The sequence below is a fragment of the Perognathus longimembris genome, chromosome 4 (assembly GCF_023159225.1).
Source record: "Perognathus longimembris pacificus isolate PPM17 chromosome 4, ASM2315922v1, whole genome shotgun sequence".
Taxonomy (NCBI): Eukaryota; Metazoa; Chordata; class Mammalia; order Rodentia; family Heteromyidae; genus Perognathus; species Perognathus longimembris.
The window spans coordinates 30,302,572-30,374,660 of NC_063164.1; the positions used below are offsets into that span (position 1 = coordinate 30,302,572).

At 38.0% G+C, this 72,089-nt stretch overlaps 1 protein-coding gene across 1 annotated transcript; it reads left to right on the forward strand.

The window, feature by feature from the left end:
• Positions 1 to 5,706: 5,706 nt before the first annotated feature.
• On the forward strand, positions 5,707 to 38,831 carry Ftcdnl1 (formiminotransferase cyclodeaminase N-terminal like). The gene is made up of 4 exons (XM_048344202.1): positions 5,707 to 5,821; positions 10,209 to 10,304; positions 30,850 to 31,035; positions 38,812 to 38,831. The coding sequence occupies exons 1-4, from the start codon at positions 5,707 to 5,709 to the stop codon at positions 38,829 to 38,831; spliced, it is 417 nt and encodes a 138-aa protein (XP_048200159.1).
• The last annotated feature ends 33,258 nt before the right edge of the window (positions 38,832 to 72,089 follow it).

Below are 72,089 nucleotides of genomic sequence, written 5' to 3' on the forward strand. Positions count from 1 at the left end.
AGGAGAAATGCAACCACAGAACTGAGATTAAGATGAGGCCAAGTGAAGGAACGAAGGTAGATAACATCTTGTCTTTATTTAAAATTTTAATATTTTGTTTCATATTTTGATTTCATATTTTGCATTATGTATTTTTTTGAAAATACTGCATTTCATCTAGGGTTTTTCTTTTTTTTGGCATCCATTTAATGTTGGCACTAAGGGCAAAATTCACCCTCATCCTAGTCCTGTGTGACCGGTGGCCTGGCTCTGGGCTTCAAGCAAGCACCATCTCTCCCCTTTGTCCTCTTCAGCTCACACAGGCCAGGAAATGTACTACAAGACCTAAATTCTCCCCACTTCCAAAGGGGAATAAGAGTAAAATATCCTCCTGTCTAAAGAGTGGGAGAAAAGAGCAGCTGTCATAGGAGGAACTGGTCTGTTTCAGTGCTAGGGACCAAACCAAGGGCCCGAGGGATGCAAGCCAAGTGTTCTACTGCTGAGCTACATCCCCAACAATGCTTAGAAGTTTGAGCTCTCCCCTGTTCTAGTGCTTACTAGTTTCTGGAATAGAATCATAATGAACAGACAGTTCTAATGCTCCAAAGGTAGACTAAACAAGAGAAACCAGTCTAAGTAATTGACTCAAAAACTGCAACCATTCCTCCAAAGAATTGTAACTTGAAAAAGAAAAACAAAAAAAAATGAAGCTTGGTTATAAAGTGACAAAGCTCTTCTTGTAAGTGAAGAAATAGGATTACATGTGGTAGAGTTTAACTATCACCAGTTGTGGCTTTCCATTTTTGAAGACAATAAACTGATGCATTCAATTTTATTTTATTTATTTTGCTGGTTCTGGGGTTTGAACTCAGGGTCTGAGCACTGATCCTGAGCTTTTTTTTCTCAAAGGCTAGCTCTCGACCACTTGAGTCATGGCACCACTTTCAGCTTCTGTGTATGTGGGACTGAGGAATCAAACCCAGGGCTTCATGTATGCTAGGCAAACACTGTACCACTAAGCCACATTCCTAGCCCCTGTGTGCAATGTTAAATGCCAAACTTTTCTTTTTACTTATGTTTCTGTCCTTTTGCCTTTTCCAAATACACATAGGGGCCCTGCTCTCCACCCCCCCCAACGTGTGTGTGTGTGTGTGTGTGTGTGTCTGTGTGTCTGTGTGTTCTGGTCGTTGGGCTTGAACCATGGGGCCTGGCCATTGTCGCTCTGCTTTTGTGCTCAAGGCTTGCGCTTGATGGCTTTTTTTGGTGGTTAGTTGGAGGTGAGTCTCATGGACTTTCCTACTTGGGCTGGCTTCCAACCACAATCCTCAGATCTCAGCTTCCTGAGTAGCTAGGATTACAGGCATGTGTCACCTGCGGCAGCCAGCTTCTTTTGTGTTTGAAGTGAATTAAGGTGGCTAGAGGGTGCTTCCAGAATGTTATCTGGCACACAAGTTGCTCTGTAAGACAAATTCTCACGGGAGATGGTTCTGAGATAAGGGAAGCAGCTTTCCCCTTGGCAGTTGCTAGGGCCAGTCAAGGAAGCCCATGGCTGCCAGAATGTTTTGTCTGGACAGACCTGAGAAGACCACACATGTCATGTGACCACGCTGTCTACTTTTACTAAGTAAACTCATCAGACCATTGTTTGCAAAGGTGAAATACAGGGGCTTCAGTACTTTGGGAGCGAAAGCTCTCAAGGAAAGATGAAGAAAGTGATGCCCCCAAATCTGGCTAAAACCACTCTCAAAATTTCCTAGTCAATGGTGACATTAGGTGGATATTGATCTTTAGGCGTTAACATGGATATATATCTTATTTCGTGTATTTCTACACAGATTCAGTATAAAAATACCTAACCATATATTTAATTCCATAGGATTTCAAAGCACTTTGAGGGCTTAAACTGATAAGCCGACCTCAAAGGGACTGGTTCTTGCAACTAAAACACAGACACCTCTGGGGTGAAATGTGGCAACAGTTTGACAGGCATAGCAGTAGCTTAGGCCAGAAAGGATTTATCCAATTAAAATTATGGGATGAATTTTGGCTGGCAGAATGTAATTACCAGCCTTGGAATGGATCCAGGATCCTGAGGTTAACACCCCTCCTCTTGCCAACAACCCTCCTACCTGCCAACACTCTGAGATGGAGAAGGCTGGGTCTGACATAATCGCACATAATACTGTTGTGACATCTAAGTACAATGATGATGATGTGAGAAGCATCATGAACCTGATTTTTTTTAACACTCATTATGTTACTTATTTTTATGCCACATTAGGCTAGAAACCAAATGTCCACATAAATGTTAATTTCCTCAAATCTGTGTTCAAAAATTATAATTAGAAAATTAAAAAAATAGATTTAGAAATTAATTTATCCCGTCAAAGTAGTTATTTAGTGATTATTTCCCTTCAAGAAGAGAAACTGCATCAAAATGGTGACATTTAATCCTTGCTACATAAAAGAAAAACAACAACCCCAAAGCCAGCAACAACCCAAACGAAATCCTGAATTTTCTTTGAGAAAGAAGTGTGTGCTCCAGGTTGACTGGCCTGGGAATGGGGACCTGGGCGGGGGAGGGGGGTGGGGGAGTGGGCGAAGGAGGGATACAGGAACATCCAACCTACTGGTTTAGGTTGAGGTGCTCAAGTGTTGCTTGGGAATCCGTTTAGGCTGAGCATTCAGGGTGGTATTTCTCCGGGGAGAATTTACCAGAAAGAAGGGTGTGTGTGTGTGTGTGTGTGTGTGTGTGTATGTGTGTGTATGTGTGTGTGTGTGTGTGTGTATGTGTATGCCTCCTCAAGGTAGCAAAGAAGAGTCCCCTGCTGGTGCAGACCCCCCCCCCCCCCACCAACCCGAGAAGCCCTCATCCTGATATGCTAATGCCTCGTTTTAAAAGCAGAATGCCAAGACAGAGTTCTGGGATGCGAGGAAGCTGAGGATGCTCTGGGGGATTCAGGGGTCTTGGACTGCCTGGGTGCGGAGGAGGGGAGGGAACGCCAGCGCGCGGTGGGCGGGGCGGGGTGGAGCTTGGCAGGTGGGTGGGGCGGGGCGCGGCAGGGGGGATGCACGGTAGGAGGGAGGGGCGGGGCTTAGCCAGAGGGGCGGGCCGCGGTAGGAGGGCCGGACCTTGGCAGATGGGGAGGGGCGGGTCTTAGCCAGAGGGGCGGGCCGTGGTAGGAGGGGAGGGGCGGGTCTTGGCAGGTGGGAGGGGCGGGGCGCGGTAGGAGGGCCGGATCTTGGCAGATGGGGAGGGGCCAGGCTTAGCCGGTGGGCGGAGCGCTGCAGGTAGGGAGGGGCGGGGCGCTCCCTGTGGGCGGGGCTTAGTCGGGAGGCGGGGCTCTGCAGGTGGGGTGGGGTGTGCCCTGCGCGCACTGGAGGCGGAGCCGCCAAGGCGGGGATCCGCGCGTGAGTCCCGCGTGCGTCGAATCCCGCTGAGCAGCGGTGACCCGCCGGTCCTTGGCACGTAGGTCGGTGGGTTCTCCTCCCGCTCAGGCCGGGGACGCGGGGGAGGGAGAGCCAGGCCGTGTTCCTGCTGGTGGGCGCGGGGTCAGTGGGGCGGGTAGCCCTTCGGTCCTCGTGACTTGTCGCGCTGCTGTTTGCGGAGCCTGTGGGGCTCTGGAGCTCTAGCCCTGGGTGTCCCGGGACGCGCGAGCGTCGCAGACGCGATAGTTGCAGGGGTGCTGGGAGTGGGTTCACTTTGCGCCTGGCCCTCGACCTGTTCCTCCCTCCCCACCCCCACCCCGAGGTCTCCAATCGGTCACCAGAAGCCACCGAAGGTGGAAGGCTGAGTCCAGTTGGCCTCTCGGTCCCGAATCACCGGGAGGGGCGGGCGATGCTTCGGGTCACCTCCCGAGTGACAGGTGCTGTCCCCGTGCCGGGCCCTGGCGCTCCTGTCAGCTTTTGCTGGGAAGGTAGATTTGTGCTAGCAACATCTTGGTGTGATTTAGCTGTCCACAGGGAATAAAAATGCGGAGCAAGAGGAGGAAACTCATCCTTTCTTTTGCACTGTTAGGGGTTGCCATAAACACCATTTGTTAAAAAGCATAATTATGTTGGGAAAGTGCCTGATGAGACAATTAAGCTACATAAACACACTGAAAACAAATGAAAACCAGAAGACGCCCACGCCCCTTGTGTAAAGTGATTTTTTTTGTTGTTGTTGTTTACTTGGAAAAGAGAGGTTCTGCCTTATTACGATACCACCATTAAAGTCTAGAAAAACCTAATGACCACTTTTTTTTAAAGGGATTTTCAACGATGAGATGATAGCCACGTTAGAAAAGCCTGCTTGCAAAACTGAACTATCAGCGAAGCTCTTCCGCTGTCAGACCAGCCATCAATCCCAGTGAACAGAAGGACTGGATTTATTCATCGAGAGCACCACGATTTGTACCAAAGCTCCTTTAGCTTAAATTCTTAAGTTTAAGGTTTGTCTCACAGTTGGAGTCCGTTCACTGAAGTGTCCTCCACATGGAAAACGTTTCCAGACATAGATGGCCCTCATCAAATGCTTGTTGAATGAATTCATGAGGGCCACATTCATTTTTAGTTATGATACTTAAAAGAGGCCAACATTATGGTGTCCTGATTTTGAGAAGTAGAATTAATTTTGTTTTATTTCTTCTGGATCATAATGACATTTGAGGTATATAGAAAGATGAGTTGACAAGTGCTGTAGGTTCTAAAATACTAAAAAAACAAAAAATCAAAGCAACCTCCAAAACTTGTGGAATTAATTCATTTTTCAAGAAAACAATCAATCATGTTTTGGGCATTATTGAGTTAAATCTAGAAAAAAATGTGTTATCTTTCAGTACAGGGCATAGTCCTGTGAAATGATTTAAAACGGATTCAGAAACGTTGGAGATCAAAGTACAAAGAGGAGCTCTGACAAACAAATAGTTATCATTTCAGAGATCCAAGTGGGTTTTATTTTTATAGTATCTAGACAGCCTGTTAATGTTTTCTTTTCTTCCCTTTTTTCTTCCTTCCTTCCTTCCTTCCTTCCTTCCTTCCTTCCTTCCTTCCTCCCTCCCTCCCTCCCTCCCTCCCTCCTCCCTTCTTTCCTTCCTTCCTTCCTTCCTTCCTTCCTTCCTTCCTTCCTTCCTTCCTTCCTTCCTCCTTCCTTCCTTCCTTCCTTCCTTCCTTCCTTCCTTCCTTCCTTCCTTCCTTCCTTCCTTCCTTCCTTCCTTCCTTCCTTATTTTTTCCCCTTTCTTAATTCTGGTCTTTTTTATTCTCCTTCCTTCCTTTCTCTTTGTTCCTACAAGAATGATTTTTATAAAAAATCAGCATTTTAAATAGTCTCTCTCATTCTCTTTCTAGATTTTCCCCAGGAAGTCTAACAAAATGACTATGCATATTTGTTACATAGTACAGGCCTGAAAAAAACAGATATGCTAATGAAGAACATGTTTAAATGGAATAACATATTTAATGGTGAAATGTCATGTGTGTGACAGAGTGCATGCTGAGTAACTTAGAAGGTATCTTGTAGTGTTGTTCTTGTGTCCAAATGCATGTTACCACTTTTACATGCTATCTTGTTTGGGTTATTCCTGAAGAAGATTCCAAGATACATTCTCTTGGAACAAAATAGTCAAGTATTCACATTCTGATTGTCTAGTGTCCAGAAAGTAAGGGCTTTTGTGGTTAATGAACATGACCATAGCAATGAAACATAGAGAATAAAAGAATCCCTTTTCTTTTATTCCAGAAAAAACATGTCTTCATCCAGACTTGGGCTCCGTTTGGCTGCCTGCTTACTAAACATTTCCGAAGCCAGAAGAAAATACGTTGTTGAGAATATAGCAAAAGCAGCTCTTCTTGACAAACACGGTAGGAACAACAGACAATGCAGTGTTTTGATGAGACAGTCATGTGTGTAATCTCTGCATGCTGTGTATAGAGTGCTCTCTGCAGTGACGGACTGAAAGATGTTGTGATGCATCACTTCCTCAGATGTACACATGTGCTCTTTACTTGGGCCTGCACTGGCTCAGCAGAGCATCTCTTCATATTTGCCTGTAAGTCTGAGATGTGGCCTGTTTAGAATATTGGCAGTCTCCTGGAACAGACATATTTACATAAATGTTTAATGTTTTCTTTTGTAAGCAATTTATTTGATGGCCATTAATAGAATAAAAATAATAGTCAATGGTGCTTTTTATTCAGCAGGTTAAATGAAAAATAAACTTGCTAAATACCAATCACTTTTATTTTAAAGACTCCTGCCAGATATCATGTCATTAGTGTTATTTCTACTCCATTTTCTCTGTATAAAGATGACTAGGTAATTGTATTTAAGTGATGCACATAAGGTCACTCAGCAATTCAGTGACAGAAGAATGGAACCCAAGCCTCCTTCCTGCCTTGGCAAATATTAGGGAGAGAAGCTACTCTGCTCTTTTGCATCCTTCTAAAAACATTCATTTGTTTTGGTACCGTTTGTTTTTACTTAAACACACAGGCATACATATACAAACACACAGTATTTACAGCCTTGCAACAATTTAAATAGAAATGATTTCCTATGAGGTCAGTAGGTTTTATTTTTAAACAACAGGTGAGCATTAGTATATTGCAACCTTGTGGCATTTGGAATAGTGCATTTTTATTTCTGATTGGTATTTTCTTAGTAAGTGAGTGGGTGCATGTGTGCTTGTGTTGGTTCTGGAACTTGAAGTCTGTCCTTGATCTCAAGCACTAGCTCAGGACTAGTGCTCTACCACTTAAGCCACAGTTCCACTTCTGGCTTTTTGCTAGTTAATTGGAGAAAAGAGTCACACAGACTTTCTTGCCCAGGCTGACTTTGGACTGTTACCCTATGGAGCAGCTAGGATTACAGGTGTGAGCCACTGGCACCTGACTCTGATCGTCATTTTTTATGTGATTTCATAAGAAAGAGGTTTCCCATTTCATCTCTAACTAGGAGCACATTTATGTTAGGGTTTTTTTTTTTAACTTTGAAGGGCTAAAAATTCTTGATAATTGTTATGTTAAAAAAAACCCTTTTGTGTCAGTGTACAGCTCTCTCTCTTTCCTTGTTTCTTTCTCTCTGTGTCTATCTGTGTCTCCTCTATTTTTTTTTTGGTGGGGGGGGGGGAAGAGCCACTTTGGGCTCCTCATTGTCCAAAGCAGTTCCTTCAATGAGATTGGGTTACGTGCATCTGTGGCTGCATCACTGTGCAGAGACGTGAAAGGCACATGCTGATGGACGCTGGGTTAAACCCACAGGTCTTTTTTTTTTATCAGCTTATTAGAGGCAGCCACTCAAATGGAATTATAGCTATTATACTCCATTACAAATACCAAACAATTTGCTTCTCCAGAGATCTATCCTGACAGCTCCTCCCGCCAGCACTCATTTTTTTTTCTATATGCATGCTTAAGAAATTGCAGTAGAGTGTGTTTCATTCTTTGGTATTCAATTCAATTGAATCATATGAAACAGAGAATAAAAGCTTTTCGGCTTCAGATTTCGATAAAAAAAAAAACATATCTTTTTCTCCAAGGAGATAGAGTACATTGAAAAACTAAATAAAATAGGAGGTTTTCTGTTCTTGTTTTATCTTCTCTAGTTTTAAAAATTCTGGAGGGATTTCATTAGTTAAGAAAGTGAACCTATTACTTTGCAAATAATTTAATTAATAATTTAATTTAGTAATGATTTAATTAATTTTTTTGGTGATGGTTTCAGAGCTTGAATTCAGGGCCTGGATGCTGTACATGAGCTTGTTTTGCTCAGGGCTAGTGCTCTACCACTTGAGCCACAGGTCTAATTCTAGCTCTTTTGTGGTTAATGAAGATAGGAGTCTAACAGACTTACCTTCTAGGCTGGCTTTGAACCTTAATATTCAGATCTCAGTCTTGGGAGTAGCTAGGATTCATTATAGGCATGAGCCACTAGTTCCCAGAAAGGGCATTTATTGATTGATTAATTATTAATTGATTGATGGCAGTCCTGGGGCTTAACTCAGGGCCTGGGCACTGTCCCTGATCTTCTTTTGCTCAAGTCTAGTGCTCTACTACTTGACCCACAGCACCACTTCCAGCTTTATCTGTGTATGTGGTACTGAGGAATCGAACCCAGGGCTTCATGCATGCTAGGCAAGCACTCTACCGCTAAGCCACATTCTCGGCCCAAGGCATTTCTTTTTCAGTGAGTGGAATATAACCTTAATTTTTTTCTCTAATTAAGCACTGTGAGCACATGTAAAAGATCTTCAGTAACAGAATCGGAGTTATAGATTTTAGACCTGCAAGAGGTCAGAGCTTTGTGGATGTTCACTTGACTATGAGTGGGTGACATGTTTATCTTTTCATGTTATTAAAATTAACAGAGTAGGGCCACCATAAGCTCTGTAGTTCCTAGGTGTACCTTCTTTTTTCTTTTTCCTCTGAAAAGAGTAGTTGTTAAGCTTCCAGGAAACAGGGCAGTTAGGAAGGTATAATAGTCTAGTTAAAGTTTTAATTACTGCCTGAAAACATTTGTCTTTGACTCTGAATTTGCTTGGTAGGCTTAAAGAGTACGGTTGAGGTAGAACTAGACTTGTAAACTTCAAAAATAACTTTGGGTTTATATGTGGCTGCCATAACAAGGACGACATCATTCCCTTCCTGGTTACACATTCAAGTGAGTCATAAGCCAGGAAAGCTGGAAGTTGTTAAGATCTGAAGGCTGTTTGTGGCCTCTGAAAGGGAGATGTGGGGGTCTAACATTTCTAATGCACAGGTGCAAGCATACCAGAAACCTCTGCTCTGCACTAATTGGTTTAGCCTGGAGATTTCAGATCATGACCTAGGCAATTTGATTTCTGGTTTTATAGATGGAAATATTAATAAGGCCCTTTATCAATTGATTGATAGGAGAGGAGATTGATAAAGCATAAAGTTTAGAGTGATACCCTTTCTGTTGTTATGTGATTGTTTGGTATGTTTTATTAAAGTATACTGATTATGCAAAAAAGTAGTTTTCATTGTCTCTTTTCATAGTAGATGTAATGTACTTTGAATTTGTACTACCCCTACTCATAATTGTTCCACTTCCTTTCTGCTGAACTTTTTCCAGCTGCCAGTTTCCTATATTTGGAAGGGAGGAGGGAAGTTGGTTTGCTTTGTTTAGATATGATACTTGTCTTTCTAAGTCTGGCTTATTTTTTGACAATTTTTTGAATTGCTTTTTATTAGATTTTAAGCCTCTGTCAGATGTGTAAATTGCAAATATTGTCCTCCATTCTGTAAATGGTCTCTTCGCTCTATTATTAGATTTCTCTACTTAGCAGAAGCTTTTTAGTTTGATGGAATCTCTATGTTTACTTTATACCTTATTATTTGGGGAGCTTATCCAAAATAATATTTGCCCATACTAATTTTCTTGATGTAAAATAATTCCTACTTTATAGGTAGGAACATTTGGGATCTTACTTACATTTGCTCTTTGATACATTATTTCCTCAGCATCATTTAGTGAAGACTTTAAAGTTCTTCTAAGGCATATTCTTAATGCTTTTGTGGAAAAGTAATTTTCTATAGGTGTAGACTTATTCTGGGCTCCTTATTCTTATCCTAATTTACTGGGTCTTGTTTTTCTGTCAGTACTATAATGCTTTGAAGTGTATTTTGAAGTCAGGTATTAAGATTTCTCCAGTTTTCTGCTTTAAAAGATTCAGGATTGTTTTGGTTACTTAGGATCTTTTGGGATGCCAGAATTTTAATTGCCTTATTTACTTCTCTGAAGAATATCTTTGGTATTTTATAGTCATCACATGGAATCTGAAGATTACTTTGTGGAATATGGACATCTTAACAGTATTAATACTTTGAATCTATGAACATTAGAAACATATATGTATACTCATTGATTTCTTTTGTCTGTATTTTATCATTTTCATTGTCTATACCTGGCTTTGACTAATACAAGATGATCATTAAAACATGGGCTACTATCTTAGACCGAATTAGGCGAACTTCGTTGAATTTGGCAGCAAGTCTATGAGAAGGTCTCAGATTCCAAACTTTTGTGTTTGAGCTGAGCCATCTGGTTATATAGTAAGATTCTGTAGGAAGTGAACATTACTACTCATGAATTTCAGACTTAGCCAGTGTCACTTGCAAAATTCACACTGTGGAATTTCTTATACAGAATTAAATTTCCTACCCGAAGAAAGCATTAAAATTCCACCACAGAAAAATATTATTGACTTTTTGTGATGTTTCTTTATAGGACTCAACCATCCTGAAGTATCAGTACTCAATATATTTTCTGATCAAGACTACAACAGATCAGTCATCACAATAGTGGCTTCTGTTGAGAAGCTAGGTAAGAGTTAAGTTTGTCTTTGCATATACATAAACCTGTGTGATTTATTTCAGTCTGTCTGAAACCTACCCTTCTTTGGTGAACAGTAGGTTTTAGATAGAGTGAAATGTTATTTAACTGTTGATATCTTATAAGTCTAAATACTCCCCTTTACTCAGTAAAGAGTCTACCCCCAAAATGCCTTTTATTTATTTATTTTTCTGATGGCATATACATCTTAAACACGACCAATTTCCCATTTATTGTCATTAGACCTTGGGGTCTAAGATTCACTAACATTCTTTTGCTGAAGACTATTATTCATCCTTCATGGTTAGGAAAAACATGTTCAGATTTTAACCTGTGACATCCACCTTGGGTTGATTAAATTGGCATGATCTTGAGCAGTTGTGATTGAGTTGATTGCCTGAAATCTTAAGTTGGAACATAGATTGAAATGAAATGGGCTCCATGCCTTACCGAGATGTCAGGTTTCAATTTAAAAGACTCAGATTTGAAGAATAAGCATAGCAAAAATTATATTGGGGCTGGGAATGTGGTTTAGAGGTACAGTGCTTGCCTAGCATGCATGAAGCCCTGGGTTCGATTCCTCAGTACTGCATAAACAGAAAAGGCCAAAAGTGGTACTGTGGCTCAAGAGGTAGAGTGTTAGCCTTGAGCAAAAAGAAGCCAGGGACAGTGCTCAAGCCCCAGGACTGGCAAATGTGTGTGTGTGTGTGTGTGTGTGTGTGTGTGTGTGTGTTCAAAATATTTTCAAATAAACTTGTTTTTGATTTTAAAGATTATCTTTTTATTCTGAAAGTAGCTTTGTTTTGAGATGGAAGCATTGAGTTATAATTCCTTGCAAGCATAGGACAGACCATCTTGAGTGCTAATCATGACATGAAATATAGACTCTGCCTTTACTCAGTTGTAGAATTGGTCATTCTAAACAGCTAATGGAAACTGTGTAATAACCCAAAACTCTTAGGTGTCTATAAAATTTATTTATACAGAGTAATTCAATGCAAAATGTGATTGACCACCAGATAAAAGTCAAACAAAAAATTAGTATTCATGCATGTAAAAGTTTATGATTTTAGCTGGGTGCAGGTGGCTCATACCTGTAATCCTAACTACTCAGGAGGCTGAAATCTGAGAGACATGGTTCAAAGCCAACCCAGACAGGAAAGTCTGTGAGATTCTTATAGCTCCAATTAACCAACAGAAAACTGGAAGTGGCTCTGTGGCTCAAAGTGCTAGAGCGCTAGCTTTGAGTTGAAGAGCTCAGGAACGGCGCCCAGGCCCAGGGTTCAAGCCCCATGACCTACAAAAAAAAGTTTATGGTTTTGCCTGTGTTTTAACATTATTATTCATAAGCAATTTTGACAGTAAGGAATTATATCAGATTAACTGGAGAACATTGGCATAATTAAAAATAAACCATTGTGAAAGAGTGAAATAGTTTAAGACCAATCAACGTTGCATAACTTCTCCCATAGTGAAACAAGTTGGAAGACATGTGAAGTTTTATGACTGTTGGGAGGTAGGGTAAGGGAAAATGTTGACTCTTTTGTTTCTCATTATTTTGGATGAGAAAACAATCTTTTATACAGATGGCAAAAGAAAAGAAACTTGTGGGACAAGCAAACCATAACTTCTTTAGATATGATTGCAATTTAATGGTTGTTTTCCACATTTTTTAGGCAACTCCATTCTTGCTGCTTGCTTGGAGGCCGTCCAGACTATAGATATGGAGGCTCAAGAGGGGATCCATCCATGCCTGGGTGCTGTAGATCTCATCCCCATCTACCCTCTCTCTGGTGTCGGGGTGGAAGAGTGTGGAGCACTGGCCAGAAGTAAGAGAGACTTAAGGTTGTTATTTTTTATTGGAAACTTGTTTTTCACCATCCCAAATAGCCTGTGACTATCTACTTCTTCCTCAGCTTCCTGGGAATGGTTGATCTTGAGGAATTGTATTGTAGTAAGTGTGTGTAGTTTGCAGTGGCACATCTATTCACTTGCTACACCATGGCACTATAGTTGACTAAATGTTGTGGGGTGTGAAAAAGATCATTCCTAATTTTGTCCTTTAAAAATTCAAATAGATCGTGAGGAAACAACAGTGATTTCTAATGAGTTCCTTGGACTCTTTTGGGCAGAATGATAGCATGTTTTGCCATCTGTGTTCTATTTTCTTGAGCAGGGGTAATGATGAGGTTCAGAAACCACTTAAATGTTAACTCCTTCCCCCTTTCTCCTCTGTCTTTTTTCTTTTCCCCCCTTTTTATGCATAACTCAAAGATTTTCTATAGAGCTGATCCGTCACATGCATGGTTTCAACCCCAGGGGTAAGTTTAATTTGGAAAACTTGAACCACGTCACTTGAGGTGTTTTTGAATTAGGCAAATTGGGAGAAAAGAAAAGACCTTTTGCCTAGACCATCTAGCTGGCTAATTATAAGATGGAGAGGCTCATAACCTTTGGGGAAAAGCTTGCCTAAGTGTAATTACATTCTTCTCCGTATGACCTCAAAAATTCCTCTATGATGTTGCCTTTTTCTTTAATAGTGAATTATCCAACATTTGGGATATAGATTTGGGCTTTAGCTCAGCTCCAACCAAGCAGCAGAAATAGGAAATCAGACTTGTTTCCAAAGGAGTAACCTTCCTGGTTGTGCTGCCTTTTAATGTGACCTGACAGCTGTAGATTATTTTACCAAGGACGTTTTGGCTCAAAATTTGCTCTACTTTTGATCCAAGCAAGAGTTACAATTCAGCATGGAGGAAAATACATTTCACACACATACACATACACAAAAATAAAGGATTTAGAACTGTGCAGACCAGAATAATGATTTTAATTGTCCTCAAAACAATTATGGACAATTATATTAACTCTCAAATTAGCTAGTACATGAAGTTCTTTACATCCAGGACTAGTCCACTCCAGATGTTCCTTCTGTGCAGAAGATGGTTGAGGAGTAGAGGGCCAGCACACAACATCTCTCCCTTCCTCTGCCCTTTTGCTTCATTGGCAGCTACTGTACTTCATGATTTAAACATGGACATTTCTAATTAAATGAGAGCTCAGCTGCATTCTTGAACTAATTTATAACATTTGATTTGAAATGTAATAGCTTCAATCTTCATCTGATTAAAAACAGTCATATACTATACACGGTTACTATTTTGATGCTTCAACATGCAGTTTTTATTTTTACATTTCCTTTCCTACACAGCTGTTCATCTAATATCATCCAAATTTTTTAAAGATTTTTTTTTTGGTAACAGCATGCTCAGGCATTCTTATGAGGCAGAAGTATTCACATCCTAGGATCCCACTGTTTTCAGAACATTAAAGAGATGTTTTTCACCAGAGCAACTCATTTCCAGGGAATCCAACTTTCAAATAATTTAATTAACTTTGAGGAGGACAAAAGGCAATATAGGATGTGCTAGTAACATAAAAAATATAGTAAAAGCTGGGTGCTGGTGGCTCACACCTATAATCCTAGCTACTCAGGACGAGTATCATCGTTTGAAGCCAGCCTGGGCAGGAAAGTCCCTGTGAGACTCTTATCTCCAGTGTATCACTCAAAAAGTGGAAGTGGAGCTGTGGCTGAAAGTGGTAGAGTGCTAGCCTTAAGCAAAAAGAGATCAGAGACAGTGCCCAGACCCTGAGTTGAAGCCCCATGACCATCAAAAGATAATTGAAAAAAACTAAAAACATAGTAAATATTGACATATGTAATTCATGTATGCTTTGTATGCAAGAATTCTACCACTTTTTGGTTCAACTGTAATCTTATATATTAAGGAAAGCATTTTGTTGTTATTTTCTGTGCTGGTACAAGTGCTTGAAGTCATGGTCTAGGCACTTGCTCCTTAACTTTTTCGCTCAAGGCTAGCACTCTACCACTTGAGCCACAGCTCTACTTCTGGCTTTTGGAGGCTTAATTGGAGATTTGAATCTGACAGACTTTCCTGCCCAGGCTGGCTTTGAACCATGATCCTCAGATCTAAGCTTTTGAGTAGCTAGGGCTTACAGGTTTGAGGCATCAGTACCTAACTCAAGACATTGTTAAAGTAGTTCCCAAGTTGGTATTCTGGGGATTTATAGACACTGTCAACATCATGTGTATGCTTTTGTACATGTTCTTTAAAATGTACACAATGGAAACACCCCTAATTTTGCGTATAATTTTAATTAGAGACATTTTAGAACAGGGAAAAGCAGGGCAGATATGAGAGATGAAGTGCAAAAGACTTCAGTTTGGCTGACTGGCTGAAATTTAGACATGGGGTAGGATGGGACAACATTCCTGGAAATTTTAAAAGCTCAAGATGATGTCAGAGCCTAGGTTATGAAGTTTTAGATGGCTCACGAGCTCAAACCTTATCCAAGGGCAGTGGAAACCATAGCCATATTTAAGTCAGAAAGTGGTATGATTGACTTTGAATTCAGCAATGTCATCTTGCCTGTATGATAGAGAATGATGAGAATGAGAAGCAGGTGGACAAGTTTGGGAAGATGATGGTGGCCTATAAATAGGTGCTGTAGGATGTTGGAGGGTAGGGAACAAAGCCATAGTATCATTGTCATCACTCAGGAATGACTTGAGAATGAGAGCCTGAGGAGAAAAAGTATGCATACATTTTCTACATGTTAACGTTTGGTTGTTGCATCTGTCATATAAGCCCCAGCAATAGATATCTTGTGTATGTTTCTTTACAGATTGTAGATATTTTTCACTATTGTAGAGTTTGGCTTTCATTTTCTAGAAAAGCTCACATTTGGTCTATTAAGCCAGTGGTTATTGCCTCTATTTCTCTGAAAGTTTTCTTATTCCTCCCTTATTCTTCTACCCTTTTCTTTCTTTTTAGTTAAAATAATACATGTGGATATATCAAATATTCTATAGAATTTATTCCAAAAACTCTTAAGCATCTCTCTACCTCTGCCATGCACATATACAGTCTCCTTTCAGAACAAAGTACTTTCAACTCTTTTATCTTATTATCTAAGATTTGATTCCATATATCTAAATACTATGCTCACACTGATCATTTTTAGTTGCTCAGTGTTAGACACTTTTTGTTTACTTTTCACTGTGAAAGATGAGAATTTAGCTTCATCTACCCCATTCCTTACCCCCCCCCCCACTTCCTGATACTCCTTTTTTTTTCTGTGCCAGAACTGGGGCTTCAACTTGGCTTGGGCACAGTCCCTTAGTTGTTTTTTTTTTTTCCTCAGTGCTGGTGCTCTATACTTGAATTATATGTTTACTTTTGTCTTTTTGGTGATTACTTGGAGATAACAGCCACACAGGTTGGCTTCAAATCATGATCCTTGTATTTCAGCTCCCTGCATAGTTAGGATTACAGTCCTGAGCCACCATTGCCTGGAACTTCTTCCTCCTAATACTAAAATTTGTACTAATATTTAATGTTTATATTATAGGTATGTAAACAGTCCAAATGAATTTTTTCTTTCTTATTTTACATTAGTTTACATTTTTATAATACTTCATATTTGGGTATTTTTTCTATACCATATCCCAAGCCTTCAGTAAATTTTTCAGTTCTTCATTATTAACTCCTAAGTGCTTTAGTTTGCTCTCTGGATGTTGCTTAAATTTACTTATTACAACAATATCCTGGCCATATCTAACAAATGCATTATCAAAGACTAATTCAGGCATTTTCTTCACTCTGCATAGTTGTTTGCTACCTCCTTCTTCCCATCCCTACAATATAATTGTTTTTTTCCTTGCTTGCTTTTCCTAGATATTTTTTGATCCCTAGGTTTTTACTCTGAAGTGACACTAGAAGGCTCAGTAGAAATTCTTTTTTTTTTTTTTTTTTGGCCAGTCCTGGGGCTTGGACTCAGGGCCTGAGCACTGTCCCTGGCTTCTTCTTGCTCAAGGCTAGCACTCTGCCACTTGAGCCACAGCGCCACTTCTGGCCATTTTCTGTATATGTGGTGCTGGGGAATCGAACCCAGGGCCTCATGTATACGAGGCAAGCACTCTTGCCACTAGGCCATATCCCCAGCCCTCAGTAGAAATTCTTGAGTGTGTTTACCAGATATAGTTTGAGCTGGCTAAGTTGGTATTCTGGAGAATCTCCTTTGGTCTTTATTCTTGGTGAAATCTTCAGCCAAAAGTTTAAATTCAGAGTTTGGTGTTGAGGAACAGGGCTGGAAAGTCTCAGCACTTCATAATATTTTCATAATTCCCCTCTTTCCTCTAATCACTCCTCCTACCCCTTAGCTGTGCCCAGTATTCCCCAGCCAGATGATTTACTCCCTATTTTGACCTTCACCATGACTTTCCCTCCCTCTGTGATGCTGCTAGTTCTCACCATTTTAAGGTATCTGTGGTACAAATGAGGTTGCTTCTATGCTGTCTCTTTTGCCAGGGCAGGTTGGGTAAAGTACCCACCACTTGCATATCTCTTCTACAACTTTCAATGATGTTTGCTCTTCTGTATCTGTCTGAGTGGAGTTAATCCTCTAAACATAGTCTTTTCATCATATTTTTCTTGATAATTTGATAGAAGTAAGCATCTAGATCCACAGGTTCATCTTTACCTAAAGGCTTCACTTCTCTAATTCTTAGTGATTTTTGATTTTTTTTTTTTTTGCCAGTCCTGGGGCTTGAACTCAGGGGCCTGAGCACTGTCCTGGCTTCTTTTTGCTCAAGGCTAGCACTCTGACACTTGAGCCACAGCTTCACTTCCGGCTTTTTTTGTATATGTGGTGCTGAGGAATCGAACCCAGGGCTTCATGTATACAAGGTGAACACTTTACCACTAGGCCATATTCCCAGCCCTCTTAGTGATTTTTAATTATATTGGATCCTTCAATAAGTTTATCTAATTTAGAATTTCTGGTAAACTTAGAAGAACATTCTTTGATAAGCCTACTTCAAACTCAATACTGAGCATATTTAATCTGAATGTTAGGACACCTGGAAACTTTGTACACTTTATGTACATGGTTATTGTGGACCATCATGCTTCCTCAGTATTTTCCACCACTCCTGTCTCTCTATTTTCCTATATGGGCACCAGCGTCCCTGTCCTATGACTCTGTTGTCTTTCTCACTCTCCAAGTCCCCACAAACTTTCATAAGGATTGATTGGAGGTAAGGGCAGAGGGCCCTTAAGGAAAATTCACCTAAGGATTTGTCTATAAACAAGGAGCTACTCAGGATCAAAATATTAAGCTTTAAACATGTGTAGGACTAGGGACATGATTCAAATGGTAGAGGATCTCCTTATTCCACCATGAGTCACTGAATTACAAAAAGGGAAAAAATAGTATTAAGTACAGTTATTGGTCAAATAAAGTATTATTTAATGACATGCTATATAAATCAAGGAAGGCTATTATTTAGGAGGCAGGAAAAATAAAATACTAGGTAAGTAAAATGTATGAATGAAAAAATAGTTCTTATATGGTTTGTTTTACTTTTTTATATATCAAATGTTAATGAACTTGATTTGAATTACTAGCCCCATAGGAGGTTTTTTGGAGGGTTCTTAGGATGTGTAGGACTTGTGCCATGAAAGGTTCAGAGGGCAGCAACATTTGGAGACCCTTTTATGACCTTATTGCAGATGGTCAAAACATGGGCTGATCTGGAAAATCAGGAGCAACTTTTCATGTCAAGGATTTTCTACTATGATTCTTCAGTTGCTATATAGATGGTCTTATAGAGCAGCATTGGATTTGGTTAACATGAGGCCACGTAGGCACTGGATTCTGATATAGTGCTTGCCACTATATCACTATTAGCACTACTTTCGTTGCCATCATGTAAAACTCACAGTTGACCTTACAGATAGGTAAACATACATGATATTATAGCATTTAATTTGAGAATCACAAGATACTGCCATCATATAAAAAGCCAGAAAACAATGAAAGATTGTGCACTGGAAAAGTGCTTAAAACTATGAAGGTTGATGCCCAGCGAGTTCAGTACATTTTAATTTATTAAATAGAGTTACCTGGTTATTCACGAATGTGTAGCACTACAAGCTTAATAAATGCAGGAGAATGATAAGAACCACAATGAAACAGAGGTGCTAATGAGGAAGAAATAACAAATGGGAGACTTGGCATCAACTAATTTAATAGTCACTGATCAAACATTATGGAATAGCCCAATTCACATGAAATAGCGACATTCTCTTCTCTTACCTGGCCTGTGTTGCAGCGTTAAGTGCCAGCAATTTAACACCCATTGGGAAACCCGTAACTAGTAGAAGGGCCAGTGTTATTAAATGAATGCTTTCCTCTTCTATCCATGAGACAGACAATTCTGTGACCCATTTCCGCAGGATTAAGTCCTACTTGATCACAGCGGTGAACAGCATTGACCTTTTTCATTCCCTATTACCAATATCTTAATATATATTGAATAAAGTTTATTGACATATAAACATGAATAAATGTCCTATATGGATGTTCTAATTAGGATGAATAGGGAGAATGTATGAAATCGTTGCTTGCCTGTACACCTTTTGTAATTATTTTCCTAGTCTAGAGGTCATAAACAAGATTTATAGTTAAAAATTGGGGGCTGGGGATATAGCCTAGTGGCAAGAGTGCCTGCCTCGGATACACGAGGCCCTAGGTTCGATTCCCCAGCACCACATATACAGAAAACAGCCAGAAGCGGCGCTGTGGCTCAAGTGGCAGAGTGCTAGCCTTGAGCGGGAAGAAGCCAGGGACAGTGCTCAGGCCCTGAGTCCAAGGCCCAGGACTGGCCAAAAAAAAAAAAAAAAATTGGGAAGACTCCCTTCTCCCTCCCCTAACAATCACTTCATCTTGGAATATTCAGAATGTAGACATAGGTCACTGTAGTAGCAGACATTATTCGCCCTTTACTAGTAAAAGCAACTCTGGGGAACCTTACAGTTCAGGAGCTTTAAATTTCTGATTTTTAGTAGATATTTACAGCACCATGAGATTGGTACATTATTTAGTTGATGATGCTTCCAAGAATGTGGACCGCATGCGGGGTTTAGAACAGGTAACTGAATACCGTGTTAATTTTTTAAAGCCAAGGTTACCATATTTTAGCGATCTTTTTCTGAATTCTTTGATCTTTGTGACCTAGCCTTCCTAGCATTTATATTGCCTTCCAGTGTCAAGGTTACTGGAATTAGAAAGTTCAGAAGCACTGGCATATTGGTGTTCATAGCATTGGTGGGCCAGTAAGCTTAAGTGCCTAAACCCAATTCTCTGCATACCCTCGTGTACATACCAACATATCCACCTGGTCTCTATAAGTGGAGGAAGGTATGTTTCTCAGGATAATCATAATGACAACATGGAAGTAGCGATACATGTTCATGTTTGAATTTCTGACATATAAAAGCAAAGGCATTGGCAAGAACAAAAGCAAAAAAAAAATTGTTTTTAAAAAGCCAGGCACCGGTGGATCATTGCTATAATCCTAGTTACTCAGGAGGCTGAGATCTGAGGATCATGGTTCAAAGTGCCAGCATAGGCAAGAAAGCCCATGAGACTCTTATGTCCAATAACCACCAGAAAACCAGAAGTGGTACTATGGCTCAAAGTAATAGAGTGCTAGCCTTGAGCTGAAGAGCTCAAAGTGGTAGAGCACTAGCTTTGAGCTGAAGAGCTCAGGGAAAGCATTTAGACCCAGAGTTCAAGCCCCACAACCACCACCACCACCACCACCACCAACAACAACAACAAAAAACACAACAAAACCAAAAGCAATAAAAAACAAGAAAGAGAGAAGAACAAAAATGTTACCTAGTAAGTTGGTCTCTTTACCTCCCTCCCAAAACCTTAATCTAATACCATTCTATCCAATATGGAGGCTACTAGCCATGAGTGGTCACTGGACAACCAGTCCAAATCCCATGCGCTAAGTGCATGAAGTGAACACTGAATTCAAAGCTTTGGGTGGGGAAAGCGAATAAAAAATATCTCTTTGATAGTTTTCTTATGGAAAGAGATTTGATACTCCTTTTGGATATGCTGGATTAAATTTTTTAAATTGTTAAAATAAAAAAAGACTGTGGGAAGAAAGAGAATAAGGTTTATACCATGATAATAGCTTAGAAAGCAGGGAAAGAAAGAGGCTTCCCACTCCATGTCCCCAAGGAGATAAGAGGCCTAGGGCTGGGATTGAGAAGAAGTTATAACAACTAGTCCATTCTTTCTATCCCAAAGTTTGAACCAGTCCCATAGAAGAGAAAGGAGGATGAGCAATAGAAATATTACCTTTATTACTATTAAGACTCATATTGGTGTCTGGACTTACTCAGCCAAAGAACTTAGACAGGCTGATCCAGGCAGGCACAGATAGCACTAGACAGATAGCACAGAACACCTACTGGACTGCCTTAGGACCCAGAGGAAGGTGAGAGATGAGGCAAGTCTATACATAGCCAGCTTCTCTCTCAAACATAAAGGTTGGGAAAGAGCAAAGCCAATATATTAAGTTACAGCAGTGGGGACAAAATGCCACTGACTAGGTGATTTAGATAAAAATTTATTGTCTCATAATTCTGGAGGCTAGAAGTCTGAGAACAAGGTGTCAGAAGGGTTGGCTCCTAAAGAGAGCTGTGAGGAGGGACCTGTTCTGTCTTGCCTCAAGCATAACCCGCTTCATGTTCACATGGCATTCTTCCTGTTTACTGTGTGTGTCCAAATTTCCCTTTTTTTTATGAGGACACTGATCGTATTGGATTAGGAGGTACAACTTACTCCAGTATGATCTCATCTTAACTAGCTATATTTGCAGTGGTCCTATTTCCAAATAAGGTCACATTCAGGGAGCAGGGATTCAATATGTGCCTTTTTGTCAGTGGAGTGGGGAGACACAATTCAACCTGTAATAGACAGCAAGGCTACTACTGTTTCAATGAAGAGGAGACATCAGTCATGAGCAAGAAGGATTTTTCTTCCAGAAGTGATTGAAAGAAGGAGAAATATGATTCATGTAAGTGGACATTGCTGAGGATTGATGAGGAAGAGAGGGACTGTGGAAAGGAGGATGGTAGGGCTTGAGTTTGGGGTGGGGATAGATGATAGATTGCTGAATACTGTTTTTGGCCAGTAGCCAGGAAGAGGGTTGGGAGCTGAATGCACACAAGAAAACTAACTTCTGCAAACCACTTGTTTGCCATTTTGAGGAGCACAATTTGTTCATAGCCATTTGTTGCTGTGGAGAGTATAGAATATTATTCTATAACTTGATCCTGGGGCATGAGAATTGGCCTCAAGGTGCTGTGAGACACAAGAAAGTGAGGCAGATAGAGTTAGCATGGCACAGATGGAAAGTTATTGAGAAGATTACTAATAGAAGTACAGTCCTGGGTGGCAGCAAGACCAAATGGATTACTGTAGTTTGGGTCTGAAGCGAGGTATACATGGTTTATCTTAAGCTAATATCAAGAAGTCTGCCACATTCCTCACCACCAGGAGTTTGTTGTTAAGTTCTACATATCACTGCAATAGTTTTCCTATTTATATTTTTCTGGGAAATGATGCAGGAAAAACTGACTAGGGTTCCTTTGGAGCAAACATGATGGTCACCACCCAAGTTGATTGTAGTTGTGTTAAGCTGAACCCACACACGTGACCAGCAGAGGGATTCCTGACCATTCCTGTGGCTTTGCCGTGTGCCATGTGAATGATTCTTGGGGGGCACTCAGCTATTATCTGAAAGAATACATGATTGTCAATGGCCTGAGCAGTATTTGGAAATGACCTCTGCTAAGCACTTTAATTCTTGATTTCCTGCAAGGTTATGGTATGCTCTAATCCAGAAATTCTCCATGATTTTATTTGTATATTTGTATACAATTGCCCCGCAGTCTCCATTGGGAGTTGGTTCTAGGATCCTTTGTGCATAACAAAAATCTATGAATGTTCAGTTCCTTTACATAACATGGTACAGTCTAGCATTCAATTTAGGCATATCCTCCTGTATACTTTAAACATGCAGAGATTATTTACAATGCTTAATAAAATAAATAATAATTGCACTGTATTGTTTATGGAATCATGACAGGGAAAGAAGTCTGTATATGGTCAGTACAAATGTAATTATTTTTGCTCTTTAGTTGGTTGAATCTGTGGATGTAGAGCCTATGAATATGGAGGGTAGAGTATGTGCTCCTAAACCCATATCATATTGCTTGTATGTGTTTGTATTAAAAACACTATCATACTATAGTTTATTCATCAGTATGGAAATTAACCATGGAATTATATAGACACCTAGCCCACAACTTTTAAGTAGTTATCACAGTGTCTTATTTTATCTATTCCTCTATTTGTGAATATTCAAATTATCACCCCTTTTTCCCATGTTACAAATCAGTGCAACATTTTTGAATTGTCTCATTTACAAAAACAGGGACATCTTTAAGGAATACAATTGTTAGGTTCAAGCATTTTAATATTGTTAATAGTTGTTTTTACATGAAAATCAGTCAAGTACTGAACTTCCTGTCTTTCCAGGCTACATGCTTTTTTGTGTTTTTAATTTTTTTTTACCATCATGCAAACTGTAGACAATTTCGATATGCAAGTAAAATTCTTTTTTCTCCATTTTGAAGTATAATTGTTTCTATCATCCAATCATGATCTGTACATCTATTTGTTCTGTTGAAATAAAACACAACAGAGCATAAAGTAGCATCTAGTAATACGCAATAGAATTTCCTTTCACCTCAAATTATTTTTTTCTGTTACCTCAAGAAAGAACAGGCAACAGAATGTGTCCATCAAAATGCAATTTAGGAATTGTACTTGATCTCAGAATTGTACTTGATCTCATTTTTCAGCCTAATGTTCCTGGTCTTTCATCAGCAAGATCAGCTGCCTTTTTTTTTTTCCAGTCCCTTAGAATAACATCCCATTCTAGTCAGCATGTTTAATGTACTTCTCAATGATGTTCTAGCACAATAAATTTTGTATCTCATGCATGTGTACATATGGTAAAAATTTCTTCAAGTCCTAGCCATGTGGGGGAGAAATATTGCGGTTGCTTTGTTAATGCAGTGTTTGTGTTGGAGTGGGTAAGGCCCGACGCTTTAACTCTCAGTGCTGGGCGTAATGAGATGGCTTTGATGGTGGTGTAAGACTCTAGTGGGATGGTCACAGCTTCACACTTCAAAGCGGAGCATATGGGTGAATCCTGGTTAGCTTTGTACTCTTTTGGGGATGGTTGGGAGACAATTCTTAACAGCTCTGTTTAATGAAGACATTGAAAAAGAAATGTTCTATCTTTAAAATAATTTTGAATTGCAAAAGAGAAATTTCCACCAGCCCCTTTCATAGACTACGCTAAGAATAATTTTTCCTAGTCTGTACTTAATTAGAGGTAGTGCAACATCCCTGCTATCCTGTATTTCCAAGTGCCGCTCTTTTAAAATGTTCTGTGTGGCAAGATTTATCGGCCAGTTTTATTTTAGGTATGTGCATGGATTTAGACAAAACTTTTGGGGCTATCTGTTTTGCCATCTGAGAGATTTTTATCACTTCTGGTAGGGAATTTTTCCCCCTTCTCATTAAAAAAATACATAAATAAGAAATCAACGAAACAAAAAACTTGGCTATATTAAGAGAGCTATACTAAAACTAGAGGATGCTTATGAGATTTCAAGTCTAGCACCCAGTTTAATTTTTAGATTTTTGTGCTTTTATCCCCCCTCTACTTGATTTGTGTCTGAGGTGCTAGAAGTTGGAAAAATATTCTTTTGATTGGTATATGCTTATGAAAAGATTTGATACTTTTTTGAGCATTACTAGAGTTTTGATTTAAGAATGATAATGACAAACCACACATTCATGGGGGGCGGGCGGCAGCAGAAAGAGAATTTATTCCTAGAGGAAGAGAGTGATAGACTTGAGGGATTTTTTTTTCTAAGTTGTGCATTTTTGGCTGCTATCAAAAATGTAACAAAACCAAGCTTATGAGTTATGTTTCTTGAGCTGCTGAAATACAATTCAGTTAAATTTCAACTCTACTTGTACTAGAAGTCCCACACTGATTCTAAAAGAAAGAAAAGTAAGAGGAAGTGAGCAGAGAGTTGGGTTGGGAGGGATGGAGGAGAATGATGAAAGGGTGACATCAGTTAAGGTGCATTGTACTTATAAACTGATTTGTTGAATGGTAACTCCTTTGTATACCTAATTTAAATAAAGAAAGTTTACATACCACCATTGGCACGAAGCATGTGTTAATGTAAGGCAGACAGGTACATTTAGTTTCTGAAATATTATGTTCCCACATCCCTTTTACTATTATATATTCGCTAAAGTCCTACATTTCAGCCAAAGTAGTGGCCAATTTAGACATAATAGAGACATTCATATTAAGAGCATGAAGTTTCAAGTGCTTGTTGTATCAAGAAACTTCTAATTGTATCAATTCTTCTTTTGCAAAGAGAAACAGTAAGTCAGGCCCAGAAACACAAAGGATACATGTTTTCCCTGATATGTGGAAGCTAGATTTATCTTATAATCTTATAAGTAAATACTTTTGGGTAGTATGCAAAGGTTTACAAATGTATTGACGGAAATATAGTAGTTTCAAGGGAGAGTGCAAATAGTACAATTCTTTAGAAAGGCAAAGTCAGTGTTCAATAAAACAAACAACCAGGAAGTGGGTACTTGAAAGGGATGAGGTGGAGTTAAGGGGGAAAGGGTAGGCAAATGAAGAGAAGAAAAAGAGAACACAGTCAAGAATTCAAAGTATAGCCTACAAAATTAAGAAGAGTGAGGGAAGGGGCTGGTGAGGGAAGGGGCTGGTAAGGGAAGGATGGATGAAAATGTGGAAAGGGTGACATTGATCAAGATGCATTGTATTCATAAACTGCTTTATTAAATGCCTTTATTAAACTCCTTTACACAACTACTTAAAGATTACAAAAAGTAAAAATGAAATATAACTAAACATAGAGCTGTCTTAAGCTAAGATGAGCATATACAACATACATGCATCAAAATTGCTAGAAGTAATTTTAATCAATAAAGGCTCAATATATGTGTCTACATACATACATTAAATATACATTTCTATATTTATAAATATATGTTTAGAACTATATATGTCATAGACATATCCCATATATCTGTATGGTATACCATGTATGTATACGTATACACGTAGACATATATGAGACAAACTCATTTACTATCTCCCCAAGCACATATGGCTTTACTTTGCAGATGGGAACTGTTTCAAGGACAGTATATCAAATGTGAACACATGGCAGAAAATTGTTCCCATAGGCTCCCACTGGGGATACAATGTATTCTTGGTGTTGAAACCAGTTCTCATTTTGTTCAATGTGATCCTTACTCTCATTTGCAAGTTGGCAGTGAATACTGATATTCAAGGCTTGCAAAGTGCTTAAGAGTCAAAGTCACTTTATTCAACTTAAATCTTTTGGTGAAAAACTATAAGATACAACTCTCAGGGTCTCAGTGAACTAGAAGGGGCAACAAATGCCCGTCATCACCTGTCCAATACAAGCAGATTAGATTTGAGGCTGTTAATAAAAACAAATGAAAGCTCTGAAATAGCATATGAGACAAGAGGCAAAAAATGAATGCCAATGGAAGGAGAAACGTAAAGTGGGAATCTGTTCAGTGCTGGAGCCCTTGTTTTTTGGGACTCACTGAGACTATGTTGATTAGGCACCTTTGACTCCCCTGCAAAGTAGAACAGACAGCTGAGACAATTATAGTTAGCAATGACTTTTCAGCAAGTATGCCCCAAACTGTTCCTTTAAATATTTATGCCAAGCATCTGAAAATTGCTGAGATATAAGTTTGAGTTTGAAGCGTTCCCTTTTCCTCCTCTTCCTCTTCTCCCCCTCCTCCGGCTCCTGCTCCTCTTCCTACTTCTCCTTTTCTTCCTTTCTTTTCCTCCTTCTATTCCTTCTTTTCATGCTGGTATTGCAGCTTGAACTCATGGCCTCACACTCTCACTTGGCTTTTTTTGCTTAAGGCTGGAGATCTTCCTACAGCAACAGATCAAAGTTCACCATTGACTGAAATCTCTGAAAACCTGAGGCAAAATAAATCTTTCTTTAAAAAAATTGCTTCTCTCATGTATTTGTCACAGCAATGAGAAGTTAACTAGCACACGGCTTCCTGTTTGATACTAATTGTTTTGTCTATATTTTCTAATCGAAGACTGATCCCCTTGTCCCTCTTCATTTTTGTCCTTCACTTGTTGCAGATACTGGCTCAGTTGTCCTATGGAATACTCACATTCTATTTTTTTTCTGAATAATTACTTATTTATTGACAAAGTGATATACAGAGGGGTTACAGTTTCATACATAAGGCAGTGGGTACATTTCTTGTACGATTTGTTACTTCCTCCTTCATTTACCCATCTGTCTTCTTTCTTGTGGTCTTTTAAAACTTGTACCTATTCCTCAAGATTCTTTGGAATGAATTTATCTCTAGAGATTAGATTGGTCAATTTTAATGGAAAGAATTCTCCACATGTCTTCTGTGTGTTTCAGATGTTTTACACATCATCCCAGGAGGACACCATATCTTACTTCTGGTGATATATACATGAATTGATTTTGCCATTATGCAGTTACAAAAATCACTTAATTTTTTTTTAGTGTTGGGAATTCAACATAGGGCTTCATGCACTCTACACATTGGCCTATACCTCCAGCCCATTTGAAAATTTATTATTTTGGGATGCTTATTTTCTCATTGCATCATCATTTTCACAGTTACTAATCAGATTTTTTAAATATTAAAATGATTGTCCTTGTTAATTGGGCTCTCTGGTTACACTGGGAAGTACTATTCATATAGGGAGATGGAGATAAATATTCCTTTTTCTTCTTGTAATGGACAGATTTTTGGATAAGGTGTTAGTAATGCTTTAGGGGAGCTTACTTACTTTCTTTTTTTGTTTATAGATAGAGAGTGATTCAGAGATGTCAAGTAAATTATTCCAGATTCCATTAAGAATTCCAGATTCTATTAAAGAGTTGAACTGCTTTTCAATCTCCTGCCTTCAAATGTATATGTTATATCCATTGAACAAAAATACCCTCTGCCCTACAACCCCCAATTGTGCACAGTTGGAGGTTGTAGCTATAAACATCTCTGCATGCTTTGCCTCTGAGGCTCAAGAATACTCCTTTGCAGGCAGTCTGACCTATGTAAACATGCAGTAGTTAAGAATAGTAGCTCCAAATAGAGGTGCTGGCCTGGACAGGCAAAGAGCTGGGAAAAACCAGAACATGTGTTAAGAGTATTTAGTGGGAAAGACTTTTGGACATCCTATTTTGTGCTTAAGGTGACTGCTTCAACCAAGGTGAGAGTCACTCTTAAGTTATGGTTGGGTAGGATACATGTAACAAAAACAATTTGGAGAGTGGTCAGATGATCAGATGTCTTAACATTTTAATTTTCCTGAAGTTCTCCTAGTTCTCTTGTCGCCTTCCCCACACTGTCATCCAGATTTGAGGGGACACTTTAGCTAATGGCTTAAGCCTTCTTTAGCAATTCCTTTGCCTTATTTGGTTGGGTAACTATTGTCTCAGAGAAGGAACATTTTCTAAGACATTTTACATCCCAGCAATACAAAATCTTTCTTTATAAAATGTTCTATACTTCATCTCTTTTACCAATCTGGTAGCCTATGTTACAAGTACACAGATTGCAAACCCAAAAAATTGCAGATGGGAAAATTGAGTGGCCAGAGGCCCTGGATGTAGTGTTCTCCATGTACCTCCAGATAAAGAAGGCCCAGACCTGTTTCAAAAATCCCTTAAGCACCTGTGTTTTATGCATGCGTCAGAGAGGTGCATGCTGCTGCCATCTTTGCCTAATGTGGACTTTAGTTAGCCCCTTGGAAAACTGCCAGAGCTTCAAGCAAAAATCCTCTGATGTAGTAATCTAAAATAAATAGGAAAATAATTCTGTAATCTGCCTTAAGAAGATAGAGTCAGACACCGAGAATCCAGATATAAAAAGTGGAAGATGAAGATGGGAAATGTTCTGCCATTGACTCTTTTCTCAAGTAGTTATACAAAGAATGTTTCGTCATTTAGAATAGCCTCCACTTAACATTTAAGAAGTAGGCTTCCTTAGATGACCCAGTACTATCCGAGAGAGCTGTGTATGATGGTAGAACTAGTGTATATCTGTGCTTTCCTGTAAGGGGAACACCAGCCATATGGTCACTGAGCATTTAAGATGTACCAAGTACCTCTTGAAAAACCTAAAATTTAAAATTATTATTAAATTATTATTATTATTTAATTACTAAATAGCACATTTAACTATGGATATTGAATGGTAAGGATCTTCCTTGGACCCTTAACTTTTTATGTACCCTAAGAGTATATTTGTTGAGGCTGTCATAGAATTGTTAAAAATCAAAGTCACTTATTTCATTACTCTAGTGATGCATTTTCCTTGTGAAATCAGATGTGTAATGAACTAAAAGCCCAAGCCTCCTTACATAAATACAAACTTTCATTATGAGATTAATTTCAAAGGAAGATTAACTGTGCTCACTATTTGGTTGGCAGATGTGTATAAATCTTATAAATTACATGCTTTAGTGGTGTTGGCTTCATGAAAGTATTCAGCATGTAGAAGGTGTTAAGATGATTATCTTTGTGATAATGGTGTTAAACCTATGGCCTTTATCATTTTTACTTATTTTCCCCCCTTATTGTCAAAGTGAAGTACAGAGGGGTTACAGTTTCATATGTAAGGCAGTGAGTACATTTCTTGTTCAACTGCTTACCTACCTCTTCCTTCATTTTCCCTCCTCCCCCCTCCCTCTTTCCCTTTCGCTGCCATGAGATGCACAGTTGGTTTGCACCAAATGGTTTTGTAAGTATTGCTTTTAGAATAGTTTGTCTTTTTATCCTGTTTTTTTTTTGCAAGAAAGCCCTTGGTTTTATTTTAACTTAACCCTGTGAATACTTCACAAAAAAAGTATTTTGTGAATATTCACAAAAATACTTACACAGAAGCAAATAAAACTATACAGTCAAAGTAAATATCTATCAGATAATAACAAGTAGAAGTTCAAAGATGGATAAGTTGTTAAGTGGTTGATGAGTTTGTATAATGAGAGGGATAGCACACACAAAAAACATCTGATATAGAATTAACAAAAGCTTTGTAGTTTGTTTTTTACATAAGAGAAATTGGCAATGTAGAAAAAGGATGAAAAGGTAACATTCAGTGATCAATACAAAGACCAATAATATTTATTGAGTTCAGACTTATTTACTGTTGTAAACATTTAACAAAAAGCATTATGAGATCTAAATACAGTGTTTGACAATTCAACAAAATAAGTGGTATGTTTAAAAATAAAGCTGATGAACAATAGATCCATTCTGTATATTTTAACAGTTCGAGAAAAAGTAGCACAGTATTTTAAAAAAAAGTATACAGCAAAGATTGTTCCTATAAGAATGGCAAATTCTGGAAACTGTAACTACAAATAAAGCCATTGAGCAGTCAAATGATCATATTCTTAATCAGGAAGAAGATGTAGTAATAACAGTCTGCAATCCAGTTATATTCAGTTGTTAATAGAGAATGCTTTTCCTTGTCAGTTGATTTCATAGTTCTTTTTTCCAAGAGACAGCAAAACTTTGGCAATTGGATGTATTGAAAATATATTTTCACAGTTCAAGACACAAGTGTAGCTTTTTATTCCTTTATTTTGTGTGAAAGTTAATCTGTACACCAAGGCTCAGAGTTTTATACTTTGTCTCTCAATTTTGGTATTCCCTTTACTTTCCCTAGTTCTAATACATGAATATACAGTATCCAGGGTACTAAGATGAGATAAAGTGATAGCAGGGGTAAAACTACAGGAAGGGAATATGAGAGAAAAAAGGGGGTATGGTTTTACATGGCATGTTGAAAATAATTACAACAATGATATACCACTTGTTTCCATAACGTGGAGTTCATTTCACTTAGCATCATTTTATGTGTTCATAAGGGCATAGCTATTGGGCTATTATGATTTTCTGCTCTGACTAGCTTAATCATGTAGTAATTATTCCCTATCAGGGAAACCATAGAGTCCATATTTCTTTTGGTCTGGCTCACTTCACTCAGTGTAATTTTTTTTCCAAGTCCTTCAATTTCCTTATGAATGGGGCAATGACATTCTTTCTGATAAAGGCATAGAATTCTATTGTGTATATGTACCACATTTTCCTAATCCACTCATCTACTGAGGGGCATCTGGGTTGATTCCATATTTTGGCAATGACAAATTGTGCTGCGATGAACACAGTTGTGCTGGTGGCTTTAGTATGGTCTCACTTGTAATCTTTTGGGTAGATGTCCAAAAGTGGGGCTGCTGGGTCATAGGGGAGCTCTGTGTTTAGCCTTCTGAGGAGCCTCCATACCACTTTCCAGAGTGGTTGAACAAGTTTACATTCCCACCAACAATATAGTAGGGTTCCCTTTATGCCCTTTATCTTATTGGGATAGGTTTTGATCTGATTTTGTTAAAATTTCCCACTACCCGTAGGCCTTGCTCAGAATCTGGTGCTGCATATACCTGGCTTCAGTGTGTTTCTGTTTGGTGAAGCTGACCTGCCTGAGAAGCGCAGTCTTGTCCAGAGAAGGAAGCAGCTGGGCTGGTTTACAAGGAGAGATTTCAGCCACCTTCAGCTTGATCTGGGGGTCACCCCTGCCAGAAGATGTGGTATAACAGGTTTGGCATATGGACTTGGTTCTACTTTTTTTTTTAAACTACATAATAGCATCTTGAGTTTCCTTATTTGCTTAGTTCCTCATAATGCCAAGAGAATTACAGTAGTGATTCTTTCTAACAATCTCCTTCCAGCTCTTACTCTGACCTTCGTAACCTAAACCAGAGAGTCTAGAAACTACCACCAGATGCTTGGAGGAGCTCCCAAGAATGACATGGAACACAGATAATGACGTGACCAACAAGGAAAAAGGATGCAGTGTCTTACTCAGGGAGCATCTTGGAGGCCAGATGTGGAGCTCAGTGTTGAATGTGATGATCACCGAGGTCTGGGAGTAGAGATTTGGGTAGAGGACCCTCCTAGCTGGCAGAAAAGTATTTCACTACATGAACAATCAGTAAGGATTCACAACTGGGTGTCAGCTCTAGGGACACCCTGGAGCAAAGGTTTTCTTTCCTAAAACAATAACCAGAGAAAGCTATTTCCTTTCCCTAGCCCTCACTACTAATCCTGTAGGAAAAGGCCCAGCCTGTCCCTTTTACCTATACTCTACCATGCTAGGGTCTTTTGCTTGAGTCTTGTTTTATTCTCTGATATCTTCTGTAAGGGGCACAAAGTAAACCACATTTTGGTACTTGGTTAATACCTTAGCAGTTATGAAAATACCAGAAATATAAAGAATAGGACGTAGATGAGGATAAGAATAGAGTTTCTTGTGACACAGCTCTGCCAAAGCCTTCAGAATCATTTATATGTTGGCCTTTGGTTACTAATTCCAAAAATATGTGTTTAGGTAATACCTATAATTATGTCGAGTGGCTCAAGGAAGCACAGGTTTTGAGACACTCTTCAGGAGGGTACTGAATCATCTTGGAGAGTTCCTTAATCCCATGAGCCCTCAATTTTCTTATCTATAAAATGGGCTTAATAATATCTCCTTTATAGTATTGTGAAGTTGAAATAATGTCTGTAAAATACCCAATCTGGTGCCAAAGGATCATTCCCCCCATAACGTGGAGATTTGTAAGATTGTTATTATAAGTGTTTTTCATTCTGTATTTTGTTATAAAGAAAAGAAGGGACTGATATACCTCTCTGCCAGTTTGACATGTTTTCCCATGATTTGTCTCACAAATGGAGCAGTGTAAGTTTGTGACTAAATTTTCAGGAATTGATTTCCTGGTTTCTAATTTGAGCTTCCTTAAGACTGAAGGGATTTTGCTGTAAATGCCATCAGTTCAGTGCCAGGTGGGCCATGGGAACTTCAGGGGGACAAGAACCGGAAGAGGCACCCTGGCAGTGGAGGGTGGTGGAAGTAGTGGTTTGAGCATTGGGCTAAGCAAACACTCTTGAATAATTTAGCTCTCATTCTTGTTGTGCTATCAGAATAAATGGGTCAATATTTATGAAGAACTTGAACCTAATATAAAAGGTACATCTAAGTTATATACCAAATGCCCTGGTTTCAATCCCCAGTACCACAGGGAAGGGGAAAGAAAGACCGAATGCTGATATTGCAGATCATATTTAGTGTCTCAAGAGCAATCTTTTTTTTTTTTTTTTTTTTTTTTTTTTTTTTTGGCCAGTCCTGGGCCTTGGACTCAGGGCCTGAGCACTGTCCCTGGCTTCCTTTTGCTCAAGGCTAGCACTCTGCCACTTGAGCCACAGCGCCACTTCTGGCCGTTTTCTGTATATGTGGTGCTGGGGAATCGAACCCAGGGCCTCATGTATACGAGGCAAGCTCTCTTGCCACTAGGCTATATCCCCAGCCCAAGAGCAATCTTGAGATGTAAGTCATTATTTAAAACAAAGTAAACAGTACTCACCAACCTCACCTATTGGTTTGCTTTAGTTGAGATACTCTACTTGTCCATCTGTACTGGTTTGATTTGAAATCTGTAACCCAGAGGGATCTCTGATTTTTTCTAATTTTGCTTTACATGGAAATCTGTGGTTTATATGCTGAATTTTGTAAAAATTGCGAATCCCAAATTAAAGTTTTGAGATGCCAAAACTGGCACAAAAATGTCTACAGATGATATTTTAAAGGTAGTATTTAATATTGTCGATGATGTCATTAGAGGAATTCATACTGCCAATTGTAGCATAAATTGATATAAACTCTGGGGAGGTGAGTTCATGACATGTACCAAGAGCTTTAAAAATGTGCATAACTGCCTCTCAGGAATTATGGCTCTAGTGATAAAATATTGAGAAAATATTAGGTATAGGTATTTATATATAAAAGTATGCCTATGAAAACATTATTTATAATAACAAGTACTCAGAACAATGTAAATGTTTACTATTTGGAAGTAATTAGTCAAACTATTCCATGCCCGTAAGTATGAAGTTTAGAATTTTTGGACATGGAAAATAAAATCAAACATAATATACAGAGAGTCTATACTTTATTAGTGAGAGCAACAATATTTATTAAGCAACCTGTCAAGCAGTATCCTCAGTGGGCAAATTAGAATTTTGATATTCTCTAAGAATTACCTTGTAGTTGGAGTAAAGGGACAGACAATAAATAATAAGCTTAATAAATAAATTTATTTCATAGTGGGTTAGAAAATAGTAAGTGCTGTGGGAAAAGGGGAAAAATGAACAGAACAAGGACATAAAGAGTACTGGGATTAACAATGGTTTTAAGTGGAATGATTCAAACTAGGTCTCATCGAAAAGGTATTTTATTTATGTTACATATAGGAAAAACATTCTTAAGTTTTAAAGCTTCTAATTTATTTCGTCTAAGTCAGTCTTATGATTATTTCTTTTCTAATTTATTTAGCTTAGGATAGCCATTTGATCTTATGATTAATCCTATCATCTTTTTTGAAGGATAATTATTAAGGTTGAATCAGTAGTAACAGTTATCAAGTTCAGTTCATTCATCCAGATTAGGTTTGGTGGAAGATTATCAAAGAAAGGGAAAAGTACAACTTTTTTCTCCAGATGTCTATTTTTCACTAACATATGCCAACAAAGAGTAGAACCTTAGCTTACTGAAGACACATGAAAATTTTGAGTTGCCAATTGCAAGCCAACCGTTGTTCATACCTCATTTAATAGATTTTACACAAGACCTCTTAGCAGAAAAATATAATGTTTTTAACAGGGAGTAATTCATTTCAGATATTCCACAAGCCATATAATAATTTGAGTTTAATGCCCTTAATTAAAATCTTACATAACCTCAGAGACACATATTGTTCCTTAAAAGATTCCATGTAGGAAAGAGTAGATTGATTTCATCCATTGAAGTAAACTTATATTCATCTCTCATTAGGGTAGACATTGTATTCATCTGTTTTCAATACATTTGTTTGCCAATAATTATGATTTCTCTATTTAAAAAAATTAATAGCCTTATAGATACTTTTCTGATTTTGTGTTTTTCCTCTTTTTGAGTTGAGTGTCATATCAACATTTCCCAACATATTTTTTATTCCCCCCATGAAAACAGAAAAATTTTGGTACATTGTTACTATGTTTCTTTTTCTGAAAAAAATTAAATGGAAATTATTAGTGCTATCAACAAAGCTATTGTGAACATTCCAGTGACACAGTAATTTACACAATACTATAGGAAGCAGAGTCTACAGAGGAACAGATAGTTTTGGACTTCCGAAAGAATATTATAAATAGAAGGGGAAAAAAAGGAGCTCAAGGGGATACTTAACATTCTTAGTGCCAAATACACAAAATCTTTTTTTTTTCAGGCAAGTTTCTTCTAAGAGTCGGCAGTTGGCCAACTAGTGTGGAACAGAAGAAGTAGGGGCAAAGCACTAATAGTTGATACCTTTTAGGTCTATAACTAAAGACTTCATACATATATGTTTAAAACCCTAAACACTTATGGGATAATTTAGACATTGCTGTCTATCACATTGTATGAGTATCTTAGATTTATGAATCATCATTTAAAATACAGGGAAATTACTTTGAATTTTAGTTTTACATGATGCCTTAGGAGTCATTTATGAAGGTCATTGGCACCTCTTGGATTTGGGCATTTTTTTGTTTTGTTTTGTTTTTGCCAGGCCTAGGACTTGGACTCAGGGCCTGAGCACTGTCCCTGGCTTCTTTTTGCTCAAGGCTAGCACTCTGCCACTTGAGCCACAGTGCCATTTCTGGCTTTTTCTATATGTTTGGTGCTGACTAATAGAACTCAGGGCTTCATGTATGTGAGGCAAGTACTCTACCTCTAGGCCATATTCCCAGCCCTGGATTTGGGCGTTTTTGTTTGGTTATTTACATTGATTATTGAGTGCTGTGCTTGATTATTCTCTCTACAAATAAGAAATGCATCAGACATGTTTCTAGACATAGAATAATCCAGTTTATACCACATCGAGACATTTTACCTGGTCTTTGGAAAATAATTCCCAATTTTAAATTGACTCCTGTCTTGAGGAGCTTCTTAATTTTTGTTTATATTATTTTCTGATGGCTGTCAGTAAGTTGACTTTTGATGCTAGAAATGAAAGTCAATGTGTGACCAACTCTGGAGACTGCATGAACTCAGAAAGGGTATTGTTGTATGGTGGGAAAGCATGGGAATCACAAGATCACCTAAGAGTCCCCTCGCCCAGATTGGCATCATCTCATAGTAATGTCTACCCACTTCTACAATTGTCTTAGTTCTGAGTTACTGTTACTCAGAAAGATTTAAAGTCAATATATTGATGTTCTTAATTCTTCTCAGGGCTGGAAAACATCACAACCAGGTGAGTACTAGCAATGTCTTCTTCAGTTGAAACTTGAATTCAGTCCCATGGTGAAGAAATCCCAGCACTGTGTAACATGACTTTTACTTAGCTTTCATTTCTATGGGTTTGGCCATGTGAATGACCATCCTGCATCCTACCTGCTCTAGGAACACTGGACTTAGCAATTATGTTTGTTCTATGGCTTTAGGCATCAAATATCTAGTTTCAGCTGTGTGTTCTCTTTAGTCCATGTTTTTAAAAAAAATTGAAAGCACCAATAGGCAGTGTTAACAAGTTGCTGTTGAGGAATAAGTGGCTTTATTTATTTGTTTTCTTGTTTTTTGTTTTTCTTTATTGTCAGAGTGTAGTACAGAAGGGTTACAGATTCATATGTAAGGCAGTGAGTACATGTCTTGTTCAACTTGTTACCTCCCCCCTCATTCCCCCTCCCTTCCCCCTCCCCTTTTCCCTCTCCTCCCAAAGTTGTGCAGTTGGTTTACACCAAATGGTTTTGTAAGTATTGCTTTTGGAATGGTTTGTCTTTTTATCCTTTGTCTCTTGATTTTGACATTCCCTTTCCCTTCCCTAGTTTTAATACCCGTATAAACAGTATCCAGGGTACTCAGATGAGAAATAGTGGTAGCAGGGTACAACCACAGGAAGAGAATACAAGAGAAACAAAACAAAACAAAACAAACAAACAGACAAAAAACAATAACAAAAATAAAAGGTACAGTTTCACATGGCATGTTGAAAATAATTATAACAGTGATATAACTCCTGTTTCTGTTACGCGGAGTTCATTTCACTTAGCATCATCTTATGTGTTCATAAGGGCATAGCTATTGGGCTATTGGGATATTCTGCTATGACTAGCTTAAACATGTAGTAATTATTCCCTATGAAGGAAACCATAGAGTCCATATTTCTTTAGGTCTGGCTCACTTTACTTAGGATACTTTTTTCCCAAGTCCTTCCATTTCCTTACAAATGGGGCGATGTCATTCCTTCTGATGGAGGCATACAATTCCATTGTGTACATATACCACATCTTCCTGATCCACTCGTTTACTGAGGGGCATCTGGGTTGGTTCCATGTTTTAGCAATGACAAGTTGTGCTGTGATGAACATTGTGGTTCTGGTGGCTTTAGTGTGGTCTTGCTTGTAGTCTTTTGGGTAGATACCCAAAAGTGGAACTTCTGGATCATACAGGAGCTCTATGTTTAGCTTCTTAGGAACCTCCACACTGCTTTCCAGAGGGATTGAACAAGTTTGCATTTCCACCAACAATGTGGTAGTGTTCCCTTTTGGCCACATCCCTTCCAGAATTTGTTATTATTAGATTTCCTGATAATGGACATTCTTACTGGGGTGAGGTGGAATCTCAATGTTGTTTTGATTTGCATTTCTTTTATGGCCAGTGATGTAGAGCACTTTTTCATGTGACTCTTGGCCATTCTCATTTCCTTTTCAGAGATGTCTCTTTTTAGGTCTTTAGCCCATTTGTTGAGGGGCCTGTTGGTTCTTTGATTATTGGTTTTGGAAGAATTTAACATTTTGAGTTCTGTGTATATTTTAGATATCAGGCCTTTGTCAGTTGTATGGCTGGTAAAGATCTTCTCCCAATCTGTGGGCTTTCTATTTATCTTGGAAGCTATGTCCTCCTTGCAGAAGCTCTGCAGTTTGATACAGTCCCACTTGTCCAGCCTTTCTTTGATTTGTTGCATTTCTGGGCCTTTATTGAGGAAGTTTCTTCCAGTGCCAAGGAGTCCTAGAGTTTCTCCTATTCCTTCTTGTAGTGTTTTCAGGGTATCTGATTTTATTTCCAGGTCTTTGATCCATTGGGAATTGATTTTGGTGCAGGCTGATAAATAGGGATCTACTTTTAGTTTGTTACAGATGTTGATGCGGTTTTGCCAGCACCATTTGTTGAAGAGGCTGTCTTTGTTCCAACCCATATTTTTAGCTTCTTTGTCAAAGATAAGGTAGCTGTAGGTCTGAGGGTTCATTTCTGGAAGTGGCTTTATTTTTGACCCTGTATTCAGAGTCTGGTGCTTTGCTCCACTTTTTACTCTGATGCAAAGAAAACCTTTGAGAGAGAGTTTATCTTATTTAAATTTTGTGTTTTTGTATTCAGCCACCGGAAAGATTCCTGGCATTCCATAGGTTTTCAGTAAAAAAAAAAGTATTTAATGAGAGAGTTAAGTTGTTTGAAGGGAACTGTTTATTCAAACAGTAGCATAATCCATAAATGTAAGTTTTGTCTTCAGATATGTGAGAACTTATTTTTCAAATTGTCAAATTTATAGTCTTCTATGCACATCTGTAAGTGATAGCCACTAAAGAGGTGACTGATAGAATAAGTCAAATTTCTGAAGACATCATTGAGAAATTTCTGACCTAAAATGAAATATTTCTGTGAAGTGAAATATATAGAATCTTTTCAATCTTTTGATTGATCCCAAACAATAGTTTCTGGAACCATTTTCGAGAATGATTTTGAAGGGAAAGATGTGCATGTATTTCTTCATTTTTCTAATGGCCCTTTCACTATTGTTTTGTCTGAATGCAGTTTTTTATTTGTGTAATTCCAGACATGGTCCCACCACAAGCATCTTTAAACCAGACATTAATAGCATAGTTCACAGTCATTACTGTCAGTGCTCAAACACAAATATTGCATTTGTGTTTGTAAAAGCTACACATCAGATGTTAATTAAGTGCATTTGGTTTTTTTTCTGCCTAAACAATCTGGCATAAAGGGTTTACATTTATATCAGTTCACCATAAGGTCCCCACAATATCTGAATCACCAGACGTAGAGTATATGATAAATACAGTGTTTCCACATAAGAAAAATAGCAGAATTGTCAGGCAAACATCAGGCTTGTTATATTTCCCTGTGAAATAATAGCAAGTAAATCTCAGCTTCTTTTCCCCCCTTTTGATTAAAAAAAAAGTATTTAACTAGGAGTAAACACCAATATTTAGAATGATAATTTTTTCATTAAAGAACACATGGAAAGTGAAATCATATGAGAGATTTTTCCCCTTGTTTTTAGCTTGCTTCAGGGCGTTGTGACAGTTGTGTTGGAATAAAATTGGAATTTCAGCCATGCAGTGAAGGGATTCGAGCTGCCACCAGCGCAACTGAGTGCCAATCTCTGGCAAGCAGGAGAGGAGTGAAACCACAAACTGAGAAACAAACTTTCACATCAGGCTTCTAATTTTAGAGCAAAAAAAGGAATTACTTTCATTATATGACATTTAACTAGAAATATGATTTGTTGGGATTATCTCTCATTTAAAATACCTTCTTAGTAGGTTTAAATTAACATATAAAATTAAACTCGGCATTTAAATTAATGGGACCATTGGATGTAAGTGTAGAATGTGATTCTGTGTAATTGCATCGTTCTATTGGCTTTGACTTGGAAGAATTAAGTAGAGGAAAATGGAAAAACATGAATTTGGGCCAAAAATAGAGAGAGAGTGAGACTACTGCTTTGATTATGTCAGAAACACTTCAGATTCATTGACCTAATCAAAGCGGTATTCTCTTCTCGGAAGGGTTATAAGCCATGACCATTTCTTCCAGCAGGAGTTATCTATTCCAGAAGTATCCGAGTGATATTGGTTTCTAGAAGAGTGAAGAGTACAGACATTCCAAAATGCCTCTATTCAGTCTATGAATGAGTTACAGCAATAAAAGAAAATGAAATTATTGTGTAAATAAAGTTGGATAGAAGAATTTAAAACCACATATCCAGGGCATATGAGAAAAATGATTCTTTAGTATTAATCACTTGCCTTTTATTTTACTTGAACATAATCTATTTTTTGCCTTTAATTTTTCTAAGAAACTGATATTTAAGATATACAGTTGAAGGGATTTTAAAAACAATGTTTCTTTTTAGTCAAGTCAGTGCTGAGAAATAGTACATGTATATACTTGATGGAAATCCTAGGTATAAGAATTAATACCTTACTTTGTTCTGTCTTCCATAATTTATCCTATGAAACAAAGCCCCAACCTACTACAGTATAGAGAAAAGAAAATGGAGAAAGCACTCCATTGAGGGATATAGACAGCATGAGCAAGAAGTTTGAAAGAAGCAAGAAAAAGCAATGGCAATAAAACAGGGTTGAAACAGTAGCTCAGGAATTGTCATATGTTGAAGATGAGGTCAGCCTTTTATCCCCATTAGTCCCTTGTCACCTTTGCTTTTAGAAATGTTAGGTTCCCCTAAAAGAAGAAACTGCTAACCTAAGCTTTTTATATCAATGCTTATTTAACCAAGTTGTCCATCTTGTAATATAAACTATAATTAAAGCAGTGCTATTTCTGTAATATGAGCTACACTATTCCAGAGGCAGAGAAAATTGGGACATTTGTCCCTGAGCTCTAGACTAACAGGCTTCTCTTTGGCAATGGCAAACCCAGAGGAGCTAAGGATAGAAGAAAGAAGTGTTCCATTAAGTTGTGAAAATAAGGATATGAAGTTTGTAAACATAGGATAGTCAAAATCCAGCCAACTCCTATCATCATTACTCTTCCTAATTTCCAGGCTATTTACTTCTATTCAATGGCTTCCTTTCCTCACCAAGACAGGGGTTAAGATTCATTTTGGCCTGGCGTTTGTCTAATTCACTGACTAAAGGTATTTGGAGAGCCAAACATTCGTGGATCCCCCTGTAATCCTAGCTGCTCCTCACAAGGCTGACATCTCTGATCACATCTGAGGATCTGAGGCTGACATCGAAGCCAGTCCAGGGAGAAAAGCCCTTGTGAGACTCTTATCTCCAATTAACCATTTGAGCTGTGGCTCAAAGTGGTAGCATGCTAGCCTTGAGCAAAAGAGCTCAGGGACAGTGACCAGGCCCCGAGTACAAGCCCCACAACTGACAAAAAAGGCCTTTGGACAATAGCAGATAGGTATAGAAGTGTGATTTATCATATCTCTGAAACCTGTAGTCCTGGCATAGAATTCTATATTCTGAAGAAATTGGCCTTAGTGATGAATCAAAGAAAAAGATCTGTTACTGTTGATACCTAATTCTGTGCTTTCTTTTCTCCAATGGCATTTTAGAATGTCCATACTCTTAACTCTTCTAGAAACTAACACCACTCAGATACCTCTAGAATAGATATAGTCATCCACTTCTAGCTCACATAATATTGTTACAAAACACAAAAGAGATTTTTAGGAAATTCTGAAGTTGACAATGAGGACTATTTATACTATTTTAGGGAAAAATACAAAAAAAAACTTCTTTGGTTGAAAGTGGAACATCAAAATGCTGAGACAAAGGATAAAAGGTGAACCAATGCAAGAGCAAATTACTCACAAGGCAATATGTTGGAAATTAACTGTACAACTTGTGGGGGGGGCATGTTGGGGGAAGGAAGGTGGGAGGAAAAATGAGGGAGGGGGTAACAACTATGATAAGAAATGTACTCACTACCTTATGTATGTAACTGTAACCCCTCTGACATCACCTTGACAATAAATATTTTTTAAAAAGTGACTTAAGTATAGAACCTTGCACACAAGTCTTTTACTCTGCTTGATGAAGATGTTTCTCTAATGATTTAGGTGTCGGTGCCTGTCCATATGTAATGAACTGCAACGTTACCATAGATTCCCAGGACTTGTTGGCAGGAAGAGAGATTGCTACTGCGATTCGAGGCTCAAGTCCACATGGACTGAAGGGTGTCCAAGCAATGGCTTTTCCCCATGAAGGGAAAATTGAGATTGCTTGCAATGTCGAGAGTTTTGAAGACCCTGAAGCTACAGAGACCTCAGAAGACACTCAGTATGTGACTTACAATGTCCTTGGGCACCAATTTTCTTATGTGTCTCCTCATTATATAGAAGCTGAAGTTAAAAAGTTGGCAACTGATCAGGGAATTAGCACCATAGGGAGAGCATTAGTTGGATTTACACCCCAAGAGTGCAAGAAATGTGCTGAATATGCTATAAAGGAAAATATTGGGGAATTCTGGAAGACTCGAGAAGGTATTTTCATGTGATCCAATCTTCATTGAAAATTTAACAGAAAATGTTAGTTATTATTAAGATTCCTTTTGGCCACTGAGGATGAGAAGACACGTAGGAAACATTTTGAGATGTTTATTTTGCTTAGAATTATTTGTTATCACTTGTACTAATCCTAGTCATCCTTAAAACTTTATGTAAGCCTACTCTGTTTAGGTGTGTTAGACAACATTCTGAAATACATAAGTAAGGTGACTAACTGTGAAAGATCAAATCTTCTTTCATTTTTTTGTGAGTAAAAGTAGATATTAATTTGATTTGTTTTTCCCGAACTTTGAATTTTCATGTTCTGTTTCATCTGTCATTATTCTCTGAATAATCATTATTGAAGATGTGCACTAAAAAAATCAAGTACCAAGCAAGAAGTGGGGAGAAATGTAAAATAAAAATTTCCATTTAAATCATCATGGCTTTTTTTTGGTATTGTTTGTCACTTTGCAGATGACCTATGATATGACTTAAGGTATATTCCACAAGCTAGATTTATCTAATTTTTTAATGTTTGTATAGGAAGAAGACATGGAGGTTTGTGAACAGATTTTAAGTAAGCATTTATCTTTTTTGGAATTCAAGTGGAATTTTTTAAGGTTTAGTGAAGCCACTGTTTCTGAACAACAAGAAATACTTATAAAAGAAAATGTATATGTAAAATGGGTAGCCTTTTTGTGAAGTAAAGGAATCTACTCATTGATTCTGACAAGTTATATAAATCTTTAGCATTGATACTGCCTTAATACAAAAGGACTTTTATTCATCAAACACAGAGAAATGATTTTTCTACTAATTTTCCTTAGCGAAGAAGATTTTTGCGCCTTTCTAGAAAGAACATATAAGTCTCTTTTGAGGAACTAAAAATCAAAATGAGGTTTATTTATAGGATCCAGTGATCTATTCTAATATGTTTTTACTTGTATTTGTTTCTTGAATCTGCATTTGTTTGTCCCAGAATTGAAATTCTGTGGGTGTTTTTTTTTTTCCTATCAATGTATCTGCAATGAAGATTAAAATATGATGGGTTAAATATGGTTTTCAGACATAAGGAATTTTGGTTACTTAAGAAAGGAGGAAAAATTTGTCCTGTTATACCCTGTGAGTCGGTTTCTCAGTCTCCATGGCAGGAGGAGCCATAGTAACTACTGGTGAGTAGTAATCTATTTTGTTCACAGCCACATAGTCTTGGTGAGAGACAACTGGGCAATGGATTGGTGGGCTTTAGTTCTGGTCCTGTGCTTACCTTTAATATAGCAATAGTTCCATTCCTTATAAGGAAAACAATTCCAACCATAGCTATGAGACATTTGGGGGAATACATTTTTTTGTTAAGTTGCAGTAAGTTGTTAATAGTCTTTACCAGCCTACTCTAGAGCTTCTCTTAAAGAAATGAGGAGATAAAAACATTTGATGCCCGTGATTCATTTTATGCCAGTTACCAAAATAACCTCTACAGGTTCCTATTACTGCATTATAGATTACTGGCTTTGGGCCAGGCTTACTTGATGCCAAATATCTATTTAATGGTACTGTGTTTCAATTTTGAATAGTGAAAAATGTTCTGGAGATGGATGGTAGTGATGGCTATACAACAATACAAATAAACTTAATGATACCGAATTACATGTTTAAAAAATGAGTTAAAACTCTGCATTTTCCCCACCCACAAAAGTCAAGGAAATACAAAAGAAAAGATAAGATATGAGTAAAATAGTTTCACTCAATTTGTACTTTTGAAATTTGGTCTTTGATCCAACTTTCTGTTAAAACAGTAAATTACCTCATGCCTATAATCTTAACTACTCAGGAGGCTGAGATCTGAGGATCATGGTTTGAAGCCAGCCCAAGAAGGAAACTCCACAAGACTCATATCTCCAATAAACTACTTAAAAGCAGCCAGAACTGTCACTGTAGCTCAGGTGGTAGGGCACTCACTTTGAACAAAAGAAGTTCAGGGACAGTGCCCAGGCCCATAGTTCAAGCTCCAGGACTGCAAAAAAAAAACAAGCAAACAAAGAAAAACAACAAGTAATTTTCTATTTTGTTTTGTTGTAAGTAATTTCAAAACCAGTTCAATCATGCTTTTAACCTTTTCCTTTCCTTGTCTTTCTTCTCCTCCATGTTCCATCATGGTTCTTTAGGAAATGTCAATCAGGTGCAAATTTCTGAAGTTTCCCTGTGGATTGATACAGAATCATCAGCTCTTCCCATATATGAACTAGTAGAAGTAGCTGTGATATACCTATAATAACTAAGAAGGATGGTCCCATTGGATTGAGAAAATGTAATACAATTAACTAACACGTACTCCTATTAGCCTTTTCTCAGACTGGCCTCTTTAGAAACAGAGCAACTTTGTGTGACTGTTTTTATTTTCTTTTTCTTTTTATCTATATATGTGGTGCTGAGGAATCAAACCCAGGGCTTCATGTATACGAGGCGAGCACTCTACCACTAGGCCATATTCCCAGCCCTTGTGTGACTATTTCTTTAGTACTTTTTTAGTATTACCACAAAGTGAACATTGGATGATATGTGGCATCATAGCTCACTTCTCCTCCAGCTCCTCCTGGTAGACTTTGCCCACAAGTTGTGCCAAATGCCCAAAGCCATGTGGACAAATGGAATTTACTTTTGGTCAACTCTTCAGGGTTTTTATTCTATCCAACTTTAAACTTCAACTTTGAGTTTCTAAAATAGGGATGAGGGAAGCAACAAGCTAGACTATCAGGGTCGTAAGGTGGTGTGTGTGTGTGTGTGTGTGTGTGTGTGTGTGTGTGTGTGTGTGTGTGTGTAGATGTAGACCAGGGGTTACCATTTGTTTCTAACCTAAATTTGGACGTTGACTCATGATAAATTAAAACTATGTCAACAAAAGGTTGGGGGAGTAAGTAAAATATAACTATGAAATAAAACAAAACGGGGAGGGGCTATTTTCATTCCTTGACATAATGAAAAGCCTTGCTCTGTAATTGGTTTGTGCTTGTCTTGAAAGTGGCGTCCGTGGTCAACAAAAGACCACTCTACGAGAGATCTGCAAGAAATTTATCATTCCTTCTGGCTGAGCCAAAGCAGGCTTGATATACAGTTTTGTTTCATATAAATATTCTCATGTTACTGTTTACTCTGTGGGAATATGAGGATCTCACTGACAGGGTACGTGTTCCACTGCCTTGCTTTTAAAGGCATTTATTTGACTCTGTTGTTTGTACTTGCCCAGAAACTTCAGAGAACAGCCCAGGAACTTGTTTGATAAGTATCCAGACCATGCTCCTAGAGTATGTTGTCCTTAGGGGTTAGCGAAGCTTATTGTTTTAAGCAAGCCCGCACATGGCTTCCCAGCAGATCATTACTCATAGGTATGAGCAATTAGGACACTTAACAGCAATGCCTTCGACTATGTCTTGAAGGTGTAAGGAAATGTTTTGGGGAGCATAGCTCATATAGAACTGGGGGCTGCCTTTGGATTACTCTGTCAATTTCTTTGGCTCCCCAATTGAAACCAATTGCTTTCATATAGATTAAGATGACAGAAAAGATCTCTTTCTACATCCTTTTTTTAATTAAATTTTATTGATAAGGTGATGTACAGAGAGGGTATAGTTACATAATAAGGTAGTGAGTACATTTCTCGTCATATTTGTTACACCCTCCTTCATTTTTCTTTCCCTTTCTACATCTTTAATGTCTATGTTGTCTACTGTGTCTCAGCTTCACAACCACATTTTAAAGACCCTGTTTTGGATATAAAGACATTGCCCATCACTTTTCTTCTTAGCTAGTTTTCTGTTGGGCTTTGAAATGTGAGGTGCCAGAAGGAGGAGCTGCAGGTTGAGGAGGGCAAGAGACTTGCTTTTTCCAGTTTGCTCTTGTTTTTGGCAGCCAATCTTCATCAGTGATTGTGAGGTTAGATTCTCACACTCTTTCTGTTCTTCAGGCTCTGTGGGCAGTACTTGTTGTCACTGTAACTTTGTGAGCCCAAGTTTTGTAGCAACTGTTGCCCAGTTTGCAGTATTGTATCTTGAAATACTTAGTGTGGTCCTTTCCTTTCTTCCTCAGGCCCTCATGGTACTGGAGACTGAATCCAGGGCTTCCCATGTGCTAAGGAAGTGCTCTACTACTTGATCTAGGCAATGAGCCCTTTAATTTCTATTTTGCCTCTGAGACAGCATCTCACTGACCTTGCCCTTGCTGGCCTTGTATTCACAATCCTATTGCCTACACTTTCTGTGTCTTTGGGATTACAGGTATGTACCATCACACCCTGCTTGTTTCTGTTTTCTTAACTGGCCTCATATTGGGTCCTCTTAGAAATAAACAAGACAGCCCAGACACCAACATAGAGTACACAGAGAAGGCAGAAAATGCTCAGTGTGAACCTACTTCTTCTGGCCTCAATATTAATATTTTGTTCTCTTATCTCATTGTCTTCATATTGTCTAATTTTGTGCTGTCTTTGCCATTGCTATTCTTTTTACTGAGTATTGCCTTTAAGTAAAGGGATAATATCATGATAGTCACTTTATAGAGATTCCTTTTTTGCATATAATAGCTTCTTCCATTTAAAATGCAAGCTAAAGTAGTTCTACAATTTAATAAAGTTCAGTATTTCATACCTATATTAGTTACTTGTCCTTTTTGTAGTCATATTCATCTACCAGGAAGATGATGCTTTTTAGGTGGAGTAGGCTTCAGTCAAATACCTTTCCCAGCCTTTCTGTGTAGGACCAATCAACTTGTACCAAAGAAACCACATTTGTAGCTAGTCATTATTTTCTAACTTCTTAGGTAACCATAGTTCCATGTGTACTAATTGCTTCAGGAAAAGTAATAACTGAGATTGATATAGCTTAGCAATGTCCTATTGTTACATAAATCTGTCATTTCTAATAAGTATTAAGGTTTATTTTATAATCAATAAATATAGGGTTATCTTTTGTTTACCCAAAAATCACATTTAGTAGTTCATCTGCCTTTATGGAATTTACCCCAATACTTTGCAAGGATATGAGGAAGATAAAAGAGCTAGATAGAAGAAAATGCATTTTCACCAGGATAACAAAGGAGAAGAGAGAAAGGAAAAGCATTGGGAATCATGAAAAAGATGACAGCTGCTACAAAGAATGGAGAAACAGAAAGATTACAAAGGCAAAAGCAGGGAACAATCCATTGATCCAACACTTGGTCCTCACAGTGGAAAAAGAAAGAGGGAAACCTGAAGCCACAACCAAAGTAAGTCAGGCCACCCAGATGATAACACGCTTGCAGTCCTGGCCACAGGAGAAACAGTTCTCATTATCTCATTATCCTTAAATAAATGGGAACAGGGTCTACTACTGCAGGCTGGTAGTGGAGGAAAGGTCAATTTCAATGTCTAAAGCACTGCAGCTAGGTGCTACTTTGAAAGGTGGGGGAGCGGGGGAGCGGGGGAAGGGGTGGGCACTATGTGAGGCTGGGCTACTCAGAGAATCTGAAAATGAAGAACACATGTCAGGGATGCTGAACCCTCCCTACCACAGTATGTAATGGGGAACTGGTCCCCAAAGGCGCCCTGGATCCCCACCCTTCTGCCCTCTCTACTATAGAATTCAGTATTCTGTTTGCTTTCTTCTACTCTGTGATGCACTTAGGGGATACTGCTAGGAATGGAAGTTTTCTGCCCATGGGTGGCAAATGGAAACTAGGAAAGATTCAAATCCTAAGTCAGTAAGCCAGCAAAACTTTAAGAAGGGAGAAGATATATACCTTTCAGTAATAATTCTAAATGTAAATGGTCTTAACTCTCTAATTAAAAGTAACAGAATGGATGAATCAATAGAAAACAAAAATTTACCTATTTGTTCTCTATGAGAAACTCCTCTTACTGGTACTAGCATGTAATTGTGAGCACTTGCACACAGACATATACGCACACACATGCTCATTCACACTGAAAAGAGAGACACAAAAGCGGGGGAAGAGCAATAGAGAAAAGACGGAAAATGATATCCAAGGTAAACAATTAAAAAGCAAGCAGGAGTATATGCTCAAAGTAGTCTTCAAGTCAAAAGAAGGGAATAGGTCATATATAAAATGAACCAAGAAGATATAACATATAAATATATGTGTACCAATAGTTAATGTACTTAATTTTATAAAACAGATACTACTGGAAATAAAAGGATAGGTATATGGATAGTAGGTGATTTCAGCACCCACTTTCATCAACAGCTATATCATCCTGAAAAAAATCAGTAAAGAAGCTACAGAGTTAAATTGCAGCATAGATCAAATGGACTTAGCAAACACCTATCCAATATTCTATCAAATAGCAACAGAATACTCTTTCTTCTCAGCAGCCCATAAAACTTTCTCCAAAATAGATCACATTTTAGGCCATAGGGTAAATTCTATGATATTTAAAATACAATTGAAATTCTTTCTTGTACCTTATCAGGTAATTATATAAGAAAATTGGGAAGTAATAGCAAGGAAAACTATAGAAATGAATGAACTCATGGAGAGTGAACAAAATACTTTCGAATCATCATTAAGTCATTGAAGAAATCAAGAAAGAATTTAAAAAATGTCTAGAACAAGATGAGAATCAAAACACAACTTGCCAGAAACTTTGGGATATAGTAAAAGTGGTTCTGTGAAGGGAGTTAATAGCTTTAAGTGACTACATTTAAAAAACAGAGATCTCAAATAAATAAACTAGTATGTGCTTCAGTATGTGATTCTTGAGAAAACCATGAACAAATTAAACCCCAAATTAGTAGACAGAAAAAAATAATGAAGTTTTGGGTAGGTAGAAATGAATCAAATGGAGACTAAAAGAATGCAAAGGGTTAATGAAACAAAGACTTGATTTCTCAAATAAATACACAGGTTAACAACCCCACCAATAAATTAACCAAAAGAAAGAAAGTACCCAAATTAATAAAATTTGGGATGAAAATCAGTATATGACAATAAATACAACCGAAATGCAGCAAATATTTTGAAAGAGTAGACTCCAATAAGTATATGTTTTGGAAAACCTAGAAAAAATTGGTAAATTTCCAGAGACATATAGCCTAAAAAATTGAGCCAAGAAAATATAAACAATTTAAACAGATCTAGAATGACCAGTGAGGCTGAAGTGACAATAAAATCTCCCCCAAAAGAAAAAAGCTCAAAACCAAATAAATTCACTGATCAATGCTACTAGACTTTCAAAGGAGAATTAATACCAATACTCCCCAAATGATTCCAGAAGATATGAAAGGGAAGGAGCACTTTAAAACTCACCTTACAAAGCTATTATTATTGTGAACGAAGTAAAGACATAACAAAAAAAGCAAACTAACTATACAGTGTATATGTTTCTCTGATGCACATAGAGAATTGCAGACTGAATTCAACAACACAGTAAAAATATCTGCTACCACAATCAAACTGGTTTTCATTGCAGGAGAAAGAGAAAGGCTTTACAAAGAAAAGTAGGAAAGCATCCTACAGTTGCAACCTCAGCTTCTTCAGGGGAGAGGAATCCACTGCCATAGCCAGGAGGTAGGCCAGGCAACCAATGCCAACACTGTGGCAGACTGAACTGCAGGAGAAACCCATGGTTCTAAGTTGTAAAGCCAGTGAGTGTGGTGAGATTTGGTATGACAAGAGACTCCTCCCCTGTATCAGGTTAATATGGATCAGTATGAAGCAAATCAAGGGGGTAAAAAAATCACATGATCATGCTTTTTTGACAAAATTCAATGCCCCTTCACTAAAAACATCCTGAAAAAACTAGAAATAGAAGGACCTTCGCTCAACATAATAAAGGTTATATATGACAAACGAATAGGTAATGTTATGTTTAAGAGGGAAAAAACAAATTATTTCCTTTAAATCAGGAATAAGATATGGGTGTTTAATTGTTCCACTTTTACTCAATATAGTTACTGAATTCTTTTTTTTTTTTTGCCAGTCCTGGGCCTTGGACTCAGGGCCTGAGCACTGTCCCTGGGTTCTTTTTGCTCAAGGCTAGCACTCTGCCACTTGAGTCACAGCGCTACTTCTGGCCGTTTTGTGTATATGTGGTGCTGGGGAATCGAACCCAGGGCTTCATGTATATGAGGCAAGCGCTCTTGCCACTAGGCTATATCCCCAGCCCCAGTTACTAAATTCTTAATCAGAGTAACAAGGTAAAATAAAATTAAAGGTGATACAAATAGAATAAGAACTCAAATCATTCCTATTTCTAGATTTTATTATATTATTCCTAATCCATCCCAAAGATTCTACCAGAACATTCCATTTGTTAAACACCTTCAGGAAAGTAGGAGACTACAAAATCAACCAACAAAACTAAGCAGTTTCTTTATAGCCTGACAACCAACCTGCTGGGGAAAAAAATCAGAAAACTAATTCCATTCAAAATAGCCTCAAAAATACCTAGGAAGATGCCCAAAGAGATGATAGGTTTCTACAACGAAAGCTGTAAATCACTGAAGAAATCGTAGACCATAGAAGATGGGGGAAAAATCCACTGTCTGCCTTTCATACAATCATTTTATCTTGAATTGTTGCTCATTTACCCCTATTTAGAAGATATGCGTACTTCTAGGTTTTTGACTTCCTCTCTGGACTCAGTTCCTTTTCTGCAGGACTGTACCTTCTGCATTGCTACCTACAACCCTATCTCATGAAGTGAGGGAATGAAAGTAGGAAGAATCCCATAGCCCCAAGTATCTCCAGCTGTACTTCCCTGAGATGAGTCATAAATTTGTTCCAGAAACCACCCCCACTATCCTGAAAGAACCGAGTCAGCCATAACACAAAGAGGACTCCACCAGTATTTAAAATGGATGAAACAGGGCCCAACAATCCTGAAATTCTAGCTGGCTAGCCATGCAGTTGCTGGGTCATTTCTTTTTTCTTAAAATTCATGTTGCTATATTTTATGCAATTTATAGTTTTTTACTTAGGCATATTGTAGGGTGACAGGGTGTCACTGATCTCTTGTTTATTTTGCTGAGTAGACTGCAAAAATTCTGAGGATAGAACTTTATTACCAAGTGTTTTTTGAGCACCTACTATATTTCAGTTGGAGCAGATTTCTCATTATAACAATGAGCTCTTGGTGCCCTTATTGGTACAAAAACATTGGAAAGCCTAGATAATACATTTACAAGCCAGAGTAATATGCTCATTGGTTATATAATCTTTGTAAAATATGCAAAAGGAAAAATATTCTAGGCACAATTTGTTGCAACTCGTGTCTTTTCTTCTGTAACTTCATCTTACTTTGCCTTTTGCCTTGTGACAGTAGTACTCCAACAGCCAGGGTCTGCTTTCTAAGCTCACAACCTGTGCAACAACACACAATCCTGGGCACAGTTCACAGTGTATTATTTTCATACTTTCAAAGGCAGGACTCACATTTCTATTTCACATTGGCCCCACAAGTTATATGACTGTTCTGAGAGTGGTTCTGGACATTTTTGGACTTAGATAAAGGGGACGTTTTTAGTTGATGATAATTAGGATTTAGTGGGATATAGTTATGTGGTTTATAGTTACTTCCATGTGTAGTGAAATTCTTACAAGCCCTTTCAATATATGAAGAGCTTCTGGGAACAATCCCTGGCTCATCTAGGATTGTGATGCTCAAAGCAGATGCAGAAGGTTATCACACAGGCACCAGAAGTATGGAAGACATGGAGGAAAACACAAGGTTTAAAAGGTATGGAGCCGGGACTAAGACTGTGGAAAGCCTTTCTAGTTTTAGAAGCAAAGGATGCAGCTCTTAATGAACTCCATCCTCAAACAGAAGCTCAGCGTTGCAAGGGTCCATGTGTGGATGCAGAATCTACAATTATAAATGCATTTCATTACCCCTTCTTCTATCATAATCAGTGGAATAGGCCCGACCAGAATTCCTGTGTTGTTGTTTTTTTTCCCAAACAAATCTCAGCTAGCACCACAAAGAACAAGTATATCTAGGTTAGAAGTTGCACATTAGGAAGCATGTATCTCAAACAATAATAATCAAAAGTAGCCATCTGTCAGCAATGCTAAGTAAAGGATAAATCAGCTTTACATTCTCTTTAAAATGACAAATGACAAGTAACAAACCATTGCCATTTGAAAAGGTGATCAAAAAGTATGTAACCACAGAAATACTTGTAGAAAAGTAGTAGTACTTGTAGATAAGTAGGTTGTTTTCCTAGTATCTACTGAAAAGATAGTATTTCTCTGATTTTAAAGATATATAGTTTGTCATGACTTACTCATTTGAAACTCACTTACAGATCTAGGTCTTTCCAGTTTAACCTTAAAGATGGTGCTCAGAATTTTGTACATTTCAGGCTTCTTCAAGGAACCTTGGGTGTCCTCTTGCTCTGTGCTGAACATGTGCCAGGTACTTGATACCGGCATTGCCTTAGTCGCCATGAGGTATTTCTAAGGTCTATATTATCCCCACTACAACTGTAGAAGCTGAGGCTTGGAGCAGTTCAGTACCTGACTTGAGGTCAGACCTCTTGTAAATTGTACTGTCCTTTCTCTCTGTGAGTCTACCTATTGTTCTCTAGTTTCTAGGAAAATTTTAGAGAAAATGACATCATTTCCACCAAATAGAGCTGCAGTTAGGCAACAGATTCCATCATGTCTGTCCTTTCTTCTGTAGCCCCTATCACTTTTTATTTAATGCCTAAAGTAAATATCATCATTATAGTTCGACTTTCATGGAGGGAGTTGGTTTATTGAGTGTTTTTTTTAATCAATATATATATAGTGAATTCCTTCATATGGGTTAATTTTCAGAAGTACCTTAGAGCAGCTTCTTGCTTCAAACACTTTCTCACCTCTCCTTTGACTCGGCAGGAAAAGGGTCTGAGAACTACAAAACACTGAGCCTCAGAATTAACACCCAGGAGCTTGGGGCTGTGCAGTTGATAATGTGACAACATTGTCACCTTCAGATAGATTTTCTGGTTCCTCTGGTGCATGCTAGCTGTCTGTGGGGAGAGGCACTCATGTGCCATGAATGAATCAGCCCCATCGTTTTGTATTTTGGTAAACAAGATCATTGTAAAATGGGAGAACACCTGTATTCAATTTTTCCTGGAATGTCCAACTAAATTCTCTCACACTCCTCACTTCAGATGAGGTTTGCTGGATGACACCATCTGGGAAATGTCACTTTGATTAAAGTAAATATGCAGCCCAGTTAACACTGGGGTGTTCCGTAAGTAGCCACATCTTACAGAAGCAGAAGGCAGCCGACTGGCTTGAGAGAGCTTGAGAGTGAAGCATTTCATGATTTGCTGTCAGTCAATGGCAGTGTGTGGCCTGCTGAGCTCTGAAGGGTTTTGTGTATTTTTCCTTTGCTTCCCATTGGACAGTTTCTTTTTCTCTTTTCCAGTTTATTTTGACACTAAGAAGAATATATATATATATATACATATATATACACATATATATAAATTTAAAAAAATCTCAGCATGACGATTGCCAAGTTTTTCTTTCAAACGTAAGGAAAGAAACCAGTTGTTGAAAACTGTGATGAATGGTGCCTTTGTTTGATTTTCAGTGTAGCACACGAAGGCACTGCTGTTGGGCTAAAGCCAAATTCCCTAGACAGGAAGGGACCATGGGACCCCAGAGGAGGCCTAGTGATTGTGGAGATTGATGTGTCAGGATTTCCTCTCTGCTGTCCTAAGAGCTCTTTGCTTGCAACAAGATTCATTTACTGGCCCACCCCTCCAGTCTTTCAGTCTTTGCATGGTTTTCAGCACTTGCTACTGGTGAGGATGTCATCTATTGATTGGTACGATGTGGGGCTCTTGGCAGTGAAGTTGTGGTTTCCTTCAGCTTCCATTGTTATTGACTCTGACAGTGGGATCAAGTATGGTTAGGGGCAACCGTCAATTATTGATGTGCAAACCTTAAGATGGTTATCCTTCTTTCTCATTTATTGTTGTCCTGTCACTAAGTGGCTTATGAGAATCAGGAGACAGGGAGTAGAAATTCCTTGTTCTGTAAGTCAGCCGCACACCCCTCCCCCCTCACTCTGATCTCTCTCTGTCTCCCACACTCTGAAATCAGGAGGAAAGAGTGGGTGGGTAAGGCCAATAGTGCACTTTTTAATTGAATTTTTATTGTAAAGGTGATGTACAGAGGGGTTACAGTAAGCCAGGCAATGAGTACATTTCTTTTTCAACAGTGTCATATCCTCCCAGTTTTTTCCCTCCTTCCCCTCAACCTGCCAAGCTGTATAGTTCATTTCCAACATAGTGTTCAGTGAGTATCACTGATGAATTAGTTCACTCACCATTTCTGTGCTTTCCATTCCCCCTCCCCAAATCAGATAAACTTACATAAAAGATAAAGGGTAGAGAAATCAAAACTAGAGACAAAAGAGAAAAAAATAGAAGAAGAAGAAAAAAGAACCCCAAACAGTATAATTAAAAATTGCTTGTTTCCATTTCTTTTTTTTTTTGGCCAGTCCTGGGCCTTGGACTCAGGGCCTGAGCACTGTCCCTGGCTTCTTCCCGCTCAAGGCTAGCACTCTGCCACTTGAGCCACAGCGCCGCTTCTGGCCGTTTTCTGCATATGTGGTGCTGGGGAATCGAACCTAGGGCCTCGTGTATCCGAGGCAGGCACTCTTGCCACTAGGCTATATCCCCAGCCCCTTGTTTCCATTTCTTGGAGTTCATTTTGATAAGCATGATTTTATATGATCATATGCACATAGCTATTGATAGCCCTTGTGATCCTCTCCTAAGAATATCTTCCTTTGGTCACTGCACTTTAAAGGAAGAGAGAGAAATATCTCAGATGAAAGTATCCACACATTTCTTACAAAGTTAAATGGAAAATGGCTCCGAGAACACTGCCACTCAGTAGAACCAGTGTCACTCCCCCAATTTGGAGGCTCTCTCTGAAAGGTGTATTTCACTCAAGTATCATACATGTTGTTTCCAACTAGACTGGGAAAACTGAGACCACAACTGACCTCAGAAAACCTTTGTTGAATAAATTAATGGACAAATAACTGCTTTTAGACCTCCAGAGTTGAGTATTGATGAGACAGTTCTTGTTAACTATGGATTATTTAACAATTTATCAACTAACTTCAGGTTGTGTTACATGAAGTTGAGTTACGTTTATGAGGGACAGTTAAAGGAAGAAAAGAATGATTTGGAACTTCCAGGGAACAGAAAGTTGGGACCATCTTGTATGTGGGGTGACTGGGCTATCAGAATTCCTCATAAAGACATGCATAAAATGCCTTGAGGATGCAAACACCTAACTTCCTGTGGCAAAGTGTGTGGGGGTCAGAGTGTTAGTTTGAACTCCTGTTGCCTCTTCCTGTTAGTCTAAGTCTGCAATTTTAAATACTCACATGACTGTCTAAGTAAAAATGATGCCAGGTTCTGTGGCTACCAGATTGGAGCTTTTCTCTCCCTCCTTCATTCAGTTAATTGGGCTGTGCTGGAGCCTCAGTAATTTATTCTATGGAGTCTTTCTGTGCAAACAATTTCAGGCTGAGAGAAAGAGACTTAGCTGAATCTCTCCTACACTGGAGATGCAGAATTCATGTTTTGGAAAACACCGGTGAGTCAGTGTCCTTAAATATAATCAATAAATGACAGCCCTCATCCTCAGCTTTCCATTAACTAGGCTCAGAGTTGACTCCTTTTATTGCTTTTTATGTATTTACAGTATCTCATTTTTTCCTTGATTCTGGATTTTCACACCATATGGCCACATCTTTAAGTCATTTTTCAGCTGCTCTATTAAATAGTAAAATGAGATTCAGAACAGATTTCTTTGATTTTAAAATAGAATTTTTGGTGTATCATTTTTATATAAATAAAAAAAGAACTAAGGCAGTCAAAAACATAAAATTTCAGGTATTCTTACCCAGACAGTGTAATATGTAGCTTTCTATTTAGAATAAATATATTTTTATCTCACAAAATTTCATCTACAGTATAAATTGATTCATTCATTCTGCATATTGAAATTCATTTCTACTTAAATAAAATTGAGCCCCCATAGATTGAAATGAAATTAAAAGTATATCTTTCTAACTATTCAATGTTATATTTCTCATTACAAATGATTGCATAGCTTATGAACATAACTATAAAATATCAATAATGCTCTATTGTTATAAACATAATTGTATTATTTAGTAATAATAAGTATTGGATTATTTTATGTTTTAATGGTTGGTTTTTGTTGTTCTTGTTGTTTTGGACAACTCCATGGACAATTCCTTGAAAAGCTGTAAAGGAGAGTAGAACTATTGACATTTAGATCTCCCAGTTCAGAATCATTCATTGAGGATGCAGGACATAGTCCTGCAGTTTACTTTGTAAAGTTGGACATTTGAAGGCTACTTGTTTTTTGAAGGAAGAACATTTTGCAGTAGGTTGGTTGGGAAAAGGAGAAAGAGAAAGGAAGGGAAGGAGGGAGGGAGGAAAGAAGGATAGAAGGAAGGAAGGAAGGAAGGAAGGAAGGAAGGAAGGAAGGAAGGAAGAAAGGAAGGAAGGAAGGAAGGAAGAGGGTAATAATTGCCAAAAGAAAACCACTATAGGAACAAATTTTGTAATATGGCTACATTTGCCATTAATTCAGACTAACAGCAGCAACTATGTCAATCACAATTAGTCATCTTATGAGTATATGATTTGAAATCTTCAATTATGCACTGAAATCTGTGCATTCACTTAAGAAGCAATTTAGAGCTAATTGTTTCAAGTTAAAACCAAGTACAGAGGGGTTACAGTTTCATATGTAGGGCAGTGAGTACATTTTTTTATCAAACTTTTTACCTTTTCCCTCATTTTATACCACTTTGATAATAAATAATAAAAAAATTTAAAAACTGAGTATATTCAACATCCAGATTAATAGTCTCTTAATTGCAATCCCATAAAGTCAATTTTAAGTGCTATACAAAATGTGAGTGTTATAATTAGAGTTCACATATTTTAACTCCAATTATGGAACTATTTGCTGGAGAATTATGCTCCAGTTGAGATAAGTCTATTGTATGTGTATATTTAGATGATTATTAATATTTCTAAGTTTATTATTTAATGATATGTGGGAAATAGTAGTTTCAATTATTCCAAATAATCCAGATAAAATTCTGCTTCTTGAATTATCTGTAGTGCTCATTATTTTTATTGCCACCATCACAAATTTATGTAAGATTTTAAAGTAGCAATTACAAAAAAGTTCGAAGTATTTTTTAAATCTTGTTTAAAATGTTTAAAAACATAATCATATCTACTTGTTCTGTTATATCTTTTTAGTAACCCAAATCTCTGGAAAAACTAGAAGATTCTCCCAACCTGTTGTGCATCATTTCTTGAATATAGAAAGGTAGTTTTCAAGGTTCAAATTAAGAGGGCTACATCTTTTCCACATGGAAAAAAGCATCATTTCTGAGCCTTGACAAGTTACTTCAAAAGCAAATGTAGATAATTCTATAGACAGGATGTTTTTTTCTTAACCCTTAATTGTTGGGCTTTTTAGCCCCTCCCGGCTCAGACTCTTACTTCTTTCTTTCCACCCTCCCTTTCATGCCCTCTCCCCTAGTCATCCGACCAGCAGATAAGCTAGAGGGGAACGGGGGAGTCAGCTCCGACCTGTCGCGCACGTGATCTGCCGCAGATATGTGCCCGCCTCCTTACCGCTAGAAGTCTGACGTACACATGCAATGGGGCTAGCTTCTTAGAGCAAACTAACTTTATTGAGACAAGGACAAGGGGAGATGATTCCGAGGGAGGGGTTTGGCCAGAATGTCGATAGGCTGAAAGGTATCACCTGACCCCCAAGGGCTAACGTCACCCGCGCGCCGAACCAGGGCGGGGTTGGTAGGCGCCGGGCTGGCTAGCGGGTTGGGTTGGGGGCTGTTTGCCCAACCGGTTTCTCTGGATTCCAATCCAGAGGGGGTAGCAGGGCCGCATTCCCCAGGGCTGGGGGAGGGACATCAAGCCCCTTCCATCAAGGCGAAAAAGATGGATCCCAACACTTAATATTAGGAAAGATGTCTCTTATCAAACAAGTAAAGGAAAAGAAGAGTGAGTTGCAATACAGATCACCAAAAGACATAAAAGAGGGACAAACATTCCCCAGACACTCCTTCGTAATTTTTAATTTGTAGGCCAGCCCAGGCAGAGGACCTTTCTGCCTTCCTTCTTGAAGATCCATCCGGGATTTGGAAGAGTTACCAACCTTTTGGTATTTCAAGACAATTGCTTGCTAGGATGCCAATTATACTCTCTCAAGAAAGTTTTTTTTCAACAAATATTTACTGAGAGTCTACTGTGTTCTGGGCAGTGCTCTAAGAGAACTGTGAACAAGTCAAAGAACTGCCCCTGGGAGCTTGCTTTCTGTGGTAGGAAATAGGTTCAGGTGATACTAAGTCCGTGGAGGAACATAAAACCGAATAAGGAAGATGTTTCTGGAAAGTGGTCAGGGAAGATTTTATTTGAAGAGATGGATGGGGATAGACGAGGTTATGGGGAGAAAGAAGGAAAGAGGACATTGTTCAGGGTGCAATGTAGTCATAAATTGACATGTTGAATAGAAAATCTCTTTGTACAACTATTTAAAATACTTTTAGAAAGAAAAGAAGTCTTATTGATAAAATACCCTTTGAACAGACACCACTGTAGAAAGATCAGAATATATTGAGTTGGAAAAAGGAGTGTCAGCCTGGGGAGCGGAATAGCCTAGGCAAAACCCTAGGCAAAACCCTCTCCTCACACCATCCAATTCATCTGCATAACTGGCGTGGCACGGGTGGGCAGAAGACAACTTAAAGATTACCCAGGCCAGAGGATGTCTTACTCTCCCTTAAATACCATGTTAGAAAAATACCCTACTAGAAAAGCTACCTTTTTGTTTTCTTAGTATCTTTTATATCAGGCATTGAGCTGGGTAGTTTTGGGGAGTTAAGGTACACATTTATTACTTTCTTTTCTCTAATATGGCCACTGATGTTCCACTGAAGTGAAGTGACTTTCCCAGGCCCACCCAGCCTTGAGTGGTGGAACCACAATATGATAATCAGGTTGTTTGGCTATAAGTCCTTACATGTTTTTGCCTCTTCAAGTATAAAGGTATCTGAGAGGACAACAACAATACAAATGTATTATTTGAATATCTCCAAAATGTGAAAGATGTTAATACTTTTAAATGAATGAGAAAGGCTGAGTTGTCCGCTGGGAAGAGTTAGAATAACAAATGACCATCTCTGAAGGATGTAACATTTTCCACTATAGAGAAATGGAAATATGGCTTGTTATCTGGGAAATTTGGAATCTTTAAGCCACTGATCACTCTCTCCCATCAAGTGAGAAGTATTTGTGCAGGCCATAATACATTGTTATTTTTAAACTTCTGTGTACTTTGCTCTGAATGCTGGTTCTTCTACACAAATATAGCTAGCCCACTACAGTGAATAAAAATTATCCAGTCCCTCTGAAGACCACTGGAAAATTTAATTTTACTAGCTCTCCATTTTTCATATTTTAATGAATAAGATTAATATCCATTACCATTCATCTATAATTACAAAATTGTCAGGCATCTCCATTTTCATTGATGAAATTTTGAATATTTCTAACCATCTAAGACATGTTTGAATACATTGGGGATGCTGATTCATTTAAGCATTGGTATATGGAAAAATGATCTTCAACCATGATGATTACAAATGCAGATCTTATTCTTTGTGTCATTTCTTTTTTATATAGAAAGTTTTGGTTGCACACTTTGAACTAACTTTGTACAGGGAAAATAATGAAGTGACGTATGCATATAATGAGTATCTGGTAAAATGATATATATAATGAGTATCTGGAAAGAAAGTAAGGTTTAATGTAACACAGGAATTTTCTCAACTTCTTTAGCAGATTCATGATGCAGATGGTCTTCAGGTTTGGCCCAAGAGGTTATGACTTGTTGATGTCAATGCCATATGTTTGGCTAATAACCATTTGGCCATTTGCTCCATTAATTTGTACTGATTGTGATATTAAAAAGTTGTGCACTGATTGTAATACGGAACTTTGGTTTTTTAAAATGTAAATACCTGTATTAGCTTAGATTTTTTTTTTTTTATCAAATCTTGACTAGCTTTTAAGAATGACAAAGATTTTTGTGGTAAAGAGTTCAAGGGACAAAGTTTATAAATGCATGACTTCATGCTTCATCTCTTTGTTCCCTACTTTGTTTTTGTGGTACCTTTATTATTACTTTTTAATTGATGATGGAAATTGTGTGTGGGTGCGTGTGTGTGGGGGGGTGGTGATTTCTTGTATTTGCTCTTCCAATTATGTCTTTTACTCTATCTATTCTGAGGCACTTTGAGAATAACTCTTCCCACAATTTCTGTTGGGGGCTATACAAGAATCATGCCTTGTTTATCATTAGTTCATATCTCACCTACTTTATTATTTTTAACCATGTGTATTAATTCCTTTTCCAATCGTTTCATTGCGTGTCTAAGGGAACTTTGGCTATAGAGTTACTTGCAGGCAGTGAGTCATGTTAATTGCAAATGCACAGGTGAGGCAGCATCAAGCACTGTCCCTAGTAGGAAAAGCTTATAGAGACAGTCTCCGGGTTTTGGGCTGTCCATAGTGTCATTCCAGAGCAGTGAGAGGCTATTCTTTTTGTGTGTTTCCCCTCAATCTGTCCATCTACGTATTAAATTTAGATCAGAAAGAAATAGATTCCCCAAGATACTTAATTTTGCAATGAGAGTCTAGAGAAAAACAAAGATGTATTTCTTAACTAGCATTGATGGATCAACTATTTACACTTGGTACTAAAATATTTGGAAATTAAAAAATTGTTTTAGATATCACTTTGGATACAAAGTGTGTATGTTTGGAGGAATTTAGAGAGGGTGTTGAAGCACTGTCTGGAGATAAGGAGAGACAAATCTATATGGGGCCCATTAATGGGAAATAGAAATCTGAAAAATCAGCAGAGAAAAATGCAGTCATTTTCCCAGGAAATACATATTTGTGAGAAAGATGAGAATTTTGAAGAATACAGTAACATAAGCAAGACCACCGAAATGGACACTAAGCAATCGCAATGTGTATAGTTGGTACACATGTGCATAGACAGGCACCACAAGGCAGTGAAGTGACCAAATCTTGGCCCTGAGGCAGAGCTCAGCTGTCAGGGGGAAGAACATATAAATCACTTGTTATAGTACTTATTTTATTCTATCGTATTATATATAATATTATACCTATATAATAGGTACATATGTATGTACCTATTATAAGTAATAGCACATGGAAGGTAAGAGTGAAAAAAATTATTTGCTGAAGGGAGTCAGGGAAAGCTTCTTAAATTAGAAAAAACATACTTAAAGACTTACATAAGAACTTTTTTAAAGAAACACCAAAATTGACTGATAGAAATTTAATCTCAGATGAGAAATAATATTCAGTGTATATTTAATTTTTTAAATTTTTATTACTTTAAAAACTGCTGATATTGGACCTTGAGGCTTTGTTTTCTTGCTTGGCTTTTTCACTCAAATCTGGCACTCTACCATTGAGTCACAGCTCTACTTTTCTGGCTTTTTGCTACTTAATTAGAGATAAGAATCTCTCAGATTTGTCTGCCTGGGCTGGTTTTGAACTAGCCTCTTGTGTGGCTAGGATTATAGGCTGAAGGTATTGGCACCTGGCTTCAGTGTACCTTAAAATCTAGTAGTGATTGTTTCAAATTTACTGAAAGACCTACACTCTTGTGAGGCATAGTTATATCAACTATTTGTGAAATTTGATGAATCCACTTTGATGAATTCTACTTCTTATCATGTTTAGTTTTTTTCTTTACAGAGACCTTCACTGTGAAAATTATTTAGCCTATAAATTTGAATGAGGGAGAAAGGGCAAAATTCCTAATAGCAAACATTCCATATTATCTATCTATACACGATTACCAATTAAATGATAACATAGCTAATTCAGTACCCTCGTGGAAATTAATTCATATAAGTTAGGTGATATTTAAAAGGTGGTGGCACATACGAACACAGTATGTACAACATATAGCTTGGTTCACATGCATATCTGATTCACATATATATTTGAAAGGGGACACGCTGATATTTGCTTGTAGTCTCCCTCATCACTGTAGTATAGCATCAAAAATGCTTTCTTTATACTACTAGACCTTTGGAAACCAGTCATCAAAGTAAACCAAATGGATGGCCTTGTCTGCATAACATTATATGGAGTTAACATAAATTCCACATGATGTACAATGACACTATTAAATGTGTTAATACAACACATAAAATGACCAATTCTCTTTAAATTTTAGTGTTTAGCATATTTGTTTTGATGGTGCATGTGGGAGCTGTGAGAACAGCTCTGCAAAAATACTTTGCAAGTTACCATAGTGACTAAATGGTAGGGCTTTATAGTGGTGTCTTTCCCTGGGGTCTGAATTCAGTTACATGTTTTTTCGATCACAATCCAATAGGTGATGTTTATATTTTCTTACTTAAAAAAAAGTTGTCTATGCACAGCATACACATTTGTAACTTCACAAAGTATACAATTGGATTATATTATTAAAGTGTAACCTTTTTTTCCACTCTTCTCTTTTTGCTCTGCTCTATATTCTCTTTCTCTCTTTGTTCCTTCCCCATTCCAGTAATCTAGGCTAACAAATGATATGTATGTTTTACTTTTTCCTCTGTTTTCATACAGACATATATATACAAAAAGTGAAACATGACTTTTATAGGTTTTATGAAAATCCTCATAAATTATTTTATATGCAAGTTTCTATTGATTTATCTAAATAATTTTAATATTCCATGTTATGAATGGACCATAATTTATTTAACCACTTTCCATTTTTTCTACTATAAATAATTATTCATTTATGGGTGTTATTTTTATTCCTATGGAGTAGATTCTGAGAAGTTGAGATTGCAGGGTCAAAGATTACTTAATGTGTTTCAAATTTTTGTAGAAAATTCTATATTGCTTTCAAAAGGACTGTTGTATTTAATGTTTATACTTAATAGCATGTGAATGTATCTCTTTCCTATGTCTCTGCAGCAATACGAATTGTACATAATCCTCTAATTTCTGCCACTCTGTTAGGTGTAAAGTTTCACAGTTACTTTAATTTGCATTTTCCCATATATAAATGAACTTTCTGGTTGATAATCTGAGTGTGATTAAAGGACATATTTGTTAAACATTACATTTACTTAAAATTGCCTATTCATATTCTTGCTCTTTTTTATAAACATGCCCTCTAGGTATTTTTAGTCATAGTCTGACAGGCCTTTTGATTTACTGGGCCTTTTATTATGTTCACCTCATAGAGGTTTTGTGTATTGAAAATTTAATTCTAAGTATCTTATTACTTGATTATATTATAAAATAATACTTCCTATTTTATATCTGTAGGTACATAAGTAGAGAAAAGAGACATTTAGATATTTATCTTATACCCAACTACCTTTCTAATTTTGTCACCTCTCAATGTTTTCAATAAACAATGAATTTTTGATGGACTTCTTGAGCATATATTTGTATTGCCAATAGATGAAATAAAGATATCTATCATCCTCTCCAGCTATTTGGTGTTCTTTTCCAATAGATGAAAAATAGTTAGAGATCATCTTATGCCAGATATTTGATTTTTTTCCCTCAAAACTGAGGGCAATGCTAATAAAAAGATGCTGGGCACACCGTCTAAATATGTAACTTTAAGATGGTTCAATGTCTTGCTATTTAGGAAAACATGCATTTCAACTATATAATAAATAGTCTTGTTTTCTTCTCTTGATATTATCCTTGTGTTTTCATAATTAGAGATGATTGCTGGATTTTATCAAATGAATTTTGCTATTTATTAATTTTTTTCAATGATTATTCTCCTTTTTTTATATTGATAGGCTTCTTACCATTAAACCACTTTCCATAAACCATCTTAGAGCAAATAATGTCAATCCTTTCACATTTTATTCTACTTTTGCTAACTTTTTACTACTTTGTTTTCCTATATTAATAATAGTATTTGTCATTATTTTCCTTTCTGTATTTCTTTCAAAAGTTTTAATTAAAAGTAAGATTTGCTGCATGAAATAAATTTGAGAACTTTTCTCTTTTTTGGATACTGATGTTTCAATTTATGTCAGTATACGCACTTGGCTTGCTCGCTCAACTGGTGCTTTATCACTTGAGTCACATGGTGGCTATAACCCTCATATGTATTCAATTCTATCTCCTTATACCCAGGAGAATTCCATGATCTTTGCAAGGTGCAGTCACATTCATGGTTTTCCTTCAGGGTTGTGTTCATTACTCTAACCATTGCCATATCATAATCTGAAGAGTTATGAATGGCTGAACATTCTCCATCACAGTGGTTTATTACACCAATATTTTATGACTTTGAGTTAGTTGGACTAGATGAACTAGAAGTTCAAGGAGGCTCCAGGAAGAAAGAAATAATATCTACAGACAATACAGAGGCCTCCTATATTGGCAAGTATTTCAAAACTTCAGAGAATTGAGAGATATCCTCCAAAATAAAGGAAATATTATCATATCATGAACTTTCCATCTAGTAAGATGGAACCACAGTATCTGAGGAGACTCTGATGGCAGCATATTCCACACTTGAATATCACATGCAGTTTTTAAATAAGAAAATATCTAGGTAGTGGCAAATATCTCAGCAGGTTGGTCAATGTCTATGAGAAATGTTGGATAATTTGAGAACAAGATACACATAATGGACCTATGGGAGTGAACATGAGGTAACAAATCTCTGAATTCTTACAATCTGCATGAAGAAGAAATCAAATAAACAAGTCTGTAGACCCACCAGTTGTCATAAACCAGATTGACAGCAGCCACTCAAGCACTTACACAATAGGCAGAAATAGATACAGAAATGAAGCAATGCGTAGACCCAACAGTATGGATTTTTCACTCACCAAGCTGATAGAGATGTTGGTGGTGCTGAATGCAGTACCCCTCGACTACTGATCCAAGAAACAAAGATTGGAAGCAAAGTAACTCTACTATAGTGACACTAAGTAAATCACTTGGGAAATGTGTGCTTTCTCTCCCCATCATTCTAGGCTCTAAGCGATAGAGGTCTTGGTTTCTAAGACTTCTTGATTTCTCACTTCAGTGAGGATGTAGCAAATTTCATAAGTGTTATTTTAGGATAGCTGATAGAGGAAGGATATGGGCTGTCGTGAAGAGGAGAGATGCTATGAGTCATTCTTCTTTCCTATTTTAAAATTAAAAGAGATTAACCAGGATCCTAGAAGAACACATTCCAGAGCTTGCTGCATGACACACATGGACCTGAATGGCAGAAGGATGGGCTGAGGGGTGGTGTGCTGCCAGATGCCACCCCAGAAAGGAGATGGTTATTCCTCAAGTTACGCTGACCTCTGAAGCAGTACAGCTTTCAACAGAGTTCCTCCCAGGACTGGCTTTTAGATACATTTCTTCCACAAGGCAGGTGGCATCTGAAGGTAAATGTGGAGATAGAAAGGCCTGTCCATTTTTTTGCTTCACCTCAGCAAAGTGGGCCATCCTGGCTCCAGAACTTTCTGTAGAGCTGGATGAGGTCTTTGCTGTGACTGTGCCCCATGCTGATGCCTTTACCCTGTGTTCTGAACATTCCTGAGCACCAGTATCATTCACACTCAGTTCTGGAGAGAACTTGATGGGTTGCTCTTTTTCTTGCTTTTCATTGTCCTCATCATATGTGGCTGTTGGCACATTAAAAGCAGTGGCAGGTAGAAAAGTGAAGTATCTTTGCAGTTTGGGATAGTGGTCCTATGCTGATTCCTCTGGAAAGAGCCTCTCTGCTGTTTTGGGATGCTGCAATCTGGCTGTTGAGCTCCTTTTGGGGGGCCAAGATGAACCTGAACACATAGACTGAACTTATCCATCTCCCTATACCCACAGAGCCAGTACAGTTGTGTGAGGCTGATGGAAATCTTCTCATCAGTTCCCAGACCCACCTGGGGCATCCAAATCTTCATGGGCTATGGTTTTCCAGGATCATTGCCATTGTGCCCTTGCCCTAGGACACTCCCCCACCTCCCTCCTACTCAACGTTGCTCTCCCTTTGAGGAAGATTGGTTTGTGGTAGTTCTTTCCACTAAATGCAAACCTGGTCCCAAGGCTTCCTTCAAGGTGCTCCGTTTAAGAGAGACCTACGGGATTCCTAAGTACATATATGGATGATGGAAGGGGAGATGAATTCAGATCAATTTGTTCCCAGAATCTTTTCTTATGCACCATTTTCAATCTTCCATGTTGCTATGTGTTTCCTCCTTTGTGTTTGAGATGGCTTGTTTACCCTAGTTCTGTGTGGTTATCTTCCCTGTGAAAGATGGCGGACCTACCTGAAAAATTGGAAACTATACTTAATTATCAAGTAAAATTTAGGAAATTCAGTGGGTTTTTTTTTTGCATACTAAGTAACTCTTTCAGGCTATGTTGTTCTTCACCTTTCTAGTTCTAGCCTTAAGATTTTACTTAAGTAAAAATAAAGTCTCTAACACAGCTTATTTAGGAATTCATATAAAAACTATGAATTCTCTATGTAACTGATTTGGAGACAGTAGAGGATACTTTAATTGGATTCGTGTTTACTTAAAAAAAAAAGTAAGAAGGACAAGGCTGTGTTAAGTGGTTTACTTCCAACCCTTGCACTTGGGAATTTGGAGAGATATGTTTTAAGCTAAGCAGATATTCTGGTTATAATCTGAGGGAGAAGCACATGACCAAGTTCTCTTTCATGGCAGAAAGGTCCTCCTGATGACTTACTTCGAGTGTCCACTGATAGAGGCCACCCTGAGCCATTATTCGTGACTTCTAGAGAATATTGTAGTTAAGGAATATCATTTGCCTGTCACAAGAATTTGCCGTTATACTAGAATGTCATCATTTCAGGAAACTATAAAGCAATGAGCATGTTTATTTTCAGCCACAGAGGAAAAAAAATATCCTGAGAACCAGATTTTCTTGGCAGTTTGAGGTATTTATTAGAAAATCTGTAATTTCTGTTTGTAATCCCACACTCAGTGGGCATCCCCTTTAATGGAAGTATGTCAGGCCTGGAGAATTATATGGTACATTGTGAGCTTGCTTTGCTGGGAAAAAAGGACTCATGACTTAATTTATAGGCTTTTTGAGGCCACCACCCTTCAGGCTCTTTGGAAGGAGTTAGGCCTCCTAATAGCTTAAAGGGGCCTAGCATTCTCTTAAGTGACCTGATGCAGCTGGAATAAGAAGCACTTAATTTTGACATTTGAGTTATGACTTTGTGATGTATAGTTCCAAAAGGGTTTCCCACAAAGTTAGTTCATTTAGGGGATTTTAGGGAAATCCCACTGTGAGGTGATTTCCATTTTTTCTGTGCCTTTGCCATGTTTCCAAGATCTTCAGGATAGAGAGGACAGGAATCATTGTAGTATTGGTAGATCAAGTCTGGTACTTCTCTAGACCTAGAGATGTATTAGCCCACATTCCATCTGTGGGCTGTGGAATATGGATTATTTTCTCTTTGTATGATTGTGAGTTTAGTTGGAGCCGTGAAGATGTTTTGGACAGGTGTCTTCATCTAAATCTATTTTAATATTTCTTAGGTTTTTATTTTTACTACTTTTATTGTACTTTCTTACCCATTAATTGAAATCTGCATTTTCTTTTGTTACGGAATCTGTATGTGTTCTGCTTTGTGACTGCTGACATCTTCTAAACTGTTCTCCTTTTTCTCCTCATGCCTCAGTCTATAGAACCCAGCTCTTTTCTGGGGTGCTGGAGGAGATTTGAATCACATAGGCCTCTAAAAGTGTGGAAACACTCTTGCCCCTACAAACCTAAGCTGTTCTCTTTATCCCAGTTCTTCTAGGCTGTTTTTGGAGCTTTTGCAAGAAAGCCTCATACTGTGAGTTTGAGGGTTAGTTTTTACAAAAATTAATTTGCCTAGAAAACACAGATTTGGGAAGACAATGAACAAAGCTGGAAACAAAGTATTTGAGTCTTGATTTCTCTGTCAACAGGATATGATCCCTATTTCATTGAGTTGCTGGGAAGAACAAATGACAAACCATGCTGAAGAGATCCAGTCTGTTACATGTCAGGCTCTTATGTTGTATTAATTGTATGTCTTCCTTCTTTGCCAATCACCTTTCCTCATTAAGTTCCTTTTGAAATTTTTTCTAAGGCAGGTTCTGGGAAAAGGAGAGAATGATAGGTGAGTGGGTTTTTCTCAATGCTGTTGCTATTACAACAGCTAGAAACGTGAGCACAGAAACCTGTAGTGCAAAGGGAATTTACATGGAGCCAATGTCCCCACTCTTTCTTTTTCTTTTTCTTTTTTTTTTTTTGGCCAGTCCTGGGGCTTGGACTCAGGGCCTGAGCACTGTCCCTGGCTTCTTTTTGCTCAAGGCTAGCACTCTGCCACTTGAGACACAGCGCCCCTTCTGGCCATTTTCTGTATATGTGGTGCTGGGGAATTGAACTGAGGGCCTCATGTATACGAGGCAAGCACTCTTGCCACTAGGCCATATCCCCAGCCCTCCCCACTCTTTCTTCAACAGAGATGTTCTAAGTTCTCTTTGGGAAGACTATGAATGAAGCTGAAATATGGAAGAAATGGGGGAATAATATGCTGTAGTGAAAAGACTACAGTGGACTCAAATCAAGGGAATGTTGATTTTACTTTCCTTGCCTCCATTTTCTGATCTCTATAATTTCACATGGTATGTTGAAAATAATAACAGTGGATAAGCCACTTGTTTCTATAACTTGGAGTTCATTTTGCTTAGCATCATCATGCATGTTCATATGTGTATAGCTATTGTGCTTTTTTCTTTTGTCTTTCTTCCCCATGGTTTTACCCCTGATAATCACTGTAACTGATTTTGGTACCCTGCATATTGTATATATGTGTATGAGAACTAGGGAAGGAAAATATCAAAATGGAGAGACAAAGGATAAAAGACAAACCAATACAACTTCAATACTTACAGAACTATATAGTGTAAACCAACTGTACAACTCACGGGGAGGAAGGAAATGTGGAGGGGCGGGAATGAGGGAGGAGGTAAGTTGGATAAGAAACGTACGCACTGTCTTATGTATGAAACTGTAACCCCTATGTACATCAGTTTGACAAAGAAATAAAGTTTAAAAAATAAATAACATGTGGGGGTAGAAAACACTGTGGTAATGGTAAATCACCAACTTTCAGTCCTAAGACATTTATTTACCAAACCTGGCAGTGCTGTCTCTTGGAGACTTGCATAAGGAATTTCATTAATAAAATTGCCTTACTTAAGTTTTCATGTATTTCTAGGGAAAGCACTGGTCATTGTATTTGGGCCAGATCCACTTGAAGGCCATTTCCTTAATTCTGTAAAAATTGTTATAGAAACAATTATGTTCCACCTTTCCTTCTACCAAATCTTACTTTCTTCACTCCCTAACAGGTGGCATTCTTTAGTGTTGTCTTATCAACTGTCTCCAAGACAGGAATTGTAATATCAGAGTTTATTTCTTGGGGACTGGACCTCAAATAGTTGGTATCAGGAATGAGTTACAAAATCAGTCCCGTGTCTTACATGAAGGCCATGATAGATGTTTAGCTCCCATTGTATAAATTCTGCCTTGGACTCTATCACCAGCAGTACTCAAAAATGTCTGTGAACTTCCCTGAGCAAAAGGACATTAGGCTTCTTTGGGAAAACTTTGGCTAATGCCATTGTCATATATACTTGTCATGGTGTTCATGACAATATTGTTTCTAGGGTAAATAGTGGAAATTGCATCATTGTTTAGACTTAAGAAACTCAAGGATAATAATTTCCATGATATCCCCATTAAGCAAATCAATTTCTGGTCCCTTCCAGAACCAAACAAGTCCAAAGGATGAGAATGAACATCTGCAAGCAACCAGATGGCAGATGGCCCCATTGCAGTTACTGTGTTGGAGTGGCCTTACCTAGCAAATGAAAACACAGCTGATTTTTTTTTCCTGCTTGATACTGGGGTCTGAGTACTGTCCCACAGCTTTTTTTAGCTCAAGGCTGACATTCCACCACTTGACCCGCACGCAGCTCCATTTTCAGAGTTTTGCTGTTTAATTGAAGGTAAGAGTCTCAGAGAACTTTACTACCTAGGCTGGCTTCAAATTGTGATCCTCAGATCTTAGCCTCCTGAGTAACTAGAATTACAGGCATGAGCCACTGGCACCCAGTTCACAGCCATATGTGGCAAATGTGCTCTTTCTAATCTTTCTCAGGAAGTAGGAGCAAAAAGCAGTTTATATTCCCATAGAACAGGCAACGCCACATCTTTAAGGTCTTGCCTCCTTCTATTAGGATCTGCAGTTATAGCCAGGATCATCTGAGTGCCCTGAACACCATCACGTTGACCCACCATATTGATGGCATCCTATAAACTGACCCAGAGGACCAAGAAGGGGCAGGTGTGCTGCCTATGTGTCAGGCTACTAGGTATTTACTGAGTCCTCACTATATTCTAGGCTTTGGGAATTTGAAGGAGGAAGTCTATGGTGTTGCAAGGTGACTTCACTTATTCTGATTCTGCAGTTTTAATTGTGTATAGTATTTTTTAAGATCTAAATAATATAAATACTGATTCTCTATAAGACCATTGTAATATCGCTCTGGTATTGTATAGTGCAGAAATATGTTTCTGCCTAGAATTTACAGAAAATCTTTTCATTTAATGAGCTAAATGGCCATGCATAATACATTTAAATTGTAACTTACACGTTCCTCATTTACCGTTGGGTTTTGTCCTTTTTATGCCATAAGAAATTAATGAGGCTGAGAGTCTTAAACTGTGTTTTAATGTATTTAAAATAATTATGATTAAAGGCCCTTTACACGTATGTATTTATCATGAATTCTTGTTCAAAGAACTATTTTTCATGGTTCAAGAAGCAAAATTAATTTAAATCGGCCGCTAATGCAGTTCTCAATTCCATGAGTCAACTGGATGCTGCTGACATTTTTATGTAGTGCCTCCTTTAATGTCATAAAACTGTGACACTTAATGATGTGTCTCATAAAGGAAGGGTTGAGACATGCATTTTCTGAAACCCACAGGCCTATGTTCCGGGTCATGTCTTGAGTCACAGCGCTCCATCCTCCACCATCTTCAGGCTCTCTATTGTTCTATACTTAACTTGTGACTAGTCTGAATGGTATAACCAAGCTAATTTTTATGTCTATATCTATTAAGGCCATCGTGTAAGGCAACTGATCTACAAATGCCTATGTCTATCATTCTCCGTCACATCAAGGGATAAACTCAACTATTGCACATTTAGGATCCCCGACACTTCAGCAAAAGGATTGAGCAGATGGATGCTCCTTCATTGTACACATATACTGAGGGCTTCTACCTGGAGTGAATGTTCTGAATTTTAGTATTTCATATGAAAGGGCTGGATTCCATGGCACAGTCAGGAAGCTGGCATCTCTATGCCATTCTCCTTCTGCATCTGCCTGGCAACCCATGCTCCCTTGTAGGACACAGTGTATAATGATGAGTATTTCAACAGTGGGTAGCTGAGCCCCTTTCTGCTCAGCAGGGAGCAGGGAGTGAAGCTGCAGACAATGGCCACAATACTCTTTGTGTTAGCCTGAGTGTATCTAAGAACATTGAAGTAAAGAGCCACAGAGCTCTGTTCTTCCCTTTCCAGATATGCAGATATGCAGAGAAGAACAGACTTTAGTCTTTGTCACTTTTAAAGTGCTATGTATACGAATGGTTTGTGGATGTCTAATACTGTGGGGGGATGTGTTTCACTAAGAGGAACAAATATGGGCAATTTTTTTTTAAAGGATGGGGCTAAGGCTCCAAATAAGATGAAGTGAATTTCTTGATAAGGATACACTGACTAGTAAAAACTAGTACTGAAGCAATAAGAAATTCTGTTTACAAAGCCTAGCTTTGGGCTGGGTGCTGGTGGCTTATGCCACTAATCCTGGCTACGCAAGATGCTGAGTTCTGAAGATTGTGATTCTAAGCCAGCTCAGGCAAGAAAACTCCTGAGACTCCTATCTCTAATTAACTATGACAAACCTGGAAGTGAACCTATGGCTCAAATGGTAGAGTACTAGTCTTGAGCACAAAAGCTAAGGGACAGTACCTAGCCCCTGAGTTCAAGTCCCGGGACCAACTTACACACACACACACACACACACACACACACACACACACACACACACACAC

Bases quoted from the DNA above. Each gene is read 5' to 3' on its own strand.
- Ftcdnl1 (XM_048344202.1), top strand. From the start codon at position 5,707: ATGTCTTCATCCAGACTTGGGCTCCGTTTGGCTGCCTGCTTACTAAAC. The intron at 10,305-30,849 runs GTAAGAGTTAAG...CACTACCCGTAG, and splicing joins GGCTTCTGTTGAGAAGCTAG to GCCTTGCTCAGAATCTGGTG. The intron at 31,036-38,811 runs GTTTGGCATATG...CCTTGTTTTTAG, and splicing joins CAGAAGATGTGGTATAACAG to CTTGCTTCAGGGCGTTGTGA.